The following is a 72,089-nucleotide window of genomic DNA, read 5'->3' on the forward strand; positions in this document are numbered from 1 at the left end:
TCGGGAGAATAGGAGAGAGGAGAAACATATTTTTAGAAAAAAAAGAAAGAACAAGAAAAACGTTAGCATGAGCAAATCTAGATGTACAGGAGTCAGAATGAAGTCCGGAAATTCCACCAACGGGTAAAACACCAAACCGAAGGTTTTGGTGCAGGCACATCCTCCTGTAGAGATGAAGATGAAAACCTGGTAACATATACAGACAGCTTGTTGAGAATCTGGAAGGAGCATTTTGAAAAGCTTCTGGTATCAAATAGTAGCGCTGAAGAAGATACCCCAGAACTAATAAGAGATTGTGGTATAGAGGGTATACCACCTAGCCAAGATGAGGATATAAAATCAATTAATCGGCTCAAGAACAATAAAGCAGCAGGTGCCGATGGGTTACCAGCCGAACTATTTAAGACTGGTGGTCAGATGTTGGTCAGGAGCATGCACCAGGAGAAGGATAGTGATGGCCAACATATGCTACTATGGTCTAAGTTAGCAGTTTAGAAACAAGGCCACTTCCGGCCAGAACAAACTCACACTTTACAAAACGCTGATACTACCCGTGCTGTTATATGGATCTGAAGCATGGGTACTTGCGCAAGCAGATGAGGCAGCTCTTGGGGTGTTTGAGAGAAAAATTCTCCGAAAGATCTATGGGCCGATCTGCGTCGACGGTGAATATCGGCGTGGAATGAACCACGAGCTTTACCATTTTTTATACGCGGACATCGATATAGTTAGTCGTATTGAGCTGCAGTGACTACGTTGGCTAGGTCATGTTGTGAGAATGGATGAAGATGCCCCAGCCCAGAAGGGGAAGGCCACGAATAAGATGGAAAGACCAAGCAGAAGACAACATCTCGGTGTATGGTCTTTCAAATTACAAGGCGTACATTTTTTGAAGAATATCTTTTAAAGACTAATCAAGTTGTGAATTTTTTAAAGATTATTTTTTCCAATGTATTTTCTGAAATAGAATATTTCTTCGAATTTTCATTTTCAGAATTATATTACAATGCTATTTTTTGTTATTTCTCCTGCAACAAAGAAGCGAAAGACATTCCGTGCCTGAAGTTGGTAATTTCATTTAAAAGTGTTAATAATAAATGATGATGCCACGGAACATCATTCGTGTATTTCTGTGTGCGTTAATAAATAGGTAGGTCGAGTCCTTGTTGTCTCTGAGAAGAAGCTCAAACATAAACAACAACCAAACAATACATTATGAAAAATTTCCTGTTACATTTTTCTAATTTCAAATGTTTTTCTTGAAATCTTTGTATAATGGATATATTTTTTTTTTCTTTTTTTACTTATAATGCTATTTTTAATTTGATTCGAAAATAAATTTTGGAAAAGAAAAAAATCTTGAAGACGTATACAAAGACGTATAATGGAAATATTTTTTTTTTTTTTTTTTACTTATAATGCTATTTTTAATTTGATTCGAAAATAAATTTTGGAAAAGAAAAAATCTTGAAGACGTATACAAAGACGTCGATTTTTTAAAGAATATTTTTTCAAGACCTATAAAAAGCGTGGATATTTTTAAAGGTCTATAAGAGGTGTGAATTTGTGAAATAACATTTTTTTCAAGACATATAAGAGGCGTGGATTTTTTAAAGAATATTTTTAAGGCCTATGGATATTTTGAAAGAGTAATTTTCAAGAATACTTCCATAAGCCGAGCTTAAAATGTTTTCCAGGCGCGTCAGTCTTTTGCGCAGTTTTTCCAATTTGAAACACCATGTTCGGCAATGTTGTCTTTCACTTGGTCTTTCCATCTTATTCTTTCCCTTCCCCTTCTGTGTAAACCATCAGCTGTTTCGCTTTTGTATGCCTTCGGGGCTGGGTCATCTTCATCCATTCTCACAACATGACCTAGTCAACGTAGTCACTGCAGCTCAATACGTCTAACAATGTCGATGTCCGAGAATAGCTGGTACAACTCATAGTCCAGCGATATTCGCCGTCAACGCAAATCGGCCCATAGATCTTTCGGAGATTTTTTCTCTCAAACACTCCAAGAGCTGCCTCATTTGCTTGGGCAAGTACCTATGCGTCAGATCCATATAACAGCACGGGTAGTATCACCGTCTTGTAGGGTGTGACTTTGGTCTGGCGGGAGGTGGCCTTGCTTTTGAGTTATTTGCTCAGACCATAGTAGCATCGGTCATTACTATCCTTCTCCGAAAACTGATGCCATTCATTTTGTTTATGGCGGTACCAAAGTATATAAAATCTTTGACTAACTTGAAGCTGTAGTTCTCAAGTTCCACAGTTGGTCCGAGTCTACTGGACGTCTTGCGCGTTGATGCCATCAGCTTGGTCTTCTCGCCGTTTACTGCCAGTCCCAGTCTCAATGTTCGACCCATTATGTCGATGTCATCGGTGTAGGCGAGTAACATGTGTTGTTTGGTGTACAGAGTGTCATTTCTGTTCACCTTTGCCTCTCATATGACCTTTTCCAGCAGGATGTTAAAAAGTTCACACGACAAAGTATCACCTTGTCTGAATCCTTGTTCGGTATTAAAGGGCTCCGAAAGGTCCTTTCCGACTTTAACTGCTGATCTTGTGCCAGTTAAAGTTATCCTGCATAGCCGAATCAATTTTGCAGGAATGCCAAACGCAGACATGGCTTTATACGCCTCTGAACGGATAGGGCTGTCGAATGCGGCTTTATAGTCGACGAATAGGTGGAATGTGTCGCAGAGTGAAAATCTGGTCAATGGTTGATTTGCCAGGTATGGTTCAATAATGACATTGGCTTCTGTCGTTCGCTCAGTACGCTGGATGACATGACCAGGGCAACGGTCATATGCTGTTTCTAGGCGCTCGTAAGATATGTCTAAGGTCTGTTCATCTTTACCTTCGGTCGGAGCATGGGCGCAAATGAGACTGATGTAGAAGAACTTCGCTTTTATGCGGATTATAGCAATTCCCTCATCTACTGGACTGATTTGGAGACGAGGTCTTTTATGCTCCTGTTAACCTCAAACCCTCAGCCAAATTCATGTCTCGTTTCATGGTAGCTATAATACAGGGCGTAATCATCTGAGTTATTTGTTATTTGCGCCAGTCCCATTCCATCGCATTTCCTGCAAGGCAATAATATCGGCTTTGTACTTCTTGAGTAAATCCGCCAAAGCAACGTGTGCACATTCCAAGTGCAGATTCACAGATCGTGGTCCTTTATACGTTTGCGGGTGTCGTCAACATAAGGTCGGTTTGGTTTTCTTTTTCTTTGCTTTTTCATAGTAGGAGGAGTTTTCCGAGTGTGGGTAACTAACCCGACGCCTCAACCCATTTTTTATAGTTCTTATGGGTGAACTCGCGGCACATATTAGCTCACTATTTCATCGGGTGATCAAAATAGCTACACCAGGTGGCACCACGGGGAGGTCAGTGTCCACAATTTAGATGAAAGAGGGACCAAGATAGCCTGGACTTCGCCATGTTAAAGTCAATCAGAGTAGTTGCTTCGTATCTATCATCCCCTACGCCACCCCATCCCAAAGAATATATACATGAATTTAAAATAATAATTGAAAAAACTTCATTTTGTAAAAATTAATTAAATTTACTTCAAAATATTCCCATTTAATGGCATCAAAATGTCCATTAATTTAATTCCAATAAATGTATATGCCACCCCTTCTTTCACCCCTCCACTTCTTGTTCATTCAACATCATTAAAACATAAGTTTGCAAAGTATGCCGCGACCCCTTCACCTCGTCCACCTCCTCCTCCTCCACCTACTGAACACCATCCACCATGGAATATACATTACAATCAATCGGAATCTTGCAAACTAAACATCAATACCAGCACGAACACGAGAACAAAACTAAAAAAGTAACAGCAACAACAATATGCTAACAAAAGTAAAACAACAAAAAAGAAAAACTGAAAACAAAAGCAAAACAGAACAGCGAAACGAAACGAAAAACTTTCATTTGTTTAAAACAGCCAATTTTCACAAGTTCCGCAAAATGAGCATAGTTTGCTTACACTCCTTCCTAACCGGAAACAAATGTCGTCGCGTACTTAATATTATTCAAAAGTTTTCCAGTTTCATGTTTTGCTTTTTCCATTCCTTCAACGCTGACGAAGAATAAACAAAGAAACTATAAGAATGCTACAATGGTATGATCATCAATCGGCGACCAGTGGTATACAGTAAGGGATGTATTATGGAGCAGGGCAGGATGTTCAACATCCTTCACAGCCATGTTCTAAATATATATTTTTGAAGTAATTTTTAAAGATTTTTTTTTTTGAACGAAATTTTTTTTTTAAAATTTTCGAATAAAATAATATTTTTCAAGAGCCATAAGGCTGCATTTTTAAAAAATATTTTTTATAAATGGATTTTTTTTAATATTTTTCATGAACCATAAGTCTGGATTTAGAGAAAATATTTTTTTCAAAAACCATAAGAGTGGATTTAGAAAAATGTGTTTTTTAAAGGGCCATAACCATAGACAAATGGTGAACCATTTGTCTTAAATCGGACGAAAATATATATGGGAGCTATATCTAAGTCTGGACCGATTTTCACGAAACTTAGCACACATCATTCTAGGCTTAGTTCAGTACGCTGTGCAAAATTTCGAAGTATATTTAGGTACATTGGTGTGTCATTTACCTTAAATCGCACGAAAATGTATATGGGAGCTATATCTAAATCTGAACCGATTCTCACGAAACTTAGCACATATCATTTTAGGCTTAATTCAGTACGCTGGGCCAAATTTCGTGCAAATCGATGTATATTTGGGGACTTTGGTACACCATTTATCGTAAATCGGTCGAACATATATATGGGAGCTATATCTAAATCTGAACCGATTTTCACGAAACTTAACACATATTATTCTAGGCTTAATTCAGTACGCTGGGCCAAATTTCGTGCAAATTGAAGTATATTTAGGAACTTTGGTGCGCTATTCACCTTAAATCGGACGAAAATATATATGGGAGCTATATCTAAATCTGGACCGATTTTCATGAAACTTAGCACACATTATTCTAGGCTTAATTCAGTACTCTGGGCCAAATTTCGTGCAAATCGAAGTATATTTAAGAACTTTGGTGCGCTATTTACCTTAAATCGGACGAAAATATATATGGGAGCTATATCTAAATCTGGACCGGTTTTCACGAAACTTAGCACACATCATTCTAGGCTTAATTCAGTACGATGTGCCAAATTTCGTGCAAATCTAAGGATGTATAGGGACTTTGGTACACCATTTATCGTAAATCGGACAAAAATATATATGGGAGCTATATCTAAATCTGAACCAATTTTCACGAAACTTAGCACACATCGTTCTAGACTTTATTCAGTGCGCTGTGCCAAATTTCGTGCAAATCGTATGATATTTAGGTACTTTGGTGCGCCATTTACCTTAAATCGGACGAAAATATATATGGGAGCTATATCTAAATCTGGACCAATTTTCACGAAACTTTGCACACATAATTCTAGGCTTAGTTCAGTACGCTGTGCCAAATTTCGAAGCATATTTAAGGGCTTTGGTGCACCATTTACCTTAAATCGGACGTAAATATATATGGGAGCTATATCTAAATTTGAACCGATTTTCACGAAACTTAGCACACATCATTCTAGGCTTAATTCATTACGCTGGGCCAAATCTCGTCCAAATCGAATGATATTTAGGGACTTTGGTGCACCATTTACCTTAAATCGGACGTAAATATATATGGGAGCTATATCTAAATCTGAAGCGATTTTCACGAAACTTAGCACACATCACTCTAGGCTTAATTCAGTACGCTGGGCCAAATTTCGTGCAAATCGAAGGATGTATAGGGACTTTGGTACACCATTTATCGTAAATCGGACAAAAATATATATGGGAGCTATATATAAATATATATGGGAGCTATATCTAAATCTGGACCGATTTTTCCCAATTTTAATAGGGTGCCAAATTTCATCCAATTTGGATCATAAACATGACCTGTACTTTGTTTACTATTTAACATGGACCGACGGACGGACGGACGGACATGCATAGATCGAACCATGTGTCTATCTCCTGTTACAAACATATGCACAAAGACATAATACCCTGTACCACAGAGTGGTGAAGGATGTAAAAATCAAGGCAAATATTTTTTCCATACGTAGATTTTTTTAATTTTTTTCAATGAATATTTTTTTTAACTTTTATTTTTTAATCTTTAATGTCTAGAATATTTTTTTAGATGTGTATGTTAAAAAAAATTAATATTCTTTTCGAAAATTGAATTTTTATATTCGTATTGATCTGATATTAAAAAATATATATTCTGCTATTAGTCTTCGTAAGGTATTCAAGAGATCATGTGAATTCCATGCTATTTTATTGATCCATAATGCAATGCGGGTTATCAAATATGTTCCTTGCTTTTTTACATGAATCTGATGAAACTTCATTGACGTTTTTTTTTGCTGGTTTTGTGTTTCGTTTCTTATCATTTGCTTGCAATCACAAAGTTTTCTTGTGATTTTTTCCGCTGCATCGTGATTTTGCTTTTTTCGTCTGTCATTATTTTATTTGTTTAAACAAAGTTTGTCGTTTCGTCTTTCGATGCATATCTTTACATACTTACATGCAAGATGTAAAAAAAATACAAATGAAAAAAAATAGACCCACATATGCGCAATTATTAATGGAAATTATTTTTATTGATAGTTTTATTTAATTTAATTTAATTTGTTTAGGTAGATTATTAAAAGAAAAGTTAAAGATTTTTTTTCAATTTCAAAAAAAAAACAAAGACCAAAAAAATCTCCTATTGATAAAAAAATCGTATAATGTGCAATTAATATAGCGAGCAAATGCATTTAGAATTCCTAAATAAACCAGGAGTCACAAGGAATTAGATATTTTATTCTACCACCATTATTACCACCCAAATATTTGGTTTAATTCCTTCTAGAACTGCCGAAATCCGTTAAATTTATGTCTATTTATTTCATGTTAGAAATACAATTTAAATTCAGATTTATAATTTATAGTTTTTCAGATTTATAATTTTCGAAATACGTTGATCTAAATCTCATTAACTATTATATTTAGTATTTTTTCATATTCTTTATTATTTTTTAATATGTTAAAAGACAACTAATTTATTTCTTAACCATTTATAACCGATAGAAACAAAGTGCAGCCAAGTTTGAACCTCTGTGTCGTTTATGAACGAACTAAAGTAAACTATTCACAGCAGTGAACTATGAGAACAAGTTGCTTTGCCATTCTGAGCAGAGAACACATTAGATACAAAAGCAATGGGTTAATAAATAATATATTGGTAAATAAATATTTACGTGTAACTCCCACATCCGAGTACATACGACAATATAATGGGTATCAATTTAAAGGCCAACCAACCACTCCTCTTGGATATACTATGTCGGCTCTATGTCGTTCAGGAGTAAATATATACGCTATAGAATACATTATTTTTTCATTTTTCACACAAAAGTCAGGGTCCATTTGACCCTCTAAATATTAACCGATCTTTTTGAAAACAGGCAGGGTTTGGGCAATAATTGCGGGCTCTGGAGGTACCAGAAAAACCGACAAAAATTCAGTATTTGGTTCATCCTCTTAATATTAACCGATCTTTACGAAAAACAATAGGAGTCTTCATTGGGCCGAACCCATCCTACATGCAAAATTTCGTCAAAATTGGTCCATTACTGTGGCCTGTATCGTGTTTACAAATTATAATGGACAGACGGACGGACACACATGTCTAGATCGACTCAGCTAGTCGAGATATGACTATCGGTATACTTAAAGGTGGGTCTAGGACCAATATTTCGCGGCGTTACAAACTCTTGGGGCTGCACAAAGCTATAACACCCTGGCAACAAAGTTGTTTAGGATATAAATATAGGCTTTAAAAAAATATATCACTCTTGATATTTCGCTGCATTACAAACTCTTGATCCTTGGTATAGGCATTGCAGTTTGAACGTTGCTATATCCTACCTTTGAATATTCAAATGTTAAAGGATTCCCTATAACAAAATTATACTTTAAAAAATTAAAAAGAGTTTTAACGGTAATGTGTTTTTACAACAGGGTGGGTTCACAATTTTAATCGGGACGTGTACTGGACATAAACACTATTGATTACTATTTTTTAATATATAACATCACAATCTTGTATTATCCTGTATATAATTTAATAATAATAACAACAGACAATTTAGTGCCGTAATAATTACTATTTATTAAAATTCACTTGAGTGCATTTGGTATTGTTGTTGTTATGTTACTTTTAAACAACAAACCAATAAACAGCTGATGCTAAACAACTCAGGCATTCGCCGTTAAATCTTAACGGCGTTCTTCATTTTCACGTAACTCCGTTATTGTGAGTGTACTGCAACACGTGCGAGTTTCATAGATGCCCAAACGAGAATTTTAAAAAATATTTTTAAGTGAATTAAACAAACGAAAGAAAAAATGAAAGTATATCCTGAATTAACAAATTCAAGGCCAGAATTTCGTGTTATACCGGAGGAGCTAAATGAAGTAAGTACATAGTGAATAAAAACATGCACAATCACAACGATTTATTATTGTCTGTTTTCTGTTGTAGCATTTACACGCCTTGGGTGCTCCTCATTTGGATTCATTCAATGAATTACTAGAATATGGCCTGAAAAATATTACAAAACATCTACAACCATGTAGTTTTCTAACGCCAGCCGGTGAAAAGTTGGAAATGTATATACAAGATATACAAATATCAAAACCTCAAGTGCCTTTTTCCGTAGTTGATGTCAAGGAACGGAGTATATTTCCCACCGAAGCAAGACAACTGCACAAATCATATACGGGTATGTGTTCCATAAAGGTGGGCTGGCGTGTAGATGGCATCGAAAAGGCTCCCATTGATGTTGAATTGGGCGAAATACCAATTATGCTGAAATCCAATGCCTGTAACTTGGGTAAACTAAAACCGGAGGAAATGGTCAAACGTGGTGAACACGATTCGGAATGGGGTGGTATATTCATCATAAAGGGTAATGAGAAAATCATACGTATGCTGTTGATGAGTCGTCGTAATTATCCAATTGCCATTAAAAGAAGTACATGGAAAAATCGTGGTTCCAATTTCAGTGAATTGGGTATTATGATACGTTCGGTGCGGGAGGATGAGACATCGTACAATAATGTTTTACATTATCTGAATAATGGTACCTGTAAATTTATGTTCTCCAATATGAAATTTATGGCCTATGTACCGGTTTGTTTGATTATCAAATGTTTGGTTGATTATACCGATGAAGAAATTTATAGGCGTTTGGTTCGAGGCTATGAGGATGATCAATACTATTTGAGTTGTGTTCAACAAATGTTACGTGATGTACATGCCGAAGGTTTGCACACATCGGGTCAGTGTAAAGATTATGTGGGACAAATCTTTAGATCTCGTTTTCCCGAATTACCTAGTTGGAAAACCAATACAGAGGTTGCTGAATTCATTATGGATCAACGTGTTTTGGTACATCTGGAAACGAGTAAGGAGAAGTTTGATTTAGTCGTATTTATGATACAGAAATTGTATCAATGTGTCCAGGGTAATGCCAAAGTGGAAAATGTGGATTCTGTTATGATGCAGGAGGTATTGACATCGGGTGAGTTTAATACACATATTTGATTTGAATTCTGTAATTAATATATTTTGTATTTAATTTTCTAGGTAGTTTATATCAGAAATTCTTGGGCGATCGTGTCGATCTCTGGTTACAGTATGCCAAAAAGACTTTGCTTAAGAAACTCAACACCCCTGATGCCTTGATTAATGCCAGCATTATGTCAACCGCCTTACGTAGTTCGGGTGGCATTAGCCGTGCCATGGAATCATTTTTGGCCACGGGTAATGCGCCATCACGCAGCGGTCTGGGTCTTATGCAAAGTTCCGGTTTAGTTGTTATGGCTGAAAATATTAATCGTATGCGTTATATGTCACATTTCCGGGCGGTGCATAGAGGTTCATTCTTCACCACTATGCGTACAACCGAGGCACGTCAATTGTTACCCGATGCTTGGGGTTTTATTTGCCCTGTACACACACCTGATGGTACGCCATGTGGTTTGTTGAATCACTTGACTGTCACATGTAGAATATCCACAATGCCCGATAAGAAATTGGTCGATGTAAGTAGTCGATTGAATTAGGTTTGGAAATTTAAACTAATGTAATAATTTCTAATTTTTAGAATATACCAAAAACATTGGTAGAATTGGGTATGCTCCCGGTCGACTCAGATCTAAAAGATCCAGCTGGTAAATTGTTTGTTGTATTCCTTGAGGGAAAACTTTTGGGTTATATTCGACAAGCAGATGCTGGAAAAATTGTGGACAACTTACGATTGTTGAAAATCGAAGGCACTCTACCAGAAATGATGGAAATTGCCTATGTGCCATACAAGAAGAAGGGTCAGTTTCCTGGTCTATATTTATTTGTTGGTCCAGCACGTTTAATGCGTCCTGTTAGAAATCTGGCATTGAATAAAATCGAATTCATTGGTTCACTGGAACAAGTTTACATGGAAATTGCCATAGATGCTAAGGAAATTTATCCAGGATTTACCACACACATGGAACTCTCCAAAACTGATTTCTTAAGTAACTTGGCCAATTTGATTCCCATGCCCGATTATAATCAGTCACCGCGGTAAGTTAATTATAATTTTTATTTGAAACTAATTTTTAATTAAATTTTTATTTTTTTCAGTAACATGTACCAGTGTCAGATGGGTAAACAAACCATGGGTACACCATGTTTAAATTGGCCCAAACAGGCTGCCAACAAATTGTATCGTATACAAACACCCGGTGCTCCATTATTTAGACCCGTCCATCATGATAATATCCGTTTGGATGATTTTGCCATGGGCACCAATGCCATTGTGGCAGTAATTTCCTACACAGGCTATGACATGGAAGATGCCATGATTATAAATAAATCGGCACATGAACGAGGCTTTGCATATGGTTCCATATACAAATCTAAATTTCTGGAAATGCGTGGCAGCAATTATTTTGCACGCAACCCTAATATGCCGGAATTAAGTAAAACCTTGGACAATGATGGTTTACCACATCCAGGCTCGAAGTTATCATATGGCAATCCCTTTTATAGGTAAGTTTTTGTTATTCATTTTACAGTTTCTGATTCTATTGACGGTCTTCTTTTTGTTTTAGTTACTACGACACCGAAGAATCCACCTATAAACTAGTCAAATTAGATGAGAAAGAAGATTGTATTGTCGACAGTGTACGCTATTGTGGTAGCTTTAAGGCCAATGAACCACGTATGGTATGCGTCACGTTGCGTATACCACGTCCACCCACAATTGGTGATAAATTCGCTTCGCGTGCCGGTCAAAAGGGTATCTGTTCTCAAAAATATCCTGCCGAAGATTTACCTTTCTCCGAGACTGGTTTAATTCCCGATATTGTTTTCAATCCTCACGGTTTCCCCTCTCGTATGACAATTGCTATGATGATCGAAACAATGGCAGGGAAAAGTGCTGCGCTACATGGCCTAGTGCATGATGCTACACCTTTTCGGTTTTCCGAAAAACACACTGCCATCGACTATTTTGGAAAACTATTAGAGGCTGGTGGTTACAACTATTATGGTACCGAACGTTTATATTCCGGCGTGGATGGTCGTGAAATGACCGCCGACATATTCTTTGGCATTGTCCACTATCAACGTCTACGTCACATGGTATTCGACAAATGGCAAGTACGTTCGACGGGTCCTGTTGATGCCATTACACAACAACCCATTAAGGGTCGTAAACGTGGTGGTGGTGTACGTTTTGGTGAAATGGAACGTGATGCCTTGATATCACATGGTGCTGCATTCTTACTGCAAGATCGTCTCTTCCATAATTCGGATAAGACACATTCGTTGGTCTGTAATAAATGTGGTAGTATATTGGCGCCATTGAAGAAAATCGTTAAACGTTCACAAAATACTGGTAAATTGCACTCGGTACCCGATACATGTCGTTTGTGTGGAGATGGTTCGGGTGTTGGTTATATTGAAATTCCTTGTTCATTTAAATATTTGGTGACAGAACTGAGTTCGGTGAATATAAATGCAAGATTTAAACTGATGGAGATTTAATGAAACTAAGTAAATTTAGTTTGTAATTAGAGTAACGAAAAAACAAATAGCTTTAAATTTAATAAAGAAAAAAGTTGATTTTATTGAGAAAAATTGTGTTTTATTTTTAAGAATACAGAATTGTGGATTTATATAAACGCTTTACAAAGTGTAAATTTAAAAATTAAACGTAATTTCAAAAAATTTTGAATTTTTGTAACGTGGATTTAAAATGCATTTAAAAGACTAATTTGTTAAAGCGTGTTTATAAAATAAATATTTTACAAAACGTGAATTTAAAATATTAAAAAAATAAAGCGTGGATATAATGTGTTTTAAAAAAGGCTTAAATCCTAGTTTTGGGGAATATATTTAAATAAGAAATTGAAGTTAAATTCTTACATTTTTTCAAAAACATAATTCGAAGTGCGTATTAAAATGGAAATTTTTTAAAAAATATATTTCGTTGTTGATGAAGAAAAAAATTAATAAATAGCTTAATAGTAATTAATTTTCGGAAATTAAAATTTCCGAAAATTAAAGCTTGGATTTTTATAAAATTTTTTGTGAAATATATTTCAAAGTGCGTATAAAAAATAATAGATTTGTAAGAAAAATATTTCAAAATGCGAATTAAAGAGTTTTTTAATGTTGGAATATAAACAAAACTTTTAAAAGCTTGGATCTTTAAAAAAGTTTTGGAAAAAATATTAATTTTTTTTTAAATTCAAATTTCCAAAGTGAAGGTTTTTTAAAAAAAATCTATGAAATGTCTTAGATTTGTTTTAAATTTTCGATACTTGGATTTTTAGACTTACTTACTTAATTAGCTGGCTTGTGACAGAACTTTCGTTCCATAAGCCGAGCTTAAAAAAAGATTTCCAGGCACGTCGGTCTTTTGCGCAGTTTTTCCAGTTTGAAATCCAGTTTGATCTTATTCGTGGCATTTCCCTTCTGTGTGCACCATCAGCTGATTCGCTTTTATATGCCTTCTGGGCTGGGGCATCTTCATCCATTCTCACAACATGACCTAGCCAATGTAGTCGCTGCAGCTCAATACGTATTAAAATGTCGATGTCCGAGAATAGCTGGTACAACTCATGGTTCAGCGATATTCACGTCAATCCAGATCGGCCCATAGATCAAGAGCTGTCTCATCTACTTGCGTAAAAATCTGGTAAATGGTGGATTTGCCAGGTCTGAAGCCGCATTGGTATGGTCCAATAATGTCATTGACCATTGGCTTCAGTCGTTCACACAGCACGCTGGATAGCATTTATATGCGATAATGAGACTTATTCCTCTATAGTTTGCACATTTTTAAATCGAAATTTAATATTTTCTATTTATTTATTATTTTTTAATATTTTCTATTTAAAAAAATGTCCCATCATGTCTAACATCATTAAAACCAATATAGTTTTTGTTTTATAATATTTCTTTTATTTTTAATTATTTTTCTTCAGTAGTATATGACACTAAATAATGTGTTTATTTTGTATTTAATTTATATGTATGTTGTGTGGTGTATGTGTTTTTCTTTTTTGTTGTTGGATTTTTTTTTATTTTTGTATAATTATTCTTAGTTCTGTTTATTTTTTAATTTAGTTTTTATTTTTTTTATACGATAACAAATTTGTTTACGATAGGCTTAACGACGACGATGATGATCATCATTACATGAGGAAAAAAGCTGTGGGGGGAGGTGGTGGTGATGAAGTGAGGATTGTTTTTTTTTTAAGATTTTATTTATTTATAGTTTTATTAATATATATGAATACTATATTCTTTTTTTTTAAATAGATGAGCAAAATATTATAAACATTTGAATTTTTTGTAATTTGTTTTTTATTGTATACAAAAATTAATAATAACTGTATAAAAAGCAAAATATAATAAAAAAAATAATTAAAAATATATTGAGGAGATAATAATAAAAAAAAATAAAGGGAAAAGGAATAATTGGAATATAAACAAAAAAATATCTGTATAACATAAGTAATAGTGGGGGAGGATAACATAAGTAATAGTGGGGGAGGAATATAATTGTTTATATATAAATATTTTAAACATTTTTTTTACTTTTTCTTGTTAGCAGCATATGCTTTAATTTATTGTTTGTTTATGTCGTCTAATATAATATTACACTTGATGTTGTTGTATTATAATATAAATTAGTGTTTTTCGTTTTTTTTTTTTTTATTTTCCTTTATTGTGTCCTATATAACAAATAAATGTGGGAACATTTATAATATTATTAATTTTTTCATGTTCGATTTTTAATTGTTTTTTTTTTTTTTTTTGTTTAACAATTGTGAATTTATTATTTTTTTGTTATTTATATTATGTGTTATTTTTTTATATAGATTTCCCAACAAATATGTTGCAAAAATTATTTGTCTAATGAGATTTATAGTTGTTTTTTTGTTTTATATATTTTATGGAATTTTGTTTTATTTGTTTTTTCTTTTAAATAATAAAAATTATATTTTTATTTTACTTTTTTTGTAAATAACATTAATTTTTTAAACAATTTTTTTTAATTTATATATATTTGTATTATTTTATATAACTTTTTCTTCGATTTAAATAAGTTATTTTCATAATTATACACACACATGCCTGCTCAAAAAAGTAGATACACAAATTTTGATTTATTAATTATTTATTTTTTTTAATTTGGAATATTAACCATACAATTTTTTTAAAATACTGAATCCAGAATACTTTTTGAAAATAGTTGGAACCCTAAACAACTCTCATGTGTTTTTGTTTAAAATTATTTGTTTTAAGAAATTTTAGGTGGATCGGAATCAAATATACCGAAAAAGAAGCGGGAATTTTTTATGTTTGGCTACTTTAAAACTTGGACCTATAGATACACCGTACAAATTTGTCTAAAAGTCAGCCTTCCAGAACTCTTTATAGCAAATTAGAGGTCTATCGATTGGAAATGCGGCTAAACGTTCCGAAAACCCCGAATAATGGGTGTTACCATTATATGGGGGCAATCCGGAAACATGGGCCAGTGTTGATATTTTTTCATTGGGACATTTTCTACTCAATGATAAAATAAAAACTCGAAACATAAAATTTTTTCATAAATGACTGAAACACGAGCACAAGCTTCCCAAAATACCAACTTTTGAGGTGTAGCGTTGTATGAGGGATTCCAATGTTGATAATAGGATAACACACATAATTCGATAACACACTTTGACTAACAAATCGACTTTTCGATCTTTCGATTTTGTCAAAAACGTTCAAAATCGATTTACCGATAGATGTAAAATCGAATACAAATTTGATTTTTTATCTAAATTATTGTCAACAGATAAAATAAAGTTCTGGAATGTGTAATTTTTGGGCTTTGGGATAACAAAGCAAGTATTTCTGAAGAAAATCGAAAGTCGATCTTGAAAAGTAGACTTTGGGATATTCTTAAAGATCAGAAGTGACTTCGATTTTTTGACATTTCAATACAAAAATTCGATTAATCCATTAGTCAAAAGTCGATTTACGTACCACAAGTAACCTGCAGCTGGATCTAGATCTATTAATAAGGTCACCCAGCTAGCACCTTATTTATAGGCCTTAAGCTAGTTGATGGCAAGATCTATTAATAAGGTCACCCAGGTAGCAATCGAAATTGGAAAACAGCTGTTTTTTTCTCAAGTCTAATGTAAAAAATTTGGACTTTACGTTTTTATAATGGAAGTCAATTCACAATAATGAATTTTGACAGCAAACTTGAGTGACAGCTGATAATCAGCTGGTCTTCCTGGGTGACCTTATTTATAGGTCTTGGTTGATGAAAAAATTAGACTTTTTTTCCAAAGGCCTATAACCTCCCCCCTTCTAATTGTATTTAATTTAAAAATTTCCAAAAAAGTATAAGAAAAATAGGGAAAATTCTACAGCTCCTTTGAATTGAGGTCATTAGGAAAATAACATATAATCCAATGCAAACATGTACGATCTTGTAAACTAGCCTTCGGCTCAACTCTCACAGATTCTTACGTTCATTTGTTTAGTCGTTCTTGAGACTTCAACGATTCTGGAATGTAAATATTAAATCAATCACTTGATTAAAATATCGAAATTTTTCTATTGAATAGAATATAAAACGGACTTCGGAAGGCTCCATAAAGTTTTTCATTTAAGTATTAGATGATCCAAAGGCCAATATAAAGATAAAGTTGGATTGGTTTTTAATACCATATAATAATACCTCTAGAGGAACCAAAGGTATTTTTTAATTCCAATTTCGTTTGTATTGAGACTACTGGTTATTTAAAGTCCAATTGATTTATAAAGTGGTCACGGGTATTCATAAAGTCCAATTTGATCTGTATAGAAACCAAAGGTCTTTGTAAAGCAAAATTGGTCTGTATAGAGGCAGTGTGTCCTCATAAAGAGCTGGTTCTTTAGAACCAGCTTTCCTTTCTTGATTTTGGAATTAGAATTCGGTTTTAGTGTATGTCCACTAGGATTTTAAGCCCTTCTTTCTAACAAATCCATTGTCCAAATACCTTGTTCTTCTTGTTACGTTTTTTTTTAAGTTTTTTTCGGTTCCACTACAAAATCTAAATTTATTTTTACCAAAATTATGAACTTCCAATACTAACATAACTAACGTCGTATCTACTAGAATTCTTGAGCCAGAATGCATGTAAAATATTTTTTTCTGTTCCAAAACATTTAATTTTTTTCAATGTAACAACTTCTTTTTGTGTATAAATTAAACGAAACAAAAAAATATATTTTTTTCGAAACACACAAAAAAACGAATAAGAAAAGGCTTGATTATATTTTTTGAATTTTTGAGGGGAGAGATAGGGGATGTTTGGTTTTGTATTTATATCTTACTTTGGAAAGTCTTATTGCTAAACTGAATATTATGTTGTTGTAGTATTAACATTAATGTATATATGTCTCTGTGGTTGTTGTATTAATTATTTAATATATTTATAGTATGCAACATTTTCGGTTGAAAAAAGATTCTTTTTTTAAATATATCAAGTATTTCTTTTTTTTGTATTATTTTAAAAGGGATAGTCTTTATGTAAATTCTATGAATTATACATTAAAAAACTTTTGCACATAAATTACTACATCGGATTATCTACCAGCACTTTTAGCATTTTCGGATTACATGGCATATTTTCCAAAAGAAATTACATTTTTTAAAATTAAATAAAATCTTCTGTGTTTTTCTATGGAACAATTCGATTATTTGTTCACTTAATTTTGAAAATATTTCATTTAATATGAAAATGCTATATATTTATTTAATCTCTGGATTTTTAATGTTGACAGCATATTCATATAGCCTTTGAATTGATGTTAAACCTTAATTTGTTGTCAACCATTATCCAGATGAAATCTACACCCACTTTAAACGATACACTTCTGCCATAAGGGGATTTTTCTTCCGCTTAAAAATTGTTTGTTAGAAATCTGGAGTATTTTTTAGAAAAAAAAAATAACTGTTTTTTATGTATATTTGTTTATTTTTTTTTACAATATTTATATTTTATTTAGGTTAGGCGGTTTTGATTTGGACTAACCTATTTTTATATATTTGTTTCTTTCAGTTATGGGGGAATTTGTTTTGGTAAGTAGTTTTACATTTCGAGCAATTTTTGTTGTTGTATATACTTAATAATTAATAATAAGTTCTTTGAAATTATTTTATGGGTTATATATGCCAAAAATTAAAAATAAAAACAAAAGAAAATCGAAGGAATAATGGGAATAAAGACGTGGAAGGGCCACTAAATCTACATTACGTGATTTTTTTTCTTTCTTTTTGGTTGATAAAAAGTTCGAAAGCAATTTAAATATAACAAAAACAACATGACAAAATATTGTGCAGTTATAATTTTTAGGAATTTTTTTGCTTTTACCCAGAGTGGAAAAATGAAAAAAAAAACATATTTACGAAAATGAAAAACATAGCTAAATTATTATATTTTGTTGTAATTTTTATCTTATGTTTATATCTTCTGTTTTTATCTGAGAAAAAAATATGAACAAAATTATTTCAAGTTTTTTTTTTTTTTTGCTTAAAATGAATGCAAGCTTATTATTTTCATTTTTTGTTTTTATTTTATATAACATTAACATATAGTTGTATTACTTTTTTAAAGGGGGTATCTCTTTTTTTGTTAAATTTAACTATGCAGTTTTTTTAATTTATTTTTTTGTTCAACTTTCTTTTTTCTTCTTTTTTATAAGATAATAATTTTTAGTTTTGTAATGTATGTTCTTGTTGTTGTTGTTATTATTCTTTTATATATATAACCTTTTGGGAATAATCATGGTATATATTTTCAATATATATATGTATTTATAAAACGAAAATCGTCGTTGCATTTTTTTCTCTGTTCCTCTTTATGCTGTTAAATAGAGCTTAAATAAAAAACACTTTTGTTTGTATTTACCAGTTTTAAAATTGGTCTGTTAATATATCGCAAATTTCCCGTGTAACACTTTCTTTGCTGGCACGTATTGTTAGACGGAACATCTGAAAGGAAAAAAAAAATGCAAATATGATTTTTAATAACAGTTTTAATTAATACACGAATATTACAAGCGGTAGTTATCTTAGAAGATTTCCAAAATTATCTAAAAAACTATTACAAACAATTTTTTTTTAATTTTTGATGTTATAGCTCCCATTTATAGTTTCGTCCAATTTTATCTTAATGGTGTACAAGAGAGAAATCGGCTCAGATTTAGTTTCTGGTACACATGCTGCTGTGTACCAGAAACGTTTTCTCGTCAACATAGGTGTTGATCTGTGTTCGTTCTGTTGTGACTGATAATTTTTTTATATATATATATTCTGTACTACTCGAACAATCGATTTGATATAATAAATGCCAATATCAATCGATATTTCCTCATATATACTGCAAAAATATTCCGGCCTTCTTCAAAAAGGCTATCGAAATTGAATCGTTTTTTTAGGTTAATTCCAATTTTTTGAGTTTTTATTTCAAATATTTATTTATTTTGAGAATTATTTATTGTTTTCTACTAATTCAAGCAATTTCTGGTGCAATCGGACCTTTATTTTCTATAATAAGGGTTATTTTGTGAATGTAAGGTGTACTGTACAAATTTTTGGCAATTTTCATAGAATTTACAGATTTTTTTCAGAAATTTGCATCTGTAAATGATTTTATCGGTGCTTAGCTTACATAATTTAAATAAATTTAAGAGCTTTTTTAAAAAATATTTTCAAAAAAATGCAGTAAAGTAAAAAATCGCAAAATGTTTTAATTATATGGCCACTTCAAAGACGATACATTTTCATAAAAACCTTTATTTATGGAAAAATTGCATGCAATAATTTTCTATTTTCACCCGAAATCTCTCAAGTGCAGTATATCGAAGTGTTCTGAATTAAAAAAATTCCAAAAATACTTCAAACGAATCGAGGGCTGATCAAAAAATGTTTACCACAGTAAATGTTTTAATTCTGTGACCACCACTGTATATATATATATATATATATATATTTCGAACTGCACGAAATTTGGCGTAATGGACTAAATTGAGTCTATAATGATGTGTGCTAAGTTTCGAGAAAATCGGTTCAGATTTAGATATTGCTCCCATATATATTTTCGTCCGATTTTATGTTAATGGTGTACCAAAGTCCTTATATACCTTTCGACTTCCACGAAATTTGGCATAGCACATTGAATTGAGTATAGAATGCTGTGTGCTAAGAAAATCTATTCAGATTTAGATATAGCTCCCATATATATATTTTTGTCCGATTTTAAATATGTGATGATCCAAAGACCAAAAGTTTGGCCGATTGACACAGAATTTTGCACAGCGTACTGAATTGGGTATAGATTCATGTATGCGAAGTTTACTTGAAATATTTGTGTCCGTTATTAAGTAAATGGTGCACCAAAAGGCATATCATTAGGCCGATTGGCATAACATTTTGCACAGCATACTAAATTATGTCCAGATTAATGTATGGGAAGTTTTGTTGAAATTGGTTGAGATTTAGATATGGCTTTCGTCAGATTTTAAGTAAATGGTGGTCCAAAGACCCAAAGTTATGCCGATTGACACAAACTGAACTAGGTCGCAATTGATGTATGCGAAGTTTTGTTGAAATCGAATCAAATTTAGATATAGTACACCAAAGACCCAATGTGAGGCCAATTTAGAACTTGGTATGTCCAAGGTAGACGCATCCCCCGTCTATAATTCGAAAATCCTTTCACCAGAAGGTGAAAGTTAGGAATAAAGTCCTGAAAGCTTTGGCTGGATAAAGGAATAAAGTCCTGGGGCAAGGATAAAGAAACGTTGGCCATTGGTCGTTCCATCTTCAACTATGCTGCCTCGGTCTGGACATTTTTTCCTTAGCGACACACAATGGAGATCCTTGCAAATTACACAAAAGAATGCACTCATAAATGCATCATCTGGTGGATCCAGATGACGAGTGTCGATCCTCCATAAGAAGGCCACGTTGCTGCTAGTCAAGCAACATAATGTGTTGTTGAATAGACAGTTCCTGCTAGCACGCTATTTGCCATCCCAACCATCGCACAGTGATGACTGATGGAGTTATTGTGAAGGCATCCAATACGTACTCTATAAACGGCTACAGGTGCAAAGTCCTACTCTTCCGGCAATTTCGACATACTCCTATTCCTAATCCCATTAACACAATAAATTAACATTTGTTCTGATTTATGTTTTCTTTTCTATTTTTCAGAAATTAATATTCGACTGTAGTTAACCTGTTAAAATAACAACAAGCGGTGACCGTAAGTAAAACCATTCCTAATTTTAATTCGGCCCTTAAAACAAATAAACACATTGAAAAATCATATTTGTACATACCTGTGCTTGCTTGTTAGGTTCCAGTCTTAATAGACAACCAACTTGTTGTGACTGTGTGTGGATAATACCCGCACATACCATATTGTCTGGATTGGGATCAACATTATCCAATAATTGCATGCCAAAGCCCATTAATTTATTACGAGCACCGGCTAAATCTAAAGGCTGTTGAGCTTTGAAAACTTTTTGGGCTCGTTGTTGTTCACTGGAAAATAATAATAATAAAAAAAACATTTCAAAAATTATTTTTGAGAAAATAATTGTTGTTGTAGCCGCCTCATTGACATACGTTGATCAAGTAAGACTCGGATCGTAAACCCCTTTGTCGTGGAAACAACGAATAAATTAGTATTTTCCTTTCTTACTTACCCACTTAAATTCTTCCATCGTGCAAAGAATGAATCGGCATTCATTTCCGTTGGTTCAAAGAACTTATTTATGGTCAATGGCAGCTTAATGCTGAATTTTTGTTGAACACCATTATAACGGAAATTCACCTCAATTGTGGGTGAATCAGCATAGTCTTCTATACATTCGGCGGTTAACAGCTGTTGGATTTGTGCACCGGCTTCTAAGGTGGGTTCAACAGGTTTCATTTGAACATTTAATTTTAAAGCATTTTCCGGTTCCCATTGTAGGACAGGTGTGAAATTCTGAAAAGAAAATACATAAATATCCCCTTTTATTAGATTATGGAAGGTATCATTCTTACCGTTAAAGGAATCTGTGTTTTGTTGCCATAGAATAACCCCAAACGTCCCAAATTTTGTCGGAATTCACTCTTAACACCAATCTGTAGCATTTCATTTTCAAACAAAACACCATTGTTCTTGAAAAGGAACTTTTTGGTATTGTAAATTGCTGTACTATTATTGGCACTGCCATATATATCGCCCAGGACATCAATTAATGTGCCACTGTTATTGTTGACAGCATTGTTGGCCGGTGGTGTACTGAGACCCAATAAATCAGCATTGGCATTGCTGTTGACTCTGTCAAAAGAAAGCAAAACAAAATATTCAATTCCATATTCAATTTCCACAATCTAGAAGCTAGAGACACTTACTTATGATTAGTTGCAGCATGAGTATTATTCTGCACAGCCACTGGTGCTGGACTCTTTGATTCGCGTATTTCATTTTCTGGTACCCGACCAGGTTTCTTCTTCTTCAACACCGCCAATATGGAGCTTTCCCTTTCGGGGAATGAGGGCATTTCTTCCAACACTGTAGCCAGTACATCTGTGGAAGCGACAATGCTCAATTGCAGATATTCACTAGCACGCTGTTGCAGCTCAGCATCGGCTGAACGTAAATTACTATGTTGACGGAATACTTCTTGAATGTTGGTACGTATCTCAGGGAATAGATTTATGAATTTAATATAGGTGGACAGCAGCAAAGCCCTTGTCATGGGTGAGCATAAATGATATTTTGAGTGCAGCAGTTTAAATTGCACCAAAGGTGCTGAGCGCGAATCGCCAGCAATTAAATTACCAAATTCACCCAAAATATAACCGCCAACTTTAACCATGTTTTCATGGCAAGCGGGAGCTTGCAAAGCTTCAAATACCGTCTTTGCGGCATAGCCTTGGACCTCTTCGCGATTAATGACAATTTGTATGACACGATACCAGACTTCTTCGGAGACATAATCGCCGGCAATACGAATGAGATTTAAGATGACATCGACGTACCTAAAGAAAAGGGAAAACGAGGATCAATATTGATAGAGGTAATCGTTTAGAATAGGCTGGCTTACCATGTAAAATCGGTGGCATATTTTTCAGCTAAAATGGCCACCTTGAGTACCATTTCCTCGCGTATGGAATAATCAGCTGTTTCCAAATAATTCAACATTTCCTGTACAATTTCCTCGGCATTGCTGCGATCGCACATGGCATACAGCAAATCAACTGCCATTTGACGCACCGAAACATCCTTTTCCATCTGGAATAAAAGAACAGATAAATAAGTTTTTCGAAATTAAAATTCCTATTGTCATCCTACCTTCATCGACAAAATCACCACTTCCTGATGTTTCTTGACCTCCTCATGTGAAAATTCCGATGTTGCCAAATGGCACATCGACTCCAAGGCCAAATAACGTAAATTCGTTTCACGATTACTCAAAAATTGTCCCAATTGATTGCAGGCACGCACCAACAAATTGGGTTCACTGTCACTGTGTATAATGAGATTGATCGCTTCGAAGAGTACAGCGTTTTTAGCATTTGAATGCTGTACTTTTTTACTCTTTGGTGGCTCTTGAGCCTTATTCAAAATCGTTTCAAGTGTTTCATTTAAACGTGCCCGAACGCCTGGTTCTTCTGTTACAGGATTATAATTTTGCAATAGGCGTAGCAATTTAACCGATAACCAGGGGGCTGGCACAAAATAATATGTATAATCCTGTAAATCAGTATAACTAGCGGTAACAATACGCGATAAACGAGAAACAGCTAAATTGACGCAACCCTTATATTCATCCGGGTTGCGTTTGACCAAAGCATCAATCAGTGAAGTGGCAGCGGTAACAACACCCATATGTTGATCGTTCAATAGATGAATAATGCGTGAAGTCCATTCACCGCCAGGTATGATGTCGGGACTGGAACGGAATAAACGTAAGAGACACAGAGCAGCAGATTGTTTGACCACATCCATGGTGTCTCTGGAAATACAAAAAACACACACACACACACACAATTAAATAATGCTCGATAAAGGTAATTGGAAATTTAAAACTTACCCCGATACCAATAACTTTGGTATTTCATTGGAGAACGATTCGGCCATATCGCGGCTACCAATATTGGCAATGCACTGCAATGCCAAATTAACATGTACCGGATTACGAGATTGCAAATCATTTTTGATCGATTGGATTATCAAACGAATCAAATCGCTGTTTGTATTCACCAAAACCGAGATGAACAAATAGCCCTGGGAGAGAGAGAGACAACAAATTGAATTATTTTAAAATTAAAAATAAAATTAAAAAAAATCACTACTTACAATTTGTTTTTCCGAATATTTATTCGATGATAGCAAATTAACAGCTTCCATATGGCCAAAATCGATATCATGCCCCAGCAGAAATATGAACAGCAGCTTACAGACATATTTCTTTTTCTGATACCCATCTAACGTTTTGTCACCTTTAAATTTGCTACGTATATTGGCTAACTCTTTATTGATTCTTTTTACTTCCGCTTCTTTACTTTTACCTAAAGAGATAGATAGAGACAAGAAAACAAACATATAAATAAAATGCAGGGAAAAGAGTAGCTAAATGAAAATTTCTTTATGATTATTAAATTATAAAGGGGAGAGGGAAGAAAATAAATAGATTTTTTCTCTTCCTGACAAGTAAGTTGTTGTATACTCTTTGCCGGAAGCATTAATCTTATGGCGTCACAAGTGAACGGTGAAATGGAATGTGGTGATGGGAATATTAATTCAAGCTTTTCAAAAAGAAGAGGTAAAGAGGTAAATATATTCACATCGTAATATATATTCCAAACTTAGAAGAAGTTCGAAGATGGAGGATATCGATCCACTCCTTCTGCTAACTCCCTAACAAATTGTCAAAATTTTTAATTTTTATAAATCCTGACAAAAGCGAATGAAATGTCCGATTTGACCCAAATAATGTAAGTAGATGGGACCCATCACTTAACTCCTTCCGATGCCTCTCCTACAAATTGTCAACATTTAAAAAATTTGTTAATTTAATACCAAGCGAATGGAATGTCCGATTTGACCCAAATTTTACACATTGAAGTACTTCTACCAAATCTTAATCGTGTCCGATGATGGGACCAATCAGTTCACTCCTTCTGGTACCTCCCCGAAGAAGAACGATTTTTATATAGTTCCATTTACTATATACAAAAAATAAGGAAAAAATATAAGCACATATTCTCATATACTAACAGAGCGCAATGAAAAAAAAAATAAATAAATAAAAAATTTGTCATATTTTCCTTATCAATCCGCTGTTGTAAATAGCTTGCAATGCATTTTATACATACATATATGGCAGTTAAGGTCATTGGACATAGAGATGAGTATTAAAAAAAAATATTCAGCGAATATTTTGGAACAAAAATGAGTACTGATTATTATGGGAAAATACAATTAAAATCAAATAGATAGATCAAACAAAATGCATACAATCCACGCCTTTGGTCGAAAAATCCACTCTTATACTAGACCCTGGAAAATATTCTTTAACAAATCCTCATAGAGTCATCAAAAAATATTCTTATTGGCATATTGACCATGAAAAAATATTCTTAAAAAAAATTTTTGTTTAAAAAAACAATATTTTGAAAGTAGGAATTTAAATAAAAAACTAATTTTTCGGTAAAGAATCCCTGGTTCATCCTTTATATATTTTCTATGTATTTTAAATTTTTTCTTTACAATATTGTAAATATTACAATAGAATAGTTGACAGAATATTCCTCAATTCTCAACATTTATTCGAATGGACTTTTCACCCATAAACTATGTTTTCAACATTTTTATAGACAACAACAAAAACTTTGTCAGATTATCGTTATATGAGAATGTGTCAAGCGCCAATGAGTGTGACTGTCACAAGTTAAATACAAAACAACAACAACAACAAAAAACGAATATCCAATATACATAAACATATAAATTTCACACATTTCAGCTAGAATGCCAATGAACTTAAACAACTATTTTTTCACATGTCGCGATGGTCAACAGAATGTTGAAATTATAACAAATAAAATAAAAATAAAATAAAAAAAATTAAAAAAACAAATTAAAACAAACATTATTTTTTAATCAATTAATTTGAGTTATGTCATTTGGCATTTTTGCCAAAATAGATACTTTTTGTGTTGATGCGAGAAAAAAAATTAAAGAGAATCAAACGACTGATACACCACCACCAACCAACCAAGCACTGTCGCTTGTCTATCCTCTATCATTCATGATGGCTTTATTTTTTTGAAAAAAAAAGAATAGAACTCAGCTTAAAAAAAAATTGACGCCCCTATAATTTAATAAACATCATTTTTATTCAATTATAAATAAATGTCTAAAAAGCTGTAGTGATTTCAATTTATCACAGTTAATGTAATAATTTTACATGATGTGTTTTGCACCACTACACAAGAGCATTATGATGTAGTGATTTCAATTTAGTTTCTGTTGATCAGTTAATGTAATAATTTTACGAAGAGATGATGTGTTTTGCACCACTACACAAGTAAGCATGTAAAGTTTTGATGATTCGTTGCCACTTTGTGAGTGAGGTGCCAGAAGGAGAGGATCCTATCTTCGGACTTTATATAGGTTTGGTAAAAGTAGTTTGGATGAAATTGGGTATTCCATTCTATTGCTTTGTGGGAGAGGTAATAGAAGAAGTGAACTGATGTAAGTGATTTCAAATTTGCGAAAATTAGCACACAGTTTAGACCTCACTACGCTATGCCAAATCTATATATTTAAGATAAAATTGGACGAAAATATATATGGTAATCTGAACCGTTTGTGTCCCAATTTTAATAGGGTTTGTCCTTGGGTCAAATAAATGAGTTGTGCCAAAATTCATCCAATAGGGATCATAAATGCTTTGTTTAAAATTTAACATGGACAGATAGACCGACGGACGGGCCTGCATAAATCGACTCAGAAAGTGATGACTATGACTATGTTTACCACATAAAAAACAGTGAGCGGAGCAGTATAGTCGGACGGGGCCGACCATATTATACCCTACACAACTTCCACGAAAATCTAACTTTCTGTGGTTCTATAATCTGAGCATGGACAATATTTCGCGATATTTGCACCGTCTTGACCGACTAGAGGTCAATATAATATTCCCTTCGCCATGGGTTGTATTGTGATGTTCGGCTTTCAATTGTGGCCTCGAAAAAACACAAAAAATTAAATTTTCGATCCACATCATCCCAATATTATTTCGCCATGGGTTGTACTGTGATGGCAAATTTCAAAGCGATCAGCAATATATTTCCGCCCTCTAGTGTGGTAATGGATTACTAAATAATTTATGAATACGTAAGCACCTTTAAATATTTAAGTGTAACTTCGACATCCGAGTACATACGACAATATAATTGGTATCAATTTAAAGGTCAACTAATCATCTTGATCCCGATCCCCTTCTCCATGTAAAAAATCGAGATGTTTGGACTATAATTGCGGTCTCTAGAACGACCAGAAAAACAGACATTAAGTATTTCATCCCCTAAATATTAACCGAACTTTACAAAAAACAATAGGGGTCTCCATTGGCCACAACTCATTCTACATGCAAAATTTCATGAAGATTATAATGGACAGACGGACTGGCACACATGTTTAGATCGACTCAGCTGGTCGAGATATGACGATAGGTATACTTAAATTTCTTGGGGCTGCACAAAGCTATAATACCCTGAGAACATAGTTGTGTAGGGTATAAATATTTTTAAAATCGCTGTTTGATCTTCAAATAATTGTACTGAAAATCCACGGCTTATTGACTTTTAAAAAATATTTTAAAAATAGCCCTGTTCTATATTATTATCATCCTCTTCGTATTGGCCAGCCTATAGCTTTTCGATGTTTATATTTTTTTGATCAAATTCCTTTGCCAATGAATTGAATACACAACAAACAAAATAGATCTTGCGTGATCAATTTTCAAAAAAATCCCAACAATTTCTCTGCGAACGTGATAAATGATTAGTTTCATTTTCTTTTTTTAATTTGTTGTTAATTATTCAAAAAAAAAAAAAAATATTGATACTTACAGTTTCTTATGTCTGATATAAAAACCGCCAGACCGCGCATACCATCTCCCCGCACAGGTGCCATTGTTGTTAGTTTGTTAATTTTTAAAGTTTTTCAAAAACTCGCTCAAGAAGAAAAACGGTCGGTCGCTTTTGTTTTTTAACAACTATATAATATAGTTGTTAAAAACGGATGTTAGGCTTTGTTTATGTGCCGTTTTAAACTCTCCTCTTTTTTAGGGGAGAGTTTAAAAAGTGTTTCGTGTGTCGATGTGCTTTTTTAACGAATGCCCTCAGTCAATATGACCGTAGCAGCAATTGTAGACAGCCAAAAGAAGATTCTAAATTGAAAATTGTTTGCTTGATTGTGTAAAGTATAGATGCAGTAGCAACAATCACAGTTCTACTGGCACCACCAAGTCATTCACAAAGACAGTCGACGTACAGCAAGAACAATTACAATATAATGAAACAACAACAGTAACACGTTTGTATTTTTTTTCTTTCTTAATTTTTGCTAGCTGTTGTCGTTTTGTTGTTGTTATTTATTTTGTACACAAATCTTTCTTTTTTATGTTCACAAAACCGGCATATAAACAATTGAGGAATACAATTTGTATGTCCACAATAGAGCAGCAACACCGATTAATGTTCGGAAAGAAATATTCACTCGATTCGTTCTTCAATTGAGACTGATTGCTTTAAAGTGGTGTTTGCTTGTTGTGATCGTCGTCGGACACACAGAGAGAGATTTGATGGTGATGCTGTTGCTCAGAACTCTGGTGTCAATACTCGCAACAGATGATGTTGTTGTTGTCGTCGTCGGTCGCAGAGGTGCTCCTGTATTTGATTTTTACTAAATAATTTTTATTTATTTATTTAATGTAGAGTACGTTGTCAATACGTTTTTAGACTCTTTGTGACCTGTAAATAAACGAAGAAAACGAAATTAATTAGTACACATTGCCAAAAAATTATCGAATCGAATTAAATTGGAAAGCAAAAAAAAACAAATAGAGTAAAAAAAATAATCAAACAACAACAACAAATTATTTGGATCTAGAGGCGTTGTTTATTTTACAGTATGTACTCTCTGCTTGCTGATACCGTTTTGCTTATTTGGTCATTGTTTTTTTTATCATAAAAATATAATATATATTATTCGAATACGAAACAAATCTCCGACAAATTTCCCACTTTTGTTGAATTGCATATCTGTATGCTGCTTTCTTATCAAGAAAAGCGAAAAAAATTACAAAAACAAAAACACTAACAACGATGACTTCGACGTCATGTACTACTAATAACCCGTAGAGGAGGAAGCTCTGAAATCCCCACAAATCAAATAACAAAGAATTTTTGTTTAGGTATTAAAGAGCGAACAATGAAGCGACAAAGCGAAAACCCACTTAAATCAAAGAAAAGTTAGGACATTATGTATTTAAATTGAAGAAAGTGATTTTGAACTTCCAAAATTACATGAGCCACGATTATGATTTGTTTATGTGAGATTAGGGATGTACGGTTGTTAGTAACAACCGTCCACACGGAGACTATTGTCCATTGTGATCATCCTTTATACCTGAAAAGAGAACGGGAAAAGAGAGAGAGTGGAAGAGAGAGGAGAAGATAGTAGGAGAAGGAGAGCCTAAATATGGTTATTTTAGCCATGCCAGATTTTCGACAAAGCCTAGGATCTGGTTGGGGTCTATTTTAGAGAAGAAAGCTAGATGATCCATTTCATATCTTTCAAACTGTTTATGTCATCTGCCACTCAGCGATGGACATCTACAGAGGATATGTTCAATTGTTTCACAGAGACGACAGTAATCCTCTCCGCTGGAGTGCCATTTCAAAGTGAGAGATCTAATTCTGCTGTGGCCTGTTATGATCCCCACAATGATTTTGACCTCTCTATCTTATTATGTGCCAGCAGCGAAGAAGTTCTTCGGCGAGAGAATTCAGGCCAGATAGCTTTTGAAATTCTGCAATCAGGTTCTCTCGAACATCTCTGTTAAGTTTATATGAGTTGTATATTTATAATTCCCTACAGTAAACACCTGCACCTTCCCCATCATATATAGTCATCGGTCCCGTATTATCGACAGTAAGTGTTTTTTACTATATCAGCCGCTTTTATGATTGCAATGATTTACGTTTCAAAAACGCTACCAAGATTGTTAAGTTTATATGAGTTGTATATTCATAATTCCCTACAGTAAACACTTATGACAGACCTGGCAGGACTCTGATGTCATTAAAGTCTCTATGAGAGGGAACGTAGTCACTAATGTGAATATTTCCAGTCAAGAAATCACTACCTGGCGTTATGTTGAGGATACTAGCGTCAACATAGTTCAGCGACATCCAGGCATCAGTTTCTCAGAGCCTCTGGGCACATCTGGCAGCCTGTGGTGTACGCATTCAAGACTGTCTGTGGTGTACTTCTTAGTCTGGGTTTATACATGCAACTTTTGTAAGCAACTCTGCTGTGTTCTTAGAAGAGTGAGGTATAAAAAGTGCCGGTCGCTGTACTGAATTTAATTTTGTCAGCAGTATCAGCCCTTTCTTAACTTTTAACTTTTTTTCTGTTTATACCGTGCTTTTTGTGCAAGACAATATTTAAAAATGCAATATCATGTGAATGGGATGTTCGATTTGATCCAAACATTGCACAACCAATTATCTTTACCAAGCCTACATCAAGTCTGACCATGGGACCCATTGGCATACTCCTTCTCCCCCACAAATGGTCTGGGAGAACAAAACATTGCCCAACGTATTATCCAACAATGTCCTATTCTGTAACTTTTAAAAACATTCGATATTGTTTAATTTTTTTTTTTGTTATTGTAAAAACAATTAAACAAACAAATGAAATTGTTGTAAAATAAACAATATCGAATGTTCTGAAGATGGGTCACATTGATCCAATACTTCTGGTATGGTCAAAATTTGCAATATTTATAAATACAAAATCAGGAGAATAGAATGTTCGATTTGAACCAAATATTACACAACCTATTATCTTTACCAAGCCTACATCAAGTCTGACGATGAGACCAATTGGTCCACTCCTTCTAGTAGCTGCCCCACAATGGCGTCAATAAATTTATGAGGTCCAACTTAAGTATTACCAAATACCCCAATGTGTATGTTTCTTGTCGTTCTCAGGAATTAGTACTGTCTTACGGCACATTATATTGTAGTTTAGATCTACGCCTACATATATAAAGTCGAGCTCACCATTCACTGGTCATTCACAAGTTCGTGAAATGAGTGCTTGAACAACAGGCGATGGACGGCAATTTTTCGAAGAAAAATTTCTTCAGCGATAAAGCTGAAATTTCTAAATCGGGTTCGGGTCCTAATGTGTGATTGGACCTTACTTCTTCGAAAACGGACGATGGATCAACAATCACCATCAATTCGTAACATTACGGTCATTTGATAACCGATTTTTATTTTACCTTCTGTTGCAGAATCCGACTTGGAGAATATGTTGTTTCAACAAACGATGCCACATAGGACACACAAAATAAAACTGTACAACCTGACCTTCACCTCTAAATAATTCGGGCCTGAGCTTTAAACTTGATTCAAACCGATTCCAATGTCTTTGTTTTTGATACTTCAGTTTAGTTTTTTTCACGAATTTAGGCTTGATTACACGGCATATCATTGATACGATGTTTACATCGAAAGTTCATCCATTCTATCAAAAAAATAATTGTTTTTAATAATTTATTATATCATTATCACAATTTCGTTATAAAAAATAGTTTACTATCTATTTCTAAGTTTTTAGTTTCTTTAGAAAATTCGAGGGTTATGATTCATTTTTGTGTTTCAAAATATTCCACATTCTGCTACCACTAACAAAATAAGAAAACATCAATGGAATATTGTAACCACAATGGCCAACATTCCTCAACGTGTTCATTGTTATCCTTTAAATTACGATATACTCGTTCGTTATCCACCCCCTCCCTATTTAACACCCACATCACAGCACACATCCATATAAACGCCATCTACAACTCATAATTAGCTCTTGCACATACAAGAACTTTTTGTCGCTGGCGTCGCAGTTGCGTCGACGTTTACGTTTGAGGGCAATGGATAACGCCGCTGCTACTTTTTTTTGTCAAATAACAAATGACGATGACCACGGACAAAGTGTCAAAGTGAAGAGGAAGAAAAAAAACCAACAACAAAACATGAAGACTTCATAAATGTGAAATATGTAAAATGTAGTAGCTTGTTGGCTGGAGGAGTTTAAATTTATCTCTGGTGCACATTCGTACAAACACACACGCACGTCATCACCATCATCATCATTGTCGTACACAATAAATAAATGTCAATTTTTCTTGATAACACCAAATTTTGTTTTCTCTCTTGCAATTAATTGACACTCGGTGTCAATTGTTTTTTTTTTTTTTCTTTTTCTCAAATCACAATAATCAATTTATAAATCCTCCCACTAGAATGTGTTTATCACATTATATTTTTTTTTCTTGTATTATTTTTATTTTTTGCTTTTGGGTCAGTTCACTGCCGATTTTTTTTCACTCCTGTTGAAATCAATAACCGATTGAAAAAAAATCTTATATATTTTCATTGAATCCTTGTCTCTTTTACATTAATTTCATTTTCCACACTTTGAATATTGGATAATATTCACTATTTATTTCTATTTTCATTGGTTTTACTATTTTTTCACAATTTTTCCATTTTCATTACCGTTTTTGTGTAACAACTATTGTATGTGGAACGCTGTGCTCGGCTTAAATTGAATTCCAACAGGGCACACTAAACAAGGTGTGTCAAATGTCACAAAACAACAAAATTCATTAAATTTCAAACAGCACAGCATTACATATTTTCGACTAATATTTAGCTAATATTTGAGAATATTATGTAAATACCACAATAAAAATAATAAACCATTAATTGTCGAAAGAAAACCCCTATTCAAAATATGTATATACTACGAAACAGGTTACCACCAATGACTTCTGACATTTAGACATTACTACAGAGAACAGCTGTTTTGTTTTTAGTTGCCGTTATTAGTGTACCCTATATTCTTTCCAGCACTTGCGTACACCCAATTAACTGACACTAACTCACTCACTCGCTCACATACACACAAACACACTTATACAAAATTTTAATTTTCACCTCCTCTATTTTTTTTCTTTTCACTTTGTTTTATCGTAGTTGTTTGTTAATTATTATTTGTATAGCAATATAACTCACTTTATTAAATTATTACTTATTATTTATCACAAATATATTTGAACACTAGCTACCACGACTGAATGTTGTTTTCAACAAAGAAATTCGTCGGAATCGCCAAATCAACACCGCAAAATTTTCTCCTGTTTGACAGTAGATTGATTATTCTAGTTTTTTTCTTAAATCATTTGTATGATTATCGAGTATTCGGGTAATCGTCTTTCCGTTTCGTTTATTATTCTGGGGCGTAGCGAAACGCTGCAACGCATGGCGCCTACAAAATGAATTTTATGTGCGATGTAAAGAATGTGCGTTTAAAGACGTTATAGGGCGCGTTTAGATTACTAAATCCACTCGATCTCAAATGTCAATTCCATAGCGTATACGTCAAATATAATCCACTAAACGCGCTTATACGAACCACCAATGTCATATGTATTGTCAAAATGTATATACTGTACACGTCGATGTAACAACGCATGTAATTTTTTCTTTATATCTGTATGTATTTTCATATGCAAACCATGCAAATCAGCTGATGCCATATTTTAGGTAAAAATCAACAGTGCTACCAACATTTCAATGAAAATTTATATCAATACATATTACAGTGCTGTTTAAAATAAAAACAAATATTTTCAAAGATTGTGGACGTTTTTTTAAGTCTGCTTTTCCACAGGCAGATTTTTATTTGGCAAATTTTTTCGCTTGCTTTTCCATTAGCAAATTTTTCTTTGCCAAATTTGCGAATCAAAATACAAAAGAAAGAAAATAAAAGTCAAAAGTTTTTGCATTTTAAAGATTTTTTTAATATTTTATTTATTTTTTATATATTTTATTATATAAATTTCAAAAATTAAATTTCACTTGCACAAATTAAAGCAACAGGTTTGTAAACAAAAGCCGGCTGTGTGTCAGTAAAGCGAATAGGTTCAAAAGGAAATGTCAACAAAATTGTTTTCAACGAACAGAGCAAAGCAGAATTTGCGTGTACGGCAAATTCTGAACAGGCGAATTTTTGTTTTTCTTCCTCGCACCCCTCTCGCCTACAAAGTCAGTATTTGCCAAATAAAAATTTGCCTGTGTAAAAGCAGACTAACGAATGTATTTTAAAATAGAAGAAAAATTGATAGAGGAAATAAAAAAATACGACATTTTGTATAACTTGAAATTTGGAAGAATGATTAAAGGCTGAATCATTGATTTTCAGGCTAAATTTACCATGATTTACCACACAAATTTAAATCATCGTATACTGATTGAGATGCAACGCGGGTTTTGTACGAAAAAATACAACTCTCACAATGTACCAAATTTTGCAACTGTTTTTACATGCCGTTTGTTTTTAAATTTGACGGCTGACAAATACAAATATGACAGATCAAAGGAAAATAAAAATTAATTATAGAATTTTTTTTTTTGTTTTTTTGCAAAAACATTTCCATTGTGGTAATTCTTCTATTCTTTTTCAAATTGCAAAGAAATATTTTTGGCGCAAATTAATAATTTTGTATGTATACTAACAAACATCAGCTGATCGGCATTTAGATCATGATTAAGGGTATGTGTAAACAATTAGGGTGTATTTCTGGATTTCGTTAATCGACTCGATTTAAAATCGTATATGTAAATGTACTTTTAGCCAGTCCTTTGCGATATTATATCCAGTCCTTATATGCGATTTCGACTGTATTTAATTTCCACCAGATATTTTATTAGTCAACATGTTTTGTATCGAAAGCGTATGACGCCTTGACGCGCTATCATTTAGTTGGCCAGGCAATGGTTAAGCCATATTTCATATTGTTGCGTGTGATGCGTGTGAATAAAAAGACATATTTTGTCATTTCTCCCCGATTCGAGAGGCATTTTTTTAAATGCTTTTATTAACAATTTTTTTAATTAAACAAAACCACGTTCCGGTATAATGTTAATACAAATTATATGTGTGGAGGATTTGGACAAATATCATTAATACATGAGTTAGATGAACAGAAACAGAAAATATTTAGCGGAAAGAAGAAGCACCCGAACCGAAAAAACGCCGTACAAGCACAAAAATAGAGTTTTGAGAGGGAAAGCCAAACAGAAGAAAACAAAATAAAAAAGAAGAGTTTAAACAAAAACATTTTATTTAACCTTTGAATTTTACGTTTTGTTGCCAAAATTCTGCGAAAAATGAGTTTTTCCAGCGACGAAGTAAACTTTTTAGTTTATCGATATTTACAGGAATCTGGTGAGTTGTGTGTGGAATTTTCCTAGCACTCGCGTTCGACACCAATACTAACACATGTATTTATTTTGGATTGCTTCTGCCATTCCTTGTAGGATTTTCACATTCAGCTTTTGTATTTGGCATTGAATCCCATATCTCACAGAGTAATATCAATGGAGCTCTAGTGCCACCTGCTGCATTGCTGACAATACTGCAGAAGGGTCTTTTGTATACAGAAGTTGAATGGTCTGTAGGTGAGGATGGTGTGCCCGTACGTCCCATAGAAAGCCTCAGTCTTATAGATGCAGTTATGCCGGAAGCGAAACCGCCGGTTTCATCGATTAAATCTGAACCCGGCAAAGGAGGAAATGGTGGGAGTGATAATTCGGCGGCGAGCAGTACAACGGCAACTGGCGGGTCGTCGTCGGGCAATAATGTCAAATCTGAGGTTAAAACAGAAAGTAATTCCAATGCAGCTGGTACAAATGCAAATGCCACGGGAACAGCAGCGGCAGCTGCATCGGGCGGAGAGAATACAGAAACAGACAGTGGTGCAGCTGCTAGTGCCACAGTAGGTGGTTCACCAGCTGGTACCAGTGGTACGGCGGGGGGAAGTGCAGCAACATCAGGTTCGACAACTACTGCCGGTGAGGATAAGAAACCAGATATTGCTGCTAGTAGTTCAACAACCAATACAGCTGATGATAATGCATCGACCTCGTCTACAAATGGTAGTTCCAGCAACAATGCCTCTAATGATGCCTCCGCTTCTGCAACCGGTACGGGGCCAGCGGCAACCTCACGAACAGCCACACCCACAACAACAGCGCAAACAGGTTCAGCTGGTGGTGCTGGGTCAACACCGGGTGGAGGAGCTGCCACATCGGCACCTACTTCAGCTCTTGGATCGTCACCAGCAGCTACCACTGCCGGTGGAGCTGAGCCCATGGACATTGATGCCGCCATTGAAATACCAGCATCAAAAGCTACTGTATTGCGTGGTCACGAAAGTGAAGTATTTATTTGTGCTTGGAATCCAAGTCGTGATTTATTGGCTAGTGGTTCAGGAGATAGCACGGCGCGTATATGGGATATGTCCGATGCCATGGCTTCGCCCAATCAATTGGTGTTGCGTCATTGTATACAGAAGGGAGGAGCTGAGGTGCCCAGTAACAAAGATGTTACTTCATTGGATTGGAATGTGAGTAGGAAACAATTTTTTATTAAAATGAAATGTACATTAATAATATCGATATCTCCAGTGTGATGGTACTCTCTTGGCCACTGGCAGCTATGATGGTTTTGCACGCATCTGGAAAACTGATGGCAGTTTGGCCTCAACTCTGGGTCAACACAAAGGCCCTATATTTGCCTTAAAATGGAATAAGCGTGGTAATTATATTCTCTCAGCCGGTGTAGACAAAACCACAATTATTTGGGATGCATCGACTGGCCAGTGTACACAACAGTTTTCATTCCACAATGCCCCAGCTTTAGATGTGGACTGGCAAACAAATAATTCCTTTGCCTCATGTAGTACTGATCAACGAATTCATGTGTGCCGACTAGGTTCCGATGTACCCATCAAAACCTTTAAGGGACACACAAACGAGGTTAATGCCATTAAATGGTGCCCGCAGGGTAAACTGTTGGCCTCCTGCTCCGATGATATGACTTTGAAGATTTGGTGTATGAATCGTGACAAATGTTGCCATGATTTACAGGCACATTCCAAGGAAATTTATACCATTAAATGGTCGCCGACTGGACCGGGTACACAAAATCCCAATACAAATTTGCTATTGGCTTCGGCATCATTCGATTCGACGGTACGTCTATGGGATGTTGAGCGGGGTATGTGCATACACACACTGACTAAGCACACAGAGCCCGTGTATTCGGTGGCATTTTCACCGGATGGCAAATATTTGGCATCGGGTAGTTTTGATAAGTGCGTACACATTTGGAGTACCCAAAATGGTAATTTGGTACATAGTTATAAGGGAACTGGTGGAATATTTGAAGTATGTTGGAATTCGAAGGGCACAAAGGTGGGTGCCAGTGCTTCGGATGGTAGTGTTTTTGTATTGGATCTTAGAAAGTTCTGATCGACAACGGTAGCAGCAGCAACAGCGAGCTCTTCTACAAGCGGCGGCACCACCGCCACAACTGGTGGTTTCTTTTAGAATATTCTGTTGTTCGGGGGGTGGTGATGTATTTTTTAAACACATTGAACTTTATAGTTTTTTTTTTTTTAATTTTAATTTCTTAAAACATAAAAATACAAGTAATAAGAACTATGTTTTGCATACAAACACATTTCGTAGATCATAAGTATGAATGTAAGGATTTTTGCTGCGGAAAATCATTTCATTTTTGAAGTTATGGCTATCCTCCCTTCTTCGTATAATAAATATATATTTAAGTATGGTATAGCAATTTATTGTCTCCACGTTCCCTCCCCTCCTTCGACGATGACTGTATTTTGCATTATTGTTTTGTTTTTGCCCCTTCTTTCATTTAAAATTTAGATTTTCTTTTGGTTTAAGTAACTGAGTTGCTTTTGAAACCCATCTTGAAATGTATGCTATGTTTTTTTGTATTGTTTAAGCATCTCTAATATTAATAATAATACGACGCATTTTAATTTATACAATGCTATTTAGAGCCCTTTCGTTCTGCTCAATATCCAATAATTACAACAACAACAAAATGTATCCTTAATATAAACAAAAATTTAATATTTGTAATGGAAACAACAAATTGGCTGAGTAAGAAAATAAAACGAAAAGAAAGTAATACGATAAAAAATACACACACATACTTTAATTTATAAATTAAATTTGAAAACTAATGCAATAAATTCTCTTGCAGAAAATATAAATATTTTTTTGAATAACATTTTAAGGTGTGGATTTGTAAAGAATATTTTTGGAAGAACTTTGAAAGGCGTGGATTTTTAAATATTTTCAAGGGTCTTTAGATACTCTATGAGTGGATTTTTTTTAATATTTTGTCAAAGGATTTTAGATGCTATAGGTGTGGATTTTTTTAATAATTTTTCAAAGGACTTAGATGCTCTAGGCGTGTTTTTTTTAAAATTTTTCAAAGATCTTTAGATGCTCTAGGCGTGGATTTTTTTAAATATTTTTTTAAAGGACTTGAAATTCTCCAGGCGTGTATATTGTTAAATATTTTTTCAAAGGACTTTAGATTCTCCAGGCGTGGAAATTGTTAAATATTTTTTCAAAGGACTTTAGATTCTCCAGGCGTGGAAATTGTTAAATATTTTTTCAAAGGACTTTAGATGCTGTATGAGTGGGTTTTTTTCAAAAGTATTTCTAAATATTTTTTCTAGGCTTTTTTAAATATTTTTGAGGACTTTTAAAGGCGAGGTTTTTTTACATATTTTTCAAAGGACTTCGGTTCTTTTTTTAAAGCTCGACGGACCACAGTCCGTTTTTGGGAGTTTTTTTGCGCGTGGATTTTTTTTAAATATTTGTTCGAAGTACTTCAGTCCCTTCTTGAAGACTTTAAAAGGGGCGAATTTTCCCTTTTCGAGGAATTTTTTCAAGGACTTTTTTCAAAAAAAAACTTCAGTCCTTTTTGAGAACATTTAAAGGCGCGAATTTTTGAAGATATTTTTTCGAAAGTCTTCAGTCCTTTTTTGAGAGCTTTTAAAGGCGTGAATTTTTTTTAAATATTTTTTCAAAGGACCTCAGTCCTTTTTTGAGAGTTCTTAAAGGCGTAATTTTTTTAATTTTAAAAGAATATTTTTTTAAGAACTTTTAGGTTTTGATTTGGAAAACGTTTAAAGACGAGGATTTTGAAAGAATACCTTTAAAGAAAATTTAAAGCGAGGATTTTGAAAGCATACTTTTTGATGATCTTTTAAAAAATTAATATTTTTCAGAAGAATAGATTTTCATCAAACGCCATGTGTTGTTTAACTCAAACTTCAAGCATTCCAATGAATGGTCTAAGGCTCTATAACCTACTACTCTATAACCTACTTTCTTGACAACAGTTCAAACATCTAATATTTTTTTAATTGATGCCTTTAGATCGATCCTTCAAATGCCTGGGGTACCCTTTTAGGTTATTACTTATTCGAAAACTTGAAAGATAATACCACAAATATTTTTTGTAAATAAACATATATTTGAGAATAATAAATTTTTTTATGAAAAACTACAACTACTTAAAAATCTACACAACTATCCAAAAATCGCTCCTTTAGCAGGCGACATTGTTCTCTCTTAACTTCTCCATCTTTGGTGGTACCTTTGAAGAATTTCGTTAATTTTGGACCAGCATATTTTGGTTTTTCGGAATCGGGTTCATCAAATTCCATATCATATGCCTTGTCGGCCAGAGCATTTTCCGCCGTGGACCAACTAAATCGCACCAGCCGTGGAAAACCAAATACCAAATCAATATTTTCCGACAGGAAACGCTTTGTAACCGGATCACCAGGATAACCGCTACCAAAATCATTTGATTTAAGTGTTAAACCTTCAGGAAATTGCCAAACCTTTAGAGCATGATCACGACTAACTTTGGCACAAATACTAGCCGCCGAAACAATGGGATATGTCGAATCAGCTTTTTTCGCAACAGTTATTTTAAATTGTGGGAAAATCGCTTGTAATTTTGCTTGATATTTTTCGGGTGGACCCACCGTATCGACATAGACTTCGGCAATATTAACACCATGATCAACGGCAGCGTGTATCAAGCCAATGGCCGAATTCATGGACACCTCATTCAGCGAACACTTTGCCCGCCGAAACATACTCGTACTAATCACATTTGGTGAGATGATTTCAACGGCCCATCCAATACATGTATTGGCATATTCCTTGGTATTAATGTCATCGAATATGATATCACGTTTCTCCTCGGTCAATTGTTTGGAATCGGCACAACCTAAATCAATTAGGGCTTGTTTACTCGTGATTGGACAGAAGGCAATGCCATATACCATAGGTCCCAGCACTGGACCTCGACCAGCTTCATCAACACCCAGCATACACGGCTCATCTTTACACACTTGTGGTATATCGGAAAAGTACACCGTATTTCTGGCATTATCCTTGGAGGCAATAAATGGTCCCAGTGATTTAAGTGAATTTATTTTATCAATACCTTCTATAGTTTCTTCGTTTTCTTTTTCACTCTCATTTTCTTCATTATTGATGGTATCGTTAATTGGTTCTTCTTTGATTTTAATCTTTTTCGGAGGCATTTTTCTTGTTTAAATTTGAGGTACAAATTAATATTAAAATGCAAAATAATTCGGCTACTTTGCAAATCGACTTCCTTTGGCGAATTTTAATTGACCAATTGCGCCTTTTTGTCTGTTTACATTTGGTGTGTTGTTATGCTTCTTCTTAATTGTGTTTAGTCACTCTCCACGAATGGTTATCACATTCACAGTTGATATATTGTGTCAAATGTGCAACATTTTCTGCAGCGTATGGTTATACGCTTTGGACACAATGAATGGTTATACGCTTTAGACAATGAAAAAGTGTTTGGCAATTAAAAAAATAGGTTTCAATTAGTCTGCTTTTCCACAGGCAAATTTTTATTTGGCAAATACTGAGTTTGTAGGGGAGAGGGTTGCGAGGAAGAAAAACAAAAATTTGCCTGTTCAGAATTTGCCGTACACGCAAATTCTGCTTTGCTCTGTTCGTTGAAAACAATTTTGTTGACATTTCCTTTTGAACCTATTCGCTTTTCTGACACACAGCCGGCTTTTGTTTACAAACCTGTTGCTTTAATTTGTGCAAGTGAAATTTAAATTTTAATTTTTGCAATTTATATAATAAAATATATAAAAAATAAATAAGATATTAAAAAATCTTAAAAAAGCAAACACTTTTGACGTTTAATTTCTTTCTTTTGTATTTTGATTCGCGAATTTGGCAAAGAAAAATTTGCTAATGGAAAAGCAAGCGATAATTTCAAAAGAGAAAACAAAAAAATTGCCAAATAAAAATTTGCCTGTGGAAAAGCGGACTTAGACAAATTGAAAATGTTATTAAATGACGTTACAATATCATTATTTTTGAGTCATGGGTTATGACACGTGAGATTTTAATCATATTTGTTTTAAACGAGATTTATAAAATATTTTTCAAGAATATTTTTACTGAAGCACATTTCAACTTTTTCGCATATTAAAAAGGGCTCGCCCTTTTCGGTATGTTGAGATCAAGGTATATTTAATAAGGTAGCCGCATCGGCCCAGCAGTTGTTGCAAATAAATGTCAAAAATGTTATTGTAATTGGAACCAAAAGATTAAAAAATAAAATTATAAATGAAAATCTCCGAATTTTGAAGAGCTTGTTTGGCAATATTTTTCATAACATTTTCTACAAGAATTTGTGTAAAAAAATCTAGTCAATCTGTTTGTTTTGGCAAAATATTTTTGACATATCAAAATACAACAACCGTTGTTGTTGTAGAAATTCGCCGATGAGGCTACCTTGTATATCTACCTTGCTCCTGATCGTACCATGGGTTTCATGATGGTGGTTTTTGGTAACTAAGTGTTTCTTTTACTGCAGTTGAATAGGGAGTAGGCAGTTCTCTGCCATTGAGATGCTTGAATCTGGTGCTGCTAACTGCCATGTTTTTTGCTACGGCGAAGTCAGTCAACCTCATGCCGATGTCTGAGGCCATAAATATCTTCCCTTCCTTTTGACTCATCTGTGATAAAAATTTTAAAATTATTCGCTACCGGAATTTGAATACTTGCTTCTGTATCTCATATATATTTCCGACCAATTTCAACCGATTGGTGCATCAAATACCCTACCTGCTTGTTCGATTGCGCTGTGTTTCAGCATACCGAATGATGTATTTTATACATTTATTTTTAAATGTTATTGTGTTTTATTCTGATCAATGACAAAAAAATGGATTAACCCCAGAAAATAATCTTCGATAAACGAAAATGCAAAAATATTATCGTTACTTATGGTGTTTCTACACGATATGTATTTTACATATGTGCTGTCACTTTTTTACATATGGAAATCGAACTCGTCATGTGAAACATACGGAAATTTCAATGTGTCAAAACGATATGCAATTACATATGTATTTTTTTCCGAATAGGACGCGCTCTATTTTCGTATGTGAAACATAAGGAAATCAGCTGTTTGAATGAAACACATTGTTGGAAGAAAATATTTCAATTGCAAGTCATAGAAAAGGATGAGAAGGCAACAATTACAAATTATTATTTCGTTTGTAGGTGTTTAATAAAAAAAATGATGTTGATTTAAGAAAAAATAAAAGTGTTTTTTTGTTTATAGGTTATGTCATATGTAAAATACATATGCCGATTTGAACACAAAAATAAATGTTTTGTGTACACTGCTAATTTTGACACACATAAGGAATTACATATGGATGAAAAAGTGACAGCACATATGTAAAATACATATCGTGTAAAAACACCATTACAATCCTTACAATGGTGCCATGGTACAATTATAAAAGGTAACAGCAAATCCCAGCTGATTTGATTCCAACGTAATACTAGTGTCAATATGAATTTGACAAATTATGTTTTTAAAAATCGGCCAACAGGAAAATTGGGAACGCATACAATTTGAAATTGTTCTTTATTAAATGTGCTCCTGTATTCAATTTACTCAATCTGCCTGCTGGGAAAGTTTGAGGAAGCAAATCTTTATTCAAGGAATAACTCGCTATTCCCAGCATTTTCATATGTGTTACACATATATATGGCAATGGCTCAATTATAGGAAAGATGTGGAAGCGATAGAAATATAAATTTGATAGATTTTCATTCATGTTTTTCAATTTTTATTTTGAGGATTCGAAAATATTTCATTTTCAAAATAAAAATAATTTGATGATAATTTGTTTATTTGTTTACATTTTTCTGTCAAAATAAAAAAATTTGAGTTGACACTAGTAGAACTTACAAAAACAAATTTCCATGTGGTTGTTGTATCGTTTTTTGTACAACAACACTTGCTGTTACCTTCTATTATTATACCATGCAATGGTGCCCAAATATCCTTGATATCAAATTCGGAACTTCAAATGTCTTCATCTCGAAAAATATTGATTTTTAACTTAGCACTTCAACAGCTTTCATTTAATACCATTTTTTTTTTTGTAAGAATTAAATATTTTTCATCACACCATTATAATAATGTTTATTAACAAATAACCCTAAAACGTCATGCGCCATACGTCGCCGTTTAGTTTCGCAACGTCAATGTAAATGCACAGTTGATAATTGTGTGAGTATTTTTCTAACGGATTGCGACAAACTTCACTCTGGTTTTCTTCTCTTTCCTTTCTTTCCGGTTTAGGACTCTGTGAAGTGTGCTTGTTCTCGATTTCGAGCTAAGGCCAAATTTTAGAAAAACTAAACATTTAATTTTTGGCAACTTGCACCAATTATTAAATAAAAAACAAACTAAAACAACATGTCAACCACTGCTGAACTCGCTTGCGTCTATGCTTCCCTCATCTTGGTCGATGATGATGTAGCCATCACTGTAAGTATAATAACAACAACAGTGACAGTATTCCAAAGAACAAAAAAAAATGACAACAAAGAAAATCCCTGAAAATCAGGGAGATCGCTGAATGAAAACACCAATTTGGAATGCTGCTGCAACACAGGGATTATAATTATTAATTTTGTTTTTGTCTTCCTTTTGTAGGGTGAAAAAATCTCGACTGTCTTGAAGGCCGCCAACGTTGATGTTGAACCTTACTGGCCCGGTTTGTTCGCCAAGGCTTTGGAAGGTGTCAATGTTAAGGATTTGATCACCGCCATCGGATCCGGTGCTGGCGCTGCCCCAGCTGCTGCTGCTCCCGCCGCCGGCGGTGCTGCCCCAGCTGCTGCTGAAGCCAAAAAGGAAGAAAAGAAGAAGGAAGAAGAACCCGAAGAGTCCGATGACGATATGGGCTTTGCTCTCTTCGATTAAACTGGACGACACAATGGTTTGTTTTGTTTTTACCACCATCAACAAAAACAACAACAAGAACAGAAAAAACGAAATGCTGCTTTTTTATACCATTTATACGAAAAGTGTATTTGATGTTATGATATAGACGCCCCCAACGTAAGAGTGAAACAACAGGACGTGGTTTTTTAGAAGATTTTGTACACGTTTTAATGTACAAAAATATATTTAAAAACAAATAAAAAAGTAACATTTTGGTTTTTTTATGAAAAAAAAAATGTAAATGATTTGAGTGTTATTTTTTTATTTTGAAGGACGGTCGTAAATTTAGCAATGGAATGCAGTTGGGATGACCTGTTGATTGTTTGGAAATTTGTTTTGGGGATATTTAAAGGTATTTATTTTAAAGGAATATTTAAGGCCTTGGTTGATTTATGTTAGGAAAAGCCTACTGTCAATGTCTTCTCAGCAGTAGGTGGAACTTGTTGATTGAAAGTTTATTAAGGGCAAGGTATATTTAATAAGGTAGCCTCATCGGCCCAGCTGTTGGTGCATATGTCCAAAATGTTTTAATGTAGAACCAAAAATTTAAAAAACATGATTATAAATGAAAATCTCCTAATATTTAAGAGCTTTTTGGCAATACTTTAATTAAAATTTTCAATAAGAATTTGTGTAAAAAATCTTATGAATCTGTTGGTTTTGGCAAAATATTTTTGACATCAAAATACAACAACCGATGTTTGTTGTGGAAATTCGTCTATGCGGCTACCTTACTGAATATACCATGATTAAGGGGGAAAACACATACGAGGATTCAGGCCTGCCCTGTTATGTCGGCTCCGTATGAATTGTCAATTTATAAGGAAAGATCAGAGTCAAACATGAATTTGGATACCGTTCTCCTTTATTCTTTTACAACAAAAGAAGCCAACTTAACATCCCAATCCTGAAAATCCTCTCATGTGTATTTAAAAAATCCTTAAGGGTATTTAACGTCAAGGACATGGTCCATCTTTGATTTATGTTAGGACTTGCAAAAAAAATACAAAATTGTGAGTTGTTAAACAGGCATTCGGTGCGTTTCTTTATTCAAGATTGGAGGAACATTCTTTACGGAATTGCTATTTACGATTGTGTTGAATATTTTCATTCAAGACTTTTAATTGTGCAAGATACTCCCTTTATAGAGTCAAATAAACTTCCATTTTTTTTGTCTACCGTAACAAACACTGCATTCCATTACTAATTTTTCAACCTCATCCATTCTTTGTATCCAAAATATGTCAGCTACTGTGCATTCCACATCATACAATTATTTCATCCAGCACCTTTGCAATTTCACGCAATGTTTCACCATTCAGCTCCCTGACACCCAGACCAATCATAAATTCATGCGGGCAATTATTCAATTTCGATCGATTCACCAGAAATTGAATACCACTACGGGTTTCATCACGATCCGCTCCAAAATTACAGGCAATTGTTATCGGCACCGACATATGAAATTGTGGATGATTTATGGGTCCCTGTATGGCCAGTGGTGCTCCATCATTTCGCTTCAAATCAAATTGTACACTGTACATATTTGGCACCCGGCCATACTGAGTGATCAGCAAAAACCATTTATTGGCAAAGGCATGAAAAACAAATTCCGTATCGACGCCATTTATTTTGCACGACAATTGTTTGTCGAAACCATTATTTTTCCCCGAAGAAATGCACATTTCTCTCGTTAATTTAGTTTTTTCTTATTGGAATTCACACGTTTGTTTTGTTTTTATTTATTTATTTTTCTTTTTTGCCGTGTCACAGAAAGCTAAACGGATTTTTGCAGGGAAATGTCAAATGGTCGATTTCGATAACAAGTCGATAATAGAAATGTTCGATTGTTGTTTAAATTGTTTTTTTTAAACGAGGCACATAATTTTCGGAGTTGTGCATGTATTTTATGATGGAAAATCATTACTTTTTGCAAAAAAAGGATTTAAAATCATATGATATGGACCGGAATTTTAAAAATCACTAAGGCAATATGGGTATCAAATGAAAGCTGTTGTGAACTGCTGATTTTAAAATCAATAAAGAATTGAAATAAGACATATGGGTATCAAATGAATGCTGTTTATTATTCGGATTATTTTTAAAATTAATATTTTTCATATGGCAGTTCGAATGATGGTCATTGAAATAAAAAAAAATGTATAAAAGGATATTTGGGATTAAAAACCAATTTTTGACACACATGCATTTGTAGTGACTTGTTGATTGTTTGGAAATTTATTTAGGGGAATATTTAAAGTTAAGGCCAAGGTGTATTTAATAAGGTGTATGCATCAGCTACAACTAAAATTTTAAAAATGTTATAGAGAAATAAAGATGTTGACAATTAGCTAAAAGGAAGAACAAAAATAAATTAATAATAACGCACCATATTGAAGAATTAAATGAAAATAATTTTTCAGAAGTCATAACGAGAATAAATTTTGCTGTTCCGAAGGACTTGGGTGCAGACATATTTATAGAGATTAAAAAATAACTTTACAAAATGTTAAGGGCTATGAAGGAGTATTTTGCAAAGCTTCTGGATCAAATAGTGGCCGTGAAGAAGATATCCGTGAACCAATAGCAAATGACGGTATAGAGTGTATACCCCCTAGCCAAGATGAGGTCAGAATAGCAATAAATAGGCTAAAGAGCATTAAAGCAGTAGGTGCCGATGGGTTACCAACCGAACTATTCAAGGCTGGTGGTCAATGCTGTCAATTTACAAAGGAATATGCATGTCAAATTTTAACTTCATTATTTTGCAATGCACAAAGGAGACAAGATGGTATGTGCCAACTATAGAGGACTTAAGAGAGAAACACATACGAGGATTCAGGCCTACCCTGTTAAGTTGGCTTCGTATGAATTGTGAATTTACATAGGAATAACAGAGTCAAAATTTTATTGATCCAATCCACTGAGAGGTATTTAATGCCATGTCTGCGTTCGGCATTCCTACAAATTTAATAGGCTATGCAGGATATCTTTAAGGTGCACAAGGTTAGCAGTTAAAGTCGGAAAGTACCTATCGGAGCCCTTTAATACCGAACGAGGATTCCGACAAGGTGACAGTTTGTCGTGTGATCTTTTTAACATCCTGCTAAAAAAGGTCATACGAGACGCAAAGATGAACAGAAATGGCACTCTGTACACCAAACAAGACATGTTACTCGCCTATGCCGATGACATCGATATAATGGGTCGAACATTGCGAGCGGTAACATCCACATTTAAACAAATTGAGAAGGGGTCTGATAAAGCTGATGGTATTAATACGCAGGACGTCCATTAGACTCGGACCAACTGTGAAACTTGAGAACTACAGCTTCGAAGTCAAAGATGTTATATACCGCCATAAATAAAACTAATGACATCAGAAGGATAGTGTTGGCCACCGGATGCTACTATGTTCTTAGTAAGCAGTTTAGAAACGAGGCCACCTCCCGTCAGACCAAACTCACACTCTACAAGACGCTGATATTACCCGTACTGTTGTATGGATCTAAAGTATGGGTACATGTGCAAGCAGATGAAGCAGCCCTTGGAATGTTTGAGAGAAAAATTCTCCGAAAGATCTATGAGCCGATCTGCGTTGAAGGTAATTATAGGTATCGAATGAACCATGAGTTGTACCATCTATTCTCGGACATTGGAATTGTCAGAGGTACCGAGCTGCAGCGACTACCTTGGCTAGGTCATGTTGTGAGAATGGATGAGGATCCATGCTTATGGCTCTCTAAATCCCTTTAAAACTCATATGCAAATCGACGAGTATTACCTTAAAAATATTCCTTAAAAATTACCCATAAAACTCTTAAGATTTCTTCAAAAATATATCTGAATAAAATTACGATTGTGCTCTTAAAATTCTTATATAAAAATTTGCTAAATGCTTAATTCTAAAATCCCCTTTCAAATATTCTTTAAAAATCCATGCTTCCGTATACATATAAAAATATGACTTTCAAAATGCATTAGTATTTAAAAATCCACGCTCATTGTTCTACAGTCCCTATACCTCTTAACTCTTCAATTCCTTAAAGATTTTTTTAACAAAAAACTTCACTATTGTTATTCTTTAAATCCCTTTAAAGTAGTCATTAACATGCACTTTAATATAATTTAAAAACTTTTTGAAAACTCCACTATTATGACTCTAACCCTTGAAATCCACGTTATTATAATTTATTTTTGTTTATTTTATTAAATATAGTAGACATTTTTCTGTTATATTTCCCTTCCAATCAGAATTAAGCCACCCACAAAAAACAATATTCCCATCTCTGCCCCACAATGTCATACGTTCAGCGTCAACATTTAACGCCAACCATATGAAGATAACGGCGTCATAAATCAACCATGGCTGAACACCACCGCACGACTTTGTTGTCTCAGCACACGGCCACTGATTTGTTTTTCAATCGCTTATGTATTGTTGTTAAGTGCGGTAGTGTTTTGCTGCTTTGCTCCGTGACGGTTAACTGTTATAATGTTATTTATGAAACTGTTATACTATCGAGTATAAAAAGTCAAAAAAAAGAAGTGAAAAAATACTAGAAAAAAATCCGAGCAAAAATATAAATAATAAAGAAAAATAAAAAAGAGAAAATCTGTGTTAAAGAAATACAATAAATTGAAATTTATTATTACATAGCCAACAAGAAAATTACACAGAGAAAACGGAAAAACGCAATTAAATCAAAAATAATAGTATATGGTCATCGGTGGAGAACGGGTAACAATAACAACACCACAATTCGAAAAGAAATCTTAACAAATAAATTTGTTAAGTGGAATAACAAATCAAAGCAACAATTGTTAATAAAATTGTTATTTGTCTTTCGCTTTGTTAGTTATACCAAAGGAATTTTGTGTGTAAATTTATCTCATTGTGTGAAAATATATTTTGTCAAAAGCCAAAACAACAAAGAAATACAAAATAAAATAATAATAAAAAATCTGCTAAAATCCTAACCATTGCAATTGCGTAAAAATATTTTGGCTGCCTATTTGGCCGTGTGAGTTGTGCAGCAGCAGCAGCGGCAGCAAAACAAGTGTTGTGTGTTGAAACGTCAAATAAGAAGAATTGTTAGTGTGTTCGTCGTCGTCGTGTACGTACGTGTGTGTGTGTCGAGTGTTTTAGAACCGTGAAGGGGTTTGCACAGAAAGAGGAAATCCGAGTTGTGAAGTAGTAGTGAGGTGGCCTTTACCTTATTTTGTTTTTTTCTCTTATTGGACCACTTGCGCTATCTCCTGTTAGAGCAGAATTGTTCCTGGCGCCAAAGAAATAAATAGCAAAAGCAAACAAAGCTACAAGAAAAGTTTTAAATTAAATTAAAAAAAGAATCTCGAAATAAATTTGAAAATTTAAAGGTGTCAAATTAAAAGTAAAGTTTTTGGTTGTTGTTGCGGTGGTTGTGGTTGTGTAAAAGTAGAATCCTTTACGTAAAAAAAGTAACCCGAAACAAAAAACAGCCTAAACATTCAGTTCGTTTTTATATATCCGACCAGTACGAAAATCAACAACACGGATACATATCGAACTGCTCATAAAGATCCCTCACCTCCGCCGGATACGGAATTTTTTGCCGAAGCCAGTTCAACCAGTGACGACGATTTCAATTATATCAGTCAAAACGGCTCCATACCGAATATCAAGCCCCTTAAGACCACCAACAATAAATTATCGACGGCTATTTTAGCAGAATCGGCATCGATAGCGCGTCATCATCGTCATCGTTCCAAGTCACCAATAACACCACCACCAACATTATCCTCCGGATCGACATCATTGACGTGTGCAATATCATCAACAACGCCATCGTCACCAACAACAACAACACCACCAACACAATTGGCAACTGCAGCCTCCATTGAGGATATTATACGTTATCGGCCAGTTGCCCCACCAACAGCCATCGGTGATTTCGCGAAAAACACCACCACCACCACCATTGGCAGCTCCAGCATCAATACCCCTAACGGCCACAACATTATTGCCAAAAACATGGCCATGGTACGCAAAAAACAAGATGACAAATATCTGGAAGCATTGCGTGAATTGATTACCACTGGCGGTGGTAATCGTCAGTGCTTCGATTGTGGACAAAAAGGACCAACATATGTCAATATGACAATTGGATCGTTTGTGTGTACACGCTGCTCGGGAGTACTGTAAGTAGATTTTGTGAAACATTTTAGAGGAAGTTTAGTATTTTTATTATTTTTAATAATTTTTTTTTTTGTTAATTTTAATAAATTTTTGTAGGAAGTATTTTATTTTAGAAGAGAGGAAGGATTTTGAAACAATTTTTTTTATTTAGCTTCAGACCTATTAACCGATTTTATGTGGTAACAAATTTTATAATTATTTAAATAATTAAAATAATTTTTATAATGTTTAATTACAGATTAGCAATAATGTTAGGTCGACTTTGAAAATAATCTATAATATACCCGATATGTAGGGGATATAACCGATCTGAAACTTTTTTTGATGTTAGAACGACAATTGCCATTCAATATCTAAATAACTTGATAAAGTCCATACTCACTTAGCACTAAATCACCTTTCCAAAGCCGAGATAACTTTCATACAGCCTCCATATTATTATCACCTTTCGATATTAAGGCAATCTGACTTTAACTTTTCGAAAGCATATTTTTTAAGTGGCGTATAGCAGCACAGACTATTACAAAATTGCCTGGGTAGAGTCATGGCGTAACAATGTGGTTAGAACCTTGATATTTAAATAAATAATTTTAATATTAATAGAGTTTAATTACAGATTTCCAATATGCGGATGTTGAAAATAGTCTATATACTTTAGATATTGAGAAAAAACCAGTATGAAATATTTTTGGATATTTTTAATACAATTCCTATCAACAAATATCTGGATAATTTGGTATAGTACATTCTGACTGACCACTAAAAACCGCTGACCTAGGCCGCACTATTTTTAATTTGCACCCATATAAATTGAGATATGTAAATCGACTTTTGACTAAACGATTATTCGACTTTTTTGTATTGAAAAGAAATCGATAATTCAATCAACTTTCGATTTTCTTCATAAATACGTAGACTAAACGATTATCTGATTTTTTTTGTATTGAAAAGAAATCGAAAGTCGATCAAAATTCGATTTTCTTCATAAATTGTTCAAAATTTACACATTCCGTAACTTTAATTCGTTTGTTGACAACAATTTTTAGTCGATTTTGCATTAATCGTTAAAAGTCGAAAATCAATTTTGAACAGGTTTGACAAAACCGAAAGATCGAAAAGTCGTCTTTTACGCTCGTCTTCGTATCCCTACATATAACGATTATTTTTCCCAAAATTATAATAGTCTGATTACTTGGAACTTTTCGAGAATATATTTTTAGAAGTATGTAGCACCACTACCATGGACCCATGCTATCTGCTTAGAATCTTGCTCGTTAGTTTAATTTTTGTAATATTAACCCGAATAGTGCTGTAATTATTTTTTTCAAAATTTGAGATGAAACTTTCTGCGTCTCTATATCATTTTTTCTCATCAGGATAATCTACAGGATCAATTTTTGGGTTGCGACCATATGGTCACACCAGCACTGCTCGGTTACAGGTGTTTTTAGATGATTTATTGATCGTCTTATGAGTGTGACCATATGGTCACGCAAGCACAGTTCGAATTAACCAAGTTTAATTACAGTTTTGTCATAATCGAAGATCGATTTTGTAAATAGGCTTTGTTTTGGTTAATATTTCATATATAAATATTTGGATCACAATTGTAATTCAAAATCAAAAGAATGTTTGGAACTACAGCTTCTGGCCAAGGCGGGATTATTTTTTTAGAGTAACTCCCATATTTCAATAGCGAAGGTATTGCGAAAATTTTCAGATTAAACTTTATTATTTAACATATTTATTTGTAGAAAAACCTGGTGAAAATTGGATCAGATTTAGATATAGACCCCACATATATGTTTTCGCCCGATTTTATATAAATGATGCGCAAAATACACAACTTTTTTCCGATTGCTACGAAATTTTGCACCATCGTACTGAACTGGGCTTAGAATGCAGTGTATTAAGTTTTGTAGAAATAAGATTTGGATATTGTTCTCATATATAATTTTGTCCGATTTCATCCAAAATGTGTCAGATTGTATTGGGTTTGGTTCGTCAAATGCCCAACGAAATAACATCAGAGGGGTCAACGATCCGAAATGAATCTTGGCCAACATATGTCACGTCAGTCACATATTAAAAAATATTTTTTTGAACCGAGCGTTAATTTTTTTAACCATATTTTTATTGTTTCGAGCGTGGATTTTAGCATTTTGAGTCTGAATTAAAAAAAAAAAATTGAGGCCAGGGTAGATTTTTTGTGTCGGGTGTGAAATTTGATTTTTATACCCTACACAACAATGTTGTCAGGGTATTATAGCTTTGTGCAGCCCCAAGAGTTTGCAACGCTGCGAAATATTGGTCCTAGATCCATCTTTAAGTATACCGATCGTCATATCTCGACAAGCTGAATCGATCTAGACATGTGTGTCCGTCCGTCCGCCTGTCCATTGTAATTTGTAAACACGATACAGGCCACAGTTATGGACCAATCCTAACGAAATTTTGCATTTAGGATGGGTTCTGGGCCATGAAGACCCCTATTGTTTTTTGGTAAAGATCGGTTAATATTTAGGTGATGAAATGGATCAACAACTTTATTTTTGTCTGATTTTCTGCTCGCTCCAGAGGCCGCAATTATGGTCCAAACATCACGAATTTTTACATGGAGAAGGACATCGGACCAAAGAATAAGCATGCCTGTTTTGATAAAAATCGGACAATATTTATCGGGTCAAATGAACCCTGACTTTTGAGAGAGAAATTACAAAATTTGTATTCCATGGCGTATGTATTTACTCGTGGAGGACATAGACCCAAGAAGTTGACAGTATATCCAAGAGGAGTGGTTGAACTTTAAATTGATACCAATTATATTGTCGTATGTAATCGGATGTGGGAGTTACAATTAAATATCTACAGGTGCTTAAGTATTCATATATTATTTACTGACCCATTACCACATTAGAGGGCGAAAATATAGCGCGGATCGCTTTGAAATTTTCTATGAGGTTCCAGTTATGGTCAAGGACAACGCCTATAATTCTCGGGGATTATCAGATAATAATATTACGATGAAGTGGACCGAAAACTTATTTTTTGGTTTTTTTGAGTCGATCTATAGGCCACAATTGAAAGCCGAACATTACAACACAACCCACGGTGAAGGAAATCTGGACAAGTAATTAGAAGGGCTGTACTGAATATTAGTAATACTAATATTTGTTGACCTCTAGACGGTCAAGAGGGTGCAAATATCGCGAAATATTGCCCAAGCTCAGAATGTAGTACCACAGAAAGTTAGATTTTCGTGTAAGTTGTGTAGTTTATCATACGGTCGGCCCCGTCCGACTATACTGCTCCGGTTTAAAATTATTTTTAGGAATTTTGAAGTGGTTAATATTTTTCCCCGAGGACCTACAATATGTTACCACAAATTACGAAACCTCCTTATTCTGTAATGGAACTTTTTAAACCCGTTTTCATTCCAGTATTGCATATTTTATTTTATCACGAGTTTTTTGTGTTTCCTTTATTGTTTGTTGTTGTTTTTGATTTTCTTTACTGCAAATACCTTTTGTTACAAACCGAATATGTTCCGGGGAACTATGCCTTGTACGTTATTATTTTTTTCTTGTTGTTGCAGCCACGTTGCAATGCAGTGAATGAATTATCCCTTGTTATTGGTGTTGTTCGTTGTTGTTGTTACTCAGCAATGTCGTCTGGTGGTCTTTGCCATTTCCAAGCGACTACTTCGAACGACTGTTTCAGCTTTTTTAGGGTTCTTTGTATGGTGAGTCATCATCATACAGTCTGGAGCAGCACAGCTGCAGTGTCATCCATGGTAGGTAGGAATGGATAAAGTCCAATGTAGCCTGCGAGTATTTTCGATAGTCTACAAGAATAAGAAAAGCAGCAGCATTATCTTGCCGATACAACACATGAATGTTAAAGGTTTTGAATTTCTTGCCGGGTTTGCAAGTAATTTTTATGTTTGTCGGTTTGTTCCTGCTGCAATTCTCCAATAGTATTTACTGGTCGTTGGCTTGAAATATTTGTTTGCCTGACGACTGCTGGGCTTCACATGGTTAGATGTTGTTGTTACTATTATGCGGTAGTGGGGTTTCTTGACTGGCTGCAGGTTTACAGGTTTGTGAAGTTATTTTCCAACGTTCTCAAAACCAAGTCATGACATTCCGGGTTCCTGAGTAGTTAGTTGTCGATCTGTTTCTATCTGTCGGAATAAATTCTCGCTCACTCACTCAATAAAGTCAATGAAGTTTAGTCGTTTGCTGCTGCTGTCATCCACGTCTTTGCTTTACTTTACATTTTCACATATTTTCCTTAAGTCATCATCCATCCATCCACTAAACCAATTCCAGTCCATCATCATTATTACGTTACCATCATCAACATCGCCATCACCACCACCATAACCATTAACCAGACTGTCATTGTACGGTGATAAATTCCTGAACTACCTCAAACGCTCTGTAAGAAAGCCATAAAAAATATGTGACCGAAGTAAACCGGAATATCAAGAAGAATGTTATGAAGTTATGAATGAGAGATGAAGAGAATGTCAAAGCTATGCACTGTGGTGTAATGAGAATTTGAATATTTTTAATAAAATATATATTTCTGAAGCCTCGATTAAAAAAAAAAAATTCTAAGTATTTAAGACAGGCGTGGATTTTTTAAAGAATATTTTTTGAGTTTATCAAAGAGGCGTGGATTTTCATTCCACAGAGTGGTGCAGGGTATTATGTCTTTGTGCATATGTTTGTAACAAAGAAAAGGAAACGAGATAGACACATAGTTTCTTTTGAGATTATGCATAGAATCACTTTTTTAAGTCGATTTATGCATGCCCGTCCGTACGTCTGTCTGTCTTTGTTAAATTGTAAACAAAGTACAGGTCGCATTTTTGATTCGAATTAGATGAAATTTGACACAGCTCATTTATTTGGCCCAAGGACGAACCCTATTGAAATTGCGAAAAATCAGTTCAGATTTAGATATAGCTCCCATATATATTTTCGTCCGATTTTAGGTAATTGGTACATCAAAGTCCCTATATATACTTCGATTTGCACGAAATTTGGCATAGCGTACTGAATTAAGTCTAGAACGATGTGTGTTAAGTTTCGTGAAAATCGGTTCACATTTAGATATAGATCCCATATATATTTTCGTCCGATTTAAGATAAATGATGCACCAAAATCACTATATATCCTCCGATTTGCATGAAATTTGGCATAGCATACTGAATTAAGTCAAGAAAGATGTGTGTTAAATATCGTGAAAATCGGTTCAGATTTAGATATAGCTGCCATATATATTATCGTCCGATTTAAGGTAAATGATGCACCAAAGTCCCTATATATTATTCCATTTGCACGAAATTTGGCAAAGCGTACTTAATTAAGTCTAGAACGATGGGTGTTAAACTTCGTGAAAATCGGTTCAGATTTAGATATAGCTGCCATATATATTTTCGTCCGATTTTAGGTAAATGGTACACCAAAGTGCCTATATATCCTCCGATTTGCACGAAATTTGGCATAGCGTTCTAAATTGAGTCTAGAACGATGTGTGTTAAATTTCGTGAAAATCGGTCCAGATTTAGATATAGCTCCCATATATATTTTCGTCCGATTTAAGATAAATGATGCACCAAATTCACTATATATCCTCCGATTTGCATGAAATTTGGCATAGCATACTGAATTAAATCAAGAAAGATGTGTGTTAAATATCGTGAAAATCGGTTCAGATTTAGATATAGCTCCCATGTATATTTTCGTCCGATTTTATGTAAATGGTGCATCAAAGTCCCTATATATCGTTCGATTTGCACGAAATTTGGCATATCGTTCTAAATTAAGTCTAAAACGATGTGTGTTATATTTCGGGAAAAACGGTTCAGATTTCAATATAGCTCCCATATATATTTTTGTCCGATTTAAGGTAAATAGTACACCAATGTCCCTATATATCGTTCGATTTGCAGGAAATTTGGCATAGCGTCCTAAATTAAATCAAGAAAGAAGTGTGTTAAATTTCGTGAAAATCGGTTCAGATTTAGATATAACTCCCATATATATTTTCGTCCGATTGAAGGTAAATGGTGCACCAATGTCCCTATATATCCTCCGATTTGCACGAAATTTGGCATAGCGTTCTAAATTGAGTCTAGAACGATGTGTGTTAAATTTCGTAAAAAACGGTCAAGATTTAGGTATAGCTCCCATATATATTTTGTCCGATTTTATGTAAATGGAGCATCAAAGTCCCTATATATCCTTCGATTTGCCCGAAATTTGAATTTATAAAAAATGACCGAATGCACAAAATATACTGAAATAAGTGTAACCTAACATGTAACAAGCTTCGATGAAATCGGTTTAGATTTCGATATTTTGCTTTAAATTTATTTACATAATTTTGTCCCATTGTAAGAAGCAACTCTATATCTGACCAAAATTTAGTATAGCTTGCAGAATGATATGTTTACTTTTCATGTTAATGGTCCTTCAAAAATGCGACTTCTGTTAGGATTCCATCTGTTGAATATACCCAAAGTGGTGAAGGGTATCATATAGTCGGCCCTGTCCGACTTTACTTCTTTCCTTACTGGTTTAAAGAATATTTTTTGAGTTTATTAAATTTCAAGGACTACAAGAGATGAGGATTTTTCAAAGGTCTACAAGGGATGAGAATTTTTTTATGTTTTCAAAGACTACAAGGGTTGAGGATTTTTTAAAGAATATTGTTTTCGAGGTCGGCAAGAGTGCATTATTATTATTTTATTTCATTTTTTTCTTCACATTTTCCTATCTCCATATGTTTGGATTATGACTCATAGATTTATTTTCATGTACGTACGTAAACTCCTTATACGAGTTCCATTACAACAACAATGAGATTATTGCACTTTTATGGTCAACAATCGATGGTGACATTTGGACGCCCAACCACTGTCATGCTGTGCTGTGTCACCATCCCATTTGGATTGTATTTTTGTGAATACTTCTTGGAAAGTTGGATAGCATGTGTGGGCGGATTAAAGCTTCTTATATATAAAAAATATAAACAAATATACTAATACAATTTTTTCAGCAAATATTGGAATAGTTTCTAGATTGTTTTAGTGTTCAAAATATTTCCAAATATGTTGAAGAATATTGTGAAAAATTGAAGATGCAAATCAGTCCTATTTGTGGAATTGTATTTGGTCTTAATTCTAAAAATTCATAATTTAATGTATAAAATTAATTTCGTTATATGGTATACAAAAAAAAAAAAAAAAAAAAATAAATAAAATAAATAAAATAAATAAATAAAATGTTCTATGAACACATTAAGGCTTATAATCGCATGTTCGTTTCACATTTAAACGCGAATCAAGAAAAAAAATAGAAAACCTAAAAGTACTTCTATTTTTGTAATTTGAGACAATTAAAAACTCGACGCATTTTTGTTAAACCCGCTTATTCACACACACAGCAGAACAATGAAAACCGGCAGGAATGTCGATTTATTCCGCTTCATTTCACATTTGGATGTTATTTTTTTATTTTAAGTATAAACGCAAAAAAAACTAATAAAGATGTAATTGCAAAATCTTATCTTGGCGAACAAAAAAATATATAGTATTTCAAATGCATACGCAGAATTCAGGCACATTTTCTTTATCAACTGATTAAAATATGCAACTGTAGTGTGAGAAATGTATTTTTTTTAATAATTAAAAAAAATAAATAATCTACATTCTTCGTAGAATGTTTTTTTTTTTTAATTAATGCATTACGGACGATCGACATGCAATTTTGGAAAGAGGTCAGCAGTTTGAGGCAATGTTGCAGCTGTCATGCACGCACAACAAATATCAATTGCAGTACTAGAGAATGTATTTCTTCACTACAACAGAAAATATCTAAACAATAGGTCTTGAAAAAATATTTTTTAAAAAATCCACGCCTTTTTGTAGTCCTCGAAAAAATGGTCTTTAAAAAATTCACGACTTTTTGTAGTCCTCGAAAAAATGGTCTTTAAAAAATCCACGCCTTTTTGTAGTCCTTGAAAAAATGTTCTTTAAAAAATCCACGCCTTTTTGTAGTCCTTGAAAAAATGTTCTTGAAAAAATCCACGCCTTTTTGTAGTCCTTGAAAAAATGTTCTTTAAAAATCCACGCCTCTTGGAGTCCCTGAAAAAATATTCTTTAAAAAATCCACGACATTTTGTAGTCCTTGAAAAAATATTCTTTAAAAAATCCACGCCTTTTTGTAGTCCTTGAAGAAATATTCTTTAAAAAATCCACGCCTTTTTGTAGTCCTTGAAAAAATATTCTTTAAAAATCCACGCTTCTTGAAGTCCCTGAAAAAATATTTTTTAAAAATCCACGCCTCTTTTAAGGTCTCCAAAAGTATTCTTTAAAAATCCACGCCTCTTTTAAGGTCTCCAAAAGTATTCTTTAAAAATCCACGCCTCTTTTAAGGTCTCCAAAAGTATTCTTTAAAAATCCACGCCTCTTTTAAGGTCTCCAAAAATATTCTTTAAAAAATCCAGGCCTTTTAGTGGCAGATATATTCTCAAACCGCCCTCCCTATGTGCTCTTCTATTCCTCTGTAGTGGCTCATTTTGAATCATCCTCAACATCATGTTCGCTTTTATTTTATTATCTTTTACCGTTCAAAGAGTGTAGCCCCCAATGATGATAGCGATGGGGAGGTCATTCTACTCATCCTCCTCTGCCAGAATTAAAAATCAACCGGTGGTGGTGACGCACACGACAAATATGGGTCATTAAACCAACAACAACAAAACGAAGATGTCATTAAAATCATGAGCAGAGCAGAGCAGAGCTCTAGGAATCGTTAGCTCACAGAGACAGCTGTAACGGTTTATTTTTAACAGCGTTTTTGTTATCAGTAGCAACCGAAAGAAAAAAAACACCCGAACTTGTAAACAGTTAATGAAAATTAACTGGAAGCTGATGATGAGGGGAGGGGAACAAAAAAAGAAGCAATTACTGGGAAACTGGAAGCGAAATTAACCCATGTTGCTAGTAATGGAGTCACTGAAATTGAATGAGTCGCCAGCAGCCAGTAGCAAACAGCATGTGGGAAAGGAAGTGAGTTCCAGACATGTGGTTGGGAGGAACGGAATTTTTTGTTCATCCAAATCAAATCTAATTTACTTACGAATTTTAATTGAAATGATTTTGGACATTGAAACTTACCTGAAAAGAGAAAGAAAAAAATTAAATTAGTGAATTAAAAAATTAAAAAAAATTTGAGGTATTCAAAGTGGTGTGGATATTTTTAAAAATATTTTTTTGGTTTTTTTAAAGAGGCTCAGATTTAAAAAATATTTTTGAGGGCATTGAAAAAGGGGTAGATTTTTTAAAAAAATAGTTTTGGGGTATTTTTGGGTTATTAGAAGAGCCGAGTTTTTTTTAAATATATTTTTAAAAAATACGTTTCACTTTCCCCCCTTTGTAGTCTCCCCAAAACCGTAATGAATTTCAAATTCAAACAAAGAACGTAAAAAAACAAAAGAACTAGGAGAACTTTCGATTAATATATACAAGACAATGTACATTAAATATGTGTATATATTAATGTACATGTACATACATATATATGTACATTAACAATTACCTTCAATAGTTTATTTTGTTTTCATTTCATTTTCAGAATCACCAAATAAAACAAATTGTTATTTTCGTCAGATTGTGAGCGAGAGAACGCGATCGAGTCAGCCAAGAAAACATGTTGAAATAATAAAAATAATATTTTGAATTAACAATAACAACAAAAATATAAAATAATAAAAATTGAAAAAATACTACAATAAAATTTTCGAATATTAAGTCCCTCTCTCTTCATTGCCTTGTCGCCCTCAAACCACAAGTAGATCCCAATTTAAAGTTCAAAGTCATGGTCGCCGTAGTCGTCGTCTTCGTCTCCGTCATGACTAAGAAGATTGAGGGTGGTGTTCGGTGGTATCATATGGGTGAATGGTGCGTATTTAAAAATATATATTGAGGAAATGAGGTTTCACTCACACACACTCACATGAATACCCATAAAATGATATGTGAGCTGAAAATGAAATTAAACGAGAACAAATAAAAAAAAAACACTAAAATTTTAGTAGCATCAATTTAATTGGATGTTACGAGTATTGAATGATAAGTGTGTTTGGGAATGAATAATTATTGAAAGTTAATTGAGAGAAATTTTGAAGATTTTAATTAGAAAAAACAACAACAAGGTATTGTTTAGAATGTAATCTCAGAAATATGACAATTTGGAATTTTTGTGGATTGGTGTCACAAAAGTTGTGATTCGAGTATTTGAAATGGAATTAAAGTGTTTTATTTCGATCTTACGTAGATATTGTGACGTATTTTAACCTTCACAAATAAAAGGTTTATCTGTTAAGACAATCCAAGTAGACATATCTTGATAACAGGGCAAAGAGAAATCAGTGACGCACTTATTAATGCTTCACAAGCGTATTATAGAAAAATTTTTAATGGGGTATCATATTCATCAAGAATATTTTTTGGTGTGGATTTTTTTTAAAAAAATATTACTGAGGGCATTAAAAGAGGCGTAGATTTATTTTTTAACAAATATTTTTGGTGGCATTAGAAGAAGTTAAGATTTTTACAAAAAAAAAAAATATTTTTGACCTATTAGAAGAGGCGTGGATTTTTTAAAGAATATTTTTGAGAAAGCCATAAGAGGAGTGGATGCGTGGATTTTTTAAAGAATATTTTGGGAGGCATTAAAGGAGGCGTGGATGTTTTAAAGAATATTTTTGGAGGCATTAAGGGAGGCGTGGATGTTTTAAAGAATATTTTTGGAGGCATTAAGGGAGGCGTGGATGTTTTAAAGAATATGTTTAGAGGCATTAAAGGAGGCGCGGATGTTTTAAAGAATATTTTTGAGAAAGCCATAAGAGGCGTGGATTTTTTAAAGAATATTTTCGGAGGCATTAAAGGAGGCGTGGATGTTTTAAAGAATATTTTTGGAGGCATTAAAGGAGGCGTGGATGTTTTAAAGAATATTTTCGGAGATCGGAAACTGCACTAGGCGTGGTGTTTTAAAGAATATTTTCGGAGGCATTAAAGGAGGCGTGGATGTTTTAAAGAATATTTTCGGAGGCATTAAAGGAGGCGCGGATGTTTTAAAGAATATTTTTGGAGGATTTAATTTTTTTTTTTTATTTTTTAAAGAATATATTTTGAGGAAGCCAAAAGCGGCGTGGATGTTTTAAAGAATATTTTTGGAGGATTTAATTTTTTTTTGATTTTTTAAAGAATATTTTTTGAGGAAGCCAAAAGCGTCGTGGATTTTTTAAAAAATACTTTCATGGGGCAATTTAGGAGGCGTGGATTTTTGGAAATATATTTTTGACAAAAGGAAAGGGAAAGGATTTTTTAAATATATTCTCCTCAAGGTCTAACATTTTTTTTTAAATACATTTTTATAGTTTCAAACATTTTTTTATACCCTTCACCACACTGTGGTACAGAGTATTATGTCTGTGTGCATATGTTTGTAACAGGCAAAAGGAAACATGATAGACACATCGTTCCTTTTGAAAATATGCATGGAATCACTTTCTAAGTCGATTTATGTATGTATGTATGTCTGTCCGTCCATCCGTCTGTCCCTCCATAAAATTGTAAACTAAGTACAGGTCGCATTTATGATCTTATTTGATCATAAATTTGGCACAAGTCACTTATTTTGCCCAAGGACGAACCCTATTGAAATTGGAGGAATTCGATTCAGATTTAGATATATCTCCCACATATAGTTTCGTCCGATTTTAGGTAAATGGTGCACCAAAGCCCCTGAAAATCACTGAATTTCCACGAATTTCGGAATAGCGAACTGAATTAAGTCGAAAATGACGTGTGTTAAATCGGTTAAGATTTAGATATATCTCCCATATATAGTTTCATCCGATTTAAAGTTAATGGGGCACCAAAGTCCCTATATGTCTTTCGATTTACACGAAATTCGGCATGGAGTACTAAATTAGGTTCAGAATGGTGTGTGCTTAGTTTCGTGAAAATCGGTTCAGATTTAGATATAGCTCCCATATACATGTTCGACCGATTTAAGGTAAATGGGGCACCAAAGTCCCTTATGTCTTTCGATTTGCACGAAATTCGGCATAGAGTACTAAATTAGGTAAATTAGGTCGGTTAAGATTTAGATATATCTCCCATATATAGTTTCATCCGATTTAAAGTTAATGGGACACCAAAGTCCCTATATGTCTTTCGATTTACACGAAATTCGGCATGGAGTACTAAATTAGGTTCAGAATGATGTGTGCCAAGTTTCGTAGAAATCGGTTCAGATTTAGATATAACTCCCATATATATGTTCGACCGATTTAAGGTAAATGGTGCACCAAAGTCCCTAAATATCTTTCGATTTGCACAAAATTCGGCATAAAGTACTAAATTAGGTCCAGAATGTTGTGTGCTAAGTTTCGTGAAAATCGGTTCTGATTTAGATATAGCTCCCATATATATGTTCGACCGATTTAAGGTTAATGTTGTACCAAAGTCTCTATATATATTTGCACGAAAATTTGCATAGTGTACTGAATTGAGTCTAACTTGACGTGTGTCAAGTTTCGAGAAAATCGGTTTAGATTTATATATAGCTCCAATATATATTTTCGTCCGAATTAAGGTATATCTTTCGATTTGCACGAAATTTGGCATAGCATAATGAATTAGGTCCAGAATGTTGTGTGCTAAGTTTCGTGAAAATCGTTTCAGATTTAAATATAGCTCCCATATATAGTTCTGTCCGATATTATGTAAATGCTGCACCAAAGTCTCTATATATCTTTCGATTTGCACGAAAATTTGCATAGCGTATTGAATTAACTCTAGAATCATGTGTAGACAATTTCTGAAAAATCGGTTCAATTTTAGATATAGCTACCACATATATTTTCGTCCGATCTTATGTAAATGGTCCACCAAAGTTCCTATATATCTTTCGACTTGCATGCAATTTGGCATATGGTACTGAATTAGGTCCAGAATGATGTGTGCTGAGTGTCGTACATTTAATACATAAATAAGATATTCGACACCTCTTCTTCCATACCTAAAATCCTCTTTATAGTCTTCTACAAATGGAACATATTCTCCATTAAAAATGTTGATCCTTTCTGGCTACCTTTTCTTCTTCTTCGGCTCAACTAAACTTAACACCATTTGTTTTTTTTTTAATGCGTACTACTCAACGATAAAAAAATCGAATCTCTCAAATAAGTGAATGTGACCTAAATTTCGTGTAATACTTTTAAGTTGTTGTTGTTCTTCTTCTTATTGTTTTATTTTTTCTCTGGTTTGATTTCTCCTCAATATATTTTTTTATTTATTTTTGTTTTGCATAAAACGCAACTTATTTATCATCGTTTGAATATTTGCATCGGGAGGTTCTGCTGATGATGATGACTATGGTCTCAGCTGTTTAATGGCATCTCATCGAACGAGGTATGGTATTATTAATTTTTAGGAAATCCAACAACACAATAAAAAAAATATATATAAATAATTCTAGGTCGAGATTAAGTTCCACGAATAAAAAAAAATTATCGCGGGGAATGCAGGATGTGAAACCCAAAATTTAAAAAAAAAAACTTTTTTAAGTTCCGAAAATTTTGTTCCCATATCCTTATCGTTCAATGAAATGACCAACTTCCACAAGTTTTCTACGAGTCGAGTTGAGTATGAAAAATGTGTTAAAAACAAATTATCGAACAAAAACCAGGCAACAGCAACGACATGTGAATAATCATCATCAACATCAAATCATACGCAGCAGAGCACCACCAACAACAACAACATCGAAATTTACAAGTTTCTTTAGGTTGTTGGGTATACTTTTTGGTGCCAAATCCATTTGCAAATGTCATCAACACGTTTTGACATTCGCTGCGAAAATGCATGCACACACACAAACAAATAGACAAATGAATGAGCGAACGGATGGACGGATAGATGGAGGAATGAGCAAATGGACAGTGGTACTTAACTGTCAAATTCAAATGTATGACACCATTTGAACACAAACAAAAACGACAGAATACGACTACAGCCACGAGAACGACGAGTGAAATCTGCAGTGGAGAGGAGAGAAGAGACAGAACGAGAACGAACCCCAAAAAGTAGAACACAGAGTCGTTAGTAATCGAAATGAAGTAACTCTTTTTTTTTGAAAAGCTGATAGTGCAGTAAATCAAGTGGTTTTAATGGGGTGCAGGCAGGGGTCTAGGAAGGTAAGTAAGAAGATTTAGATGTCAATTTCAGGCGAAAAGAAAAACAAGTTTGAATACAAAATGCTAGAATTTTAATCGTGACATAATTTAGTTTGAACTGAGCACAACAAATAAATCAAGTTTTGAGATCAGTTTTTTTATTTTTTATAGAATCGGGATTTTTTTTTAAGATTTTTTTAAAGAATATTCTTGGAGACCTTAAAAAGAGGCGTGGATTTTTTAAAGAATATTTTTTGGAGACCATAAAAAGAGGAATATTTTTGGGGGGGCATTACAAGAGGCGTGGATTTTTTAAGAAATATTTTTTGGGGGCGTTTTGTCTCAAAAAACGATTGTTTTAATTTTACACAAATATTATTTCAAAAGCTTTTCCCGACCATTCTTTGCAGAAACTACTAGACTATATATTTTATTTTTCCAAACACATTTTATGTACTTAATACCACCACGCTTTATGAACCACTATATTTATTTCATGCACTTTCCTAGTAAATTGTTTTCTTTTTCATCATACAAGCTCTAGAAATGCGAAAGAAATCCACACACACACCAAGAGAAATAAAGAATGAACGCTTAAATAAACAAAAACAAACATAAAGTCAAAGAGATTATTAAGAAAAATAAAGTGGAGAACCTACAGAAAGAAAAGAAACATTTCCAAGTAGTCGGCTTCGAAGGCATGATGCTGGGCTAGCTAGGTTGGGGCTTGGTTGTTCATTCAACAACACAATGGTGGAACGTGGAGCGTAGAGCGCGTAGTAAAAGCTAATGTTTCTTTCTGGCGGTGATGGTGGTGCTGAATGGCTGGCTGGCCTACAACAAAAGCGCTGAAAAGTCAACTTAGAGAAAGAAGTCAAGTTAAGACCACTTGAGTTGAGTTCGTCGTCATCGTCGTTGTAGTCTTTTGTGTTTTTTCGGGGTCTTTAAAAAAACACAAAGTTTATGACAATATTTGTGCGCCAGCACCCCACGTTCATGATGATGACGATGATGATGCTGGGGAAAGGGCATGGCTGGCGACAGCAGCATTACAACAATGGCCCGCCACCAACCAACCACTTCACAACAAAATGAATAGCATTAGAAAGTGAGATTTTTGTGTGTTTTGAAGGTTTAACCTTCTAGTTTTTTTTCTTAGAAAATAACAGCATCCGACGCAGCTCACAAAAAATAAAAATAATAACGACAAAATTTGTACCAGAAATTAGACAAGTTTTCGAGTACCATAACATGTTGTGTACTGAAAAATATGAGGAAATTTTTGAAAATAATTATTACAAGTTTCCATAAACATGAAACCAAAATCTAAAAAAAAAAAATAGTGAAAATAAAACCCGCAGGTTTTTGCTATGAGGAAGTTCAGTCATATGTTTCAATTTGTTGGTGTTTTAAATTTAATCGAAAACTTCCTTTTCGAAGAAGTTGTTTACGAACATAACATATGTAGGCAAGAGCAAAACCAACCACTATGAAATGTATAGCAATATGTCATGCCTTGAAGAGTGGTTCGAGAGCACTTTGTCAAGCTTCACCAAATTCCGTCAACACCATAACTTTTTAAGTGGTTAAATTACAGCGATTTTTATCTAATATTATGTATGGATGAATAGAGGAAATAATGTTTCTTCCGCTTGTAGTTACTGAAGATTGACAATAGTCTTTAAAAATCCACGCCTCCGAAATTACCTCAAAAAGTATTGTTTAAAAAATACACGCCTCTGAGGAAACCTCAATAATATTCTTTAAAAAATCCACACCTCTGAGGAAGCCTCAATAAATATTGTTTAAAAAATCCACGCCTCTGAGTAGGCCTCAAAAAATATGCTTTAAAAAAATCCACGCCTCTTCCCAAGTCTCCAAAACTATTTAAAAAATCTACACCTCTTCCCAAGTCTCCAAAAATATTCTTTAAAAAATCTACATCTCTTCCAATGCCTCAAAAATATTCTTTAAAAAATCCACACCTCTTCTAATGACTCAAAAAATATTCTTTAAAAATTCTACGCCTCTATAATGGCCCCTAAAAATATTCCTTAAAAACTCCACGCCTCTATAATGGCCCCTGAAAATATTCTTTAAAAACTCCACGCCTCTATAATGGTCCCTAAAAATATTCTTTAAATATGTCCTGGGGAAGCCTCAAAAAATATTCTTCACATTTAATTAATTTTAAATTTAATATTTTTCGTCATTAATTAATCCCTTAACATCCTGACACACAATCCTTAATCCGCTTCCGTTCTATCTCTCTCTCTCTTCCTTCATGCAATGCTTTTGCCTTTCATGCCCCTGTGTGTGAAATTTAATCACACAGTAATTCGTTTTCATTAAAAACAAAAAACTGATTAAAAGTAGAGCTCCCTTCCCCCTCCGTCGCTGACGTCTTCGTTTTGAGTATTTTATTACATTCTTGAATAACACAGCAAACAAACAGACCGACCGACAGACAGACACAATATGCCAAAAATTGCAAACAGGCAACAACAAAAACAACTTAATTTATTTACAACAACAGAAAAATATACATATTTTAATTAGACGAAGACGAAGCCAAGCTGCTGACGTAGGACCGATATGTAATAGTTTCGCCATGTAACCCCCAACAGCAAAAAGTGTCAGGGGCAACAGCATAATTGTATTTGTGTAACCAGAAATTTTACACATAAGGAAGAAAGGAAGGGGTTTGAGTGATGGGAAGGGTTGAGGGGTGATGGAAGGCGATACAAAAGGAAATAGTTCAATTTACAAGATTTTTAATTAAAAATTGATGAGAAACCTTTTAAAGGAAGCCAAAAAACACAACCCCTTCGATGGTTACGAAAGATGTAAGAAAATATAGATATAATGGATTTTTTAAAGCATATTTTTAGGAGCCATAATATAGACGTGGATTTTTTAAAGACTATTTTTAGGGGCCATTATAGAGGCGTGGATTTTTTAAAGACTATTTTTAGGGGCCATTATAGAGGCGTGGATTTTTTAAAGACTATTTTTAGGGGCCATTATAGGGGCGTGGATTTTTTAAAGACTATTTTTAGGGGCCATTATAGGGGCGTGGATTTTTTAAAGACTATTTTTAGGGGCCATTATAGGGGCGTGGATTTTTTAAAGACTATTTTTAGGGGCCATTATAGGGGCGTGGATTTTTTAAAGACTATTTTTAGGGGCCATTATAGGGGCGTGGATTTTTTAAAGACTATTTTTAGGGGCCATTATAGGGGCGTGGATTTTTTAAAGACTATTTTTAGGGGCCATTATAGGGGCGTGGATTTTTTAAAGACTATTTTTTAAAGAATACTTAAGGGAAGAATACATTTAGGGGCCATTATAGGGGCGTGGATTTTTTAAAGACTATTTTTAGGGGACATTATAGGGGCGTGGATTTTTTAAAGACTATTTTTAGGGGCCATTATAGGGGCGTGGATTTTTTAAAGACTATTTTTAGGGGCCATTATAGGGGCGTGGATTTTTTAAAGACTATTTTTAGGGGCCATTATAGGGGCGTGGATTTTTTAAAGACTATTTTTAGGGGCCATTATAGGGGCGTGGATTTTTTAAAGACTATTTTTAGGGGCCATTATAGGGGCGTGGATTTTTTAAAGACTATTTTTAGGGGCCATTATAGGGGCGTGGATTTTTTAAAGACTATTTTTAGGGGCCATTATAGGGGCGTGGATTTTTTAAAGACTGTTTTTAAAGAATATTTGTTTAAAGAATATTTTTTAATTTGATAAAAAATGATTAGTAATGAGACAGGTCATACGTACATTTTCGATTTAACAAAAATGAGTAATTTATTAAATATTGAAAACACTTATATATACCCTCTATCCCCCTCCAGGTTATGAATAGGTAGGGTGTGCTATGTTTACACTGTTTTCTCTTTGATAATACCGACTAAGCTTTATTGTTGATTTGTTTTAATTACAAACGTCTGTCTGTTCGTCTGCCTGCTGCTGTTCATTTTTTCTGTTCAAATAATAAAAAAAATACGTTTTAAACAATCGAATGAATAAACATTTCATTAAACCATTGGCATTATTTTCAAATGCAAATACAACAGCAACAAAAAATTAATAAATAAAGCTTATAAAAATTAAATATTTACCCAGAGATCGACAGACAGACAGTATGTGTGTGAGTATATATATGTCAATAATTACACTACGCCAAGTGGCACTTAAGTTGAAAAGCAGCCAATAATCACTGGAGATTATGTTTCGATAATGATTAATTAATAAAGAAAGAAATGTACGTCGTCTTTCTGTATGTTTGTGGGTGTTAAGAAAATTTATTTCTAGGAAATTGAAAATGGGGGAAAAATTAAAAACAAAAATTAGAAGGACTCAACAGGCTATCGAAGCCTTTAGGACCATTCCTTGCCCGAATTATTTACCTTTTTTATGAGCCTGATAATGGCGTCTAATGTATGTAAATTAAATATTTACATTTTGCCAATATATATATATATATATATTTATACCATATAAAATTTATTTTTTTTAATTCCGTATAACAAATATCAATTGGCTGTCGTCTGTCACATTCACATAATACCTCGATTTAATCCTCAGGTTACAGACCCCCACCAGACAGACAATAGAATTATGACAACAACAATATAACGAAATATTATTCAGACACCCTCCGGGCCATTGATTACCTAGATACTTGCAAAGGGTCTTCTAAATGGTTGGCAGCTTTTGGGGGATATTGTAATACAAATTGGTCGGATTTTTTAAATATTTTCAGGGGTCATTATAGAGGCGCAGATTTTTATTTAAGGAATATTTTTCGAAGCCATATCAGAGGCGTGGATTTTTTTAAAGAATATTTTTGGAGTCCATATCAGAGTCCTGGATTTTTTAAAGCATATTTTTAGGGATCATAATTAAGGCGTGGATTTTTAAAGCATATTTTTAGGGATCATAATTAAGGCGTGGATTTTTAAAGCATCAGGCGTGGATTTTTAAAGCATATTTTTAGGGATCATAATTAAGGCGTGGATTTTTAATGCATATTTTTAGAGGGTCTTAATTAAGGTGTGGATTTTTAAAGCTTATTTTTAGGGGTCACAATTAAGGCGTGGATTTTTAAAGCATATTTTTAGGGGTCACAATTAAGGCGTGGATTTTTTTAAGGATATTTTTTGGGTCATTACAGAGCCTTGGATTTTTTAAAGCATATTTTTAGGGGTCACAATTAAGGCGTGGATTTTTTTAAGGATATTTTTTTGGGTCATTACAGAGCCTTGGATTTTTTAAAGCATATTTTTAGGGGTCATAATTAAGGCGTGGATTTTTTTAAGGATATTTTTTTGGGTCATTACAGAGCCTTGGATTTTTTAAAGCATATTTTTAGGGGTCACAATTAAGGCGTGGATATTTTTAAGGATATTTTTTTGGGTCATTACAGAGCCTTGGATTTTTTAAAGGATATTTTTTGAGGCAATAACAGAGGCGTGGATCTTCTAAAGAATATTTTTTTGGGTCATTACAGAGCCTTGGATTTTTTAAAGAATATTTTTTGAGGCCATATCAGAGGCGTGGATTTTTTAAAGAATATTTTTTGAGGCCATATCAGAGGCGTGGATTTTTTAAAGAATATTTTTTGAGGCCATATCAGAGGCGTAAATTTTTTAAAGAATATTTTTAGGGATCATAATTAAGGCGTGAATTTTTAAAGCATATTTTTAGGGATCATAATTAAGGCGTGGATTTTTAAAGCATATTTTTAGGGATCATAATTAGGGTGTGGATTTTAAAGCATATTTTTAGGGATCATAATTAATGTGTGGATTTTTAAAGCATATTTTCTTCCACGGCGTGAATTTTTAAAGCATATTTTTAGGGATCATACTTAAGGCGTGGATTTTTAAAGCATATTTTCTTCCACCATCAACAGTGCCCCTTAAGGCGTGGATTTTTAAAGCATATTTTTAGGGATCATAATTAGAGCGTGGATTTTTAAAGCATATTTTTAGGGATCATAATTAGGGCGTGGATTTTTAAAGCATATTTTTAGTGATCATAATTAGGGCGTGGATTTTTAAAGCATATTTTTAGGGATCATAATTAGGGCGTGGATTTTTTAAAGAATATTTTTTGAGGCGTGGATTTTTAAAGCAGATTTTTAGGGATAATTACAGAGCCTTGGATTTTTGAAAGAATATTTTTTGAGGCTTCCTCAGAGGCCTGGATCTTCTAAAGAATATTTTTTGAGGCTTCCTCAGAGGCGTGGATTTTTAAAGTAGATTTTTAGGGATAATTACAGAGCCTTGGATTTTTGAAAGACTATTTTTTGAGGCTTCCTCAGAGGCCTGGATCTTCTAAAGAATATTTTTTGAGGCTTCCTCAGAGGCGTGGATATTCTAAAGAATATTTTTTGAGGCTTCCTCAGAGGCGTGGATTTTTAAAGCAGATTTTTAGGGATAATTACAGAGCCTTGGATTTTTGAAAGAATATTTTTTGAGGCTTCCTCAGAGGCGTGGATCTTCTAAAGAATATTTTTTGAGGCTTCCTCAGAGGCGTGGATCTTCTAAAGAATATTTTTTGAGGCTTGGAAAGAGGTTTGGATTTTAAACAATTTATTGAAGGTAATTTCAGAAGCTTAAAATTTGGAGGCGTAAAGGTTTATTTAATTACTTGTGTGTGGGCAACCCTGTCGCATAATGATGGTTAGTGACATTTATTAGATAATTCGTGTGTCATAAATATTTTCAAATAACAGCGCGATCTGACATGGGTTGTCATTGCCACCAGACATTTCAAATGTCCAACCATTGTTGTCGCTTTGTAATAGAATCAACATCATCATCAACATCGTATGTAACAAACACAAATAATGACAAGAAGCAAAAAGGAAAATAAAAACAAAATGACAATGGGTAAATGGCGCTGATGGTGGTGGTATGACATTTCCTATTATTGTATTTCCTTGCATTATTGGTTACATGGAAGTAAAACAAAAATATCGAAAATGAATAGAAGGAAGAGGAAGGGGGATAGAAGGAAGAGGAAGGGGAGTGACATAAAATCTAGACTTATTTGGATAACAAGCGGTTCAATGGTGACGGGCTACTGCGGGTTGTTTGCTACTAAACGAATTTAGTAAATCCCCCCTCTCACTACTCCGATGCATATGCTTTGCTACTGGTCATATATAAACCCCATATTGGAATAATTGAAAGAGTAAAATGTCGGGATATAATGGACAGAAAAAAAATAATAGACGTCATAGAAACACACTAACACTACAAATACAACGGCAAACCAGCAGCTGGGGTGCCAAGCTGCGAAAAAAAAATTGATTTGATTTACAGTGATTGGGTTTTTCCATTTC

The 72,089-nt window shown here is 33.9% G+C and overlaps 6 protein-coding genes across 6 annotated transcripts; 3 read left to right on the forward strand and 3 right to left on the reverse strand.

Moving 5' to 3' along the window:
* Positions 1-8,472: 8,472 nt before the first annotated feature.
* LOC133338668 (DNA-directed RNA polymerase I subunit RPA2) lies at positions 8,473-12,175 on the forward strand. Its single transcript, XM_061546837.1, has 6 exons — positions 8,473-8,556; positions 8,624-9,665; positions 9,731-10,188; positions 10,251-10,708; positions 10,769-11,176; positions 11,239-12,175. Exons 1-6 carry the CDS (start codon positions 8,488-8,490, stop codon positions 12,173-12,175), a joined length of 3,372 nt encoding a protein of 1,123 aa, XP_061402821.1. The 5' UTR covers positions 8,473-8,487.
* A 6,414-nt stretch (positions 12,176-18,589) lies between these two features.
* Positions 18,590-28,065, reverse strand: LOC133338674 (AP-2 complex subunit alpha). Its single transcript, XM_061546844.1, has 10 exons — positions 27,840-28,065; positions 24,055-24,266; positions 23,789-23,982; positions 23,047-23,710; positions 22,799-22,986; positions 22,104-22,733; positions 21,750-22,029; positions 21,407-21,690; positions 21,038-21,242; positions 18,590-18,683 (listed from the first exon to the last, which is right to left on the reverse strand). The coding sequence occupies exons 1-10, from the start codon at positions 27,901-27,903 to the stop codon at positions 18,606-18,608; spliced, it is 2,799 nt and encodes a 932-aa protein (XP_061402828.1). The 5' UTR covers positions 27,904-28,065; the 3' UTR covers positions 18,590-18,605.
* A 7,133-nt stretch (positions 28,066-35,198) lies between these two features.
* LOC133338669 (F-box-like/WD repeat-containing protein ebi) lies at positions 35,199-37,402 on the forward strand. The gene is made up of 3 exons (XM_061546838.1): positions 35,199-35,298; positions 35,391-36,478; positions 36,540-37,402. Exons 1-3 carry the CDS (start codon positions 35,241-35,243, stop codon positions 37,383-37,385), a joined length of 1,992 nt encoding a protein of 663 aa, XP_061402822.1. The 5' UTR covers positions 35,199-35,240; the 3' UTR covers positions 37,386-37,402.
* Positions 37,403-39,477: 2,075 nt separating this feature from the next.
* LOC133338670 (ribonuclease H2 subunit A) lies at positions 39,478-40,525 on the reverse strand. The gene has a single exon (XM_061546839.1). The coding sequence runs from the start codon at positions 40,523-40,525 to the stop codon at positions 39,479-39,481; it is 1,047 nt and encodes a 348-aa protein (XP_061402823.1). The 3' UTR covers position 39,478.
* Positions 40,526-43,610: 3,085 nt separating this feature from the next.
* Positions 43,611-44,268, forward strand: LOC133338672 (large ribosomal subunit protein P1). The gene is made up of 2 exons (XM_061546842.1): positions 43,611-43,830; positions 43,999-44,268. The coding sequence occupies exons 1-2, from the start codon at positions 43,759-43,761 to the stop codon at positions 44,263-44,265; spliced, it is 339 nt and encodes a 112-aa protein (XP_061402826.1). The 5' UTR covers positions 43,611-43,758; the 3' UTR covers positions 44,266-44,268.
* Positions 44,269-45,551: 1,283 nt separating this feature from the next.
* On the reverse strand, positions 45,552-45,971 carry LOC133338671 (uncharacterized). The gene has a single exon (XM_061546841.1). The coding sequence runs from the start codon at positions 45,969-45,971 to the stop codon at positions 45,552-45,554; it is 420 nt and encodes a 139-aa protein (XP_061402825.1).
* Between the last annotated feature and the right edge of the window lie 26,118 nt (positions 45,972-72,089).

Source organism: Musca vetustissima, unplaced genomic scaffold (genome assembly GCF_032173495.1).
Source record: "Musca vetustissima isolate MV318-11 ecotype Yass unplaced genomic scaffold, APGP_CSIRO_Mvet_v1 utg27460, whole genome shotgun sequence".
NCBI lineage: Eukaryota > Metazoa > Arthropoda > Insecta > Diptera > Muscidae > Musca > Musca vetustissima.

Bases quoted from the DNA above. Each gene is read 5' to 3' on its own strand.
- LOC133338668 (XM_061546837.1), top strand. From the start codon at position 8,488: ATGAAAGTATATCCTGAATTAACAAATTCAAGGCCAGAATTTCGTGTT. The intron at 8,557-8,623 runs GTAAGTACATAG...TTTCTGTTGTAG, and splicing joins TACCGGAGGAGCTAAATGAA to CATTTACACGCCTTGGGTGC. The intron at 11,177-11,238 runs GTAAGTTTTTGT...TTTTTGTTTTAG, and splicing joins TATGGCAATCCCTTTTATAG to TTACTACGACACCGAAGAAT.
- LOC133338669 (XM_061546838.1), top strand. From the start codon at position 35,241: ATGAGTTTTTCCAGCGACGAAGTAAACTTTTTAGTTTATCGATATTTA. The intron at 35,299-35,390 runs GTGAGTTGTGTG...CATTCCTTGTAG, and splicing joins TCGATATTTACAGGAATCTG to GATTTTCACATTCAGCTTTT. The intron at 36,479-36,539 runs GTGAGTAGGAAA...CGATATCTCCAG, and splicing joins TTACTTCATTGGATTGGAAT to TGTGATGGTACTCTCTTGGC.
- LOC133338670 (XM_061546839.1), bottom strand. From the start codon at position 40,525: ATGCCTCCGAAAAAGATTAAAATCAAAGAAGAACCAATTAACGATACC.
- LOC133338671 (XM_061546841.1), bottom strand. From the start codon at position 45,971: ATGTGCATTTCTTCGGGGAAAAATAATGGTTTCGACAAACAATTGTCG.
- LOC133338674 (XM_061546844.1), bottom strand. From the start codon at position 27,903: ATGGCACCTGTGCGGGGAGATGGTATGCGCGGTCTGGCGGTTTTTATA. The intron at 22,734-22,798 runs GTAAGCCAGCCT...CCTTTTCTTTAG, and splicing joins TATGCCACCGATTTTACATG to GTACGTCGATGTCATCTTAA. The intron at 18,684-21,037 runs GTATGTACAAAT...TTTTCCTTTCAG, and splicing joins AACCTAACAAGCAAGCACAG to ATGTTCCGTCTAACAATACG.
- LOC133338672 (XM_061546842.1), top strand. From the start codon at position 43,759: ATGTCAACCACTGCTGAACTCGCTTGCGTCTATGCTTCCCTCATCTTG. The intron at 43,831-43,998 runs GTAAGTATAATA...TTCCTTTTGTAG, and splicing joins ATGATGATGTAGCCATCACT to GGTGAAAAAATCTCGACTGT.